Source organism: Rhinolophus sinicus, linkage group LG03, assembly GCF_036562045.2.
Source record: "Rhinolophus sinicus isolate RSC01 linkage group LG03, ASM3656204v1, whole genome shotgun sequence".
Lineage (NCBI taxonomy): Eukaryota > Metazoa > Chordata > Mammalia > Chiroptera > Rhinolophidae > Rhinolophus > Rhinolophus sinicus.
The window spans coordinates 48452752-48524840 of record NC_133753.1 but is presented as its reverse complement, the minus strand read 5'-3'; positions in this window follow the sequence as shown (position 1 = coordinate 48524840).

Sequence of the window (72089 nt, the reverse complement as noted above, 5' to 3'; positions counted from 1 at the left end):
ATGATCAATGATCGTAAGAGCATAACCATCATTTCTAAGTGTTACATTGTAATAACGTCAACACTATGAATGAAGTATACCATTTAAGTTTATTGTTATTTTCAAATATAGGAAAGTATTCTGGCTATAACAGGAAAAATCTCCTCATGTGGTTTATAAGTTGAATATTATTAGTCAGTTAGTACATGACGCATATTTATTACTGCAAAAGTAATGTGCTACAATGATTAATGGTGTACAAAGTTTTCTGAACCCAAAACAATTTCAACTTTCAAATAGTTAAATAAATAGAAAAGTAAGTTAACAATATAAATGCTAAGAGAATACCTTAGCTAGTTGACTTACATCCTTTTTGAGCCAAGGAATTATTTAAATATAGAAATTTAAATAACAACGCAAGGCAGAATTATAGAGATTCAATTGTATCATATTTCTAATCCTAGTAAAATTGTTTGGTGTGTTAGCATCCATCACATTAAAAAACCTTTAAGAAGTGTATTTAAATTTTCATTATTTAATTCCATTTAGGAATTACTTAATTCCATTTAGGAATTATTTAATTCCATTTAATTTCATTATTTAATTCCAAAAGCCTTTTTAAAAGTCTTATTTGGGAATTCTTTACATTTTGTGAGGACAAATTAAAAGCAGAATGTCAGAGTCATCATACCAGAATTTCACAGGAAGGAAAAACTCCAGAATCTTGTACAATAACATTCACAATAAATTATCTTTGGTCCCCAAAAAATGAAAAATAAAAAGAATATGAAGAAAAAAGGAAATTATTAGACACAAATGAGGAATCCAAACGCATTTTATTCTCATCAAACTTCAACAACGCAACTGACTTGACAAGACTATTTTAAGAAGACAATCATTATAGTTTCCCCTTTTCCTCATAGAAGCTAAACTTTTAAACAAAAAGCTTGTTTAAATGATGCAATATCATGTTACATGGCATTTTCATTATTAAAAATGAAAAGGTGTTTAGATTGACCAATCTCTGTATCCTAAAAACAAAGTTCTTTCCAGAACACATGCTACTGAAAACGTTTTATTCTGAATTATATTCTGTATGTATGTAAGTCTAGTGCTGTTATTAAATATGTCAGTTTAAAGTTAGTTTCTACGTAGTGATGGAAGTTCCTGCAATACAATGATAAACTTTAAAAATTTGACTACTAAAATTTTGATAAAATTATCATTGTACAGCAAAGAAAACCATCATCATAAGACAATCTACAGAATGGGAGAAAATATTTGCAAATCATATATCTCACAAGGGATTAATTCCAAAATATATAAAGAACTCAAGCAAAAGAACAAACAATGCAATTGAAAAATGGGCAGAGGAACTGAACAGACAATTTTTCCAAAGAAGGCATACAAAAGGCCAACAGATACATGAAAAGATGCTCAACGTCACTAATTATCAGGGAAACGCTAATCAAAACCACTATGAGATACCACCTCACACCTGTCAGAATGGCTATCATCAAAAAAACAAGAAAGAACAAGTATTGACAAGGATGTGGAAAAAAGGGAACTCTTGTGCACCATTGTGGGAATGTAAATTGGTGCAGCCACTAAGGAAAACAGTATGGAGGTTTCTCAAAAAATTAAAACTAGAACTACCATATGATCCAGCAACTCCACTTCTGAATATAAATATATATATAATATCCCGAGATATTATTCCGAGGTTATGATTTTTGTTTCCATTAAATATATATTCAATGGAAACAAAAATCACTATCACGGAATAGTATCTGTAACCCCATGTTCACTGCAGCATTATTTAAGATAGCTAAGACAGAAAAAACTTGTGTCCGTTAACAGATAAATGGACCAAGAAGTTGAGATTTTATATATATATATATATATATATATATATATATATATATATATATATGTGTGTGTGTGTGTGTGTGTGTGTGTGTGTGTGTGTGTAAGTGTATATGTATATGTATATGTGTATATATATATATATATATATATATATCCAATGGAATATGATTCAGCCATAAAAATAAGGAAGTACTGCCATTTGCCACAACATGGATGAAACTTGAAGGTATTGCTAAGTGAAATAAGTCAGATGGAGGAAGACAAATTCTGTATTATCTCTTATATGTGGAATCTAAGGAAAAAATGAACTCATAGAAACAGAACAGATTAGTGGTTCTCAGGGTGGGGGAGGGGGGTTGGGGGGGCATGGTGAAGATGGTGGAAAAGTACAAACTTCCAGCTCTAAGGCAAATAAGTGTTGGGGATGCAAGTACAGCATGGTGACTACAATTAATAATACTGAGTTGCATATTTGAAATTTCCTCAGAGTAGGTCTTAAAAGTTCTTATCCTAAGAAAACATTTGTACCTATGTGCGCTGATTAATGTTAACTAAATTGTGGTAATAATTTTGCAATATATACATATATCAAACCATTATGTTGTACATCTTGGACTAATACAATGTGATGTGTCAATCATATCTCAATAAAATGGTAAAACATTGTCACGATGATTTATTTATGTCATATATTAGATTCATTCTTATCCCCTAGAAGTTAATTCAATGGTAGCAATATTTGGCTTTGACTGAATACTAACTTTAACACCTGGCCAGTTTTTTACTTGGGTAACATTTCTGTTTGTCTTGTGCATGTAAGTAAAGCACAATTTACTTTACTTTACTGGAGTGAACCTGCCTGGAACTAAGGTTTTCTGGTGGAAGTATTTGGTCTTCTGAAACGCTGAATGGAACCCACATAGGGCCTTTGTACCTGCTGTTTGCTCTGCCTGAAGCACTTTCCCTAAGTCTTCATATCACTAGTGCTTCGTCTTCATTCAGGAATTAGATCAAAATTTTCCACAGGTCTGTTCTGACATCCTAGTGAAAGCAGAAATGTACCCAGGCCAGTCACATTCTATCCCAGGTCCAGCTCCATCACTCTGGATTGCTTTGCTTCTCTGAGAAGTTATCACTATTTGAAACTTCTGAAATTATATATGTACTACCTTTTCTATGTATTTAATTTTAAAAATATGTGAAGCCCTAGTACAAAGCACATAATCAACAAATGTTACCTTCCTTCCATAATCCCTTCTCCTGTATACATGTGGAGCATACTATTTTCCCTGTCCAAAATGCCCTCTGGCCTTCCAACCCACTTTTCTACCCAGTAAGTGCCTACTCATCCTTTTATCTCTCTTAATGGAAGTCTTCCCTACCCCACTGGCAAAGCTCATTGCTCCTTATTTAGTCAACAACTTGTTTATGCTACGTTGACCTATAATTATTGCCTGCATGCTCACCTTCGACACTCACCTCTAACCTCATTCAGAGCATAAATTATAGTGTATCCATCTTCTTATCCTCAGCACAGATGCCAGTCTCCTTTATATAGTAGGGATTCAGCATTTACTACATTAAGTTAATGCACTGACAACTACTCATGCCATTTTGGACAAATTAATCTCTCCATGCCTCAGCTGCTTCCCTTGTAAACTGAAAACCATTTTATTACCCATATTATAGGGTATTGGGAAGAATAACTATAAAACCGTTATGAGGGGAGGAACTTACGTTTCTTGTTCATTGCTGAATCCCCCATGTCTCAAAAAAAAAAGCCTGACACACACTGTAGGCACTCAATAAATATGTCTAGCATGACCCAAGTCAGATAATACATGCAAAGTACTTGGTATAGGGCCTGACCTATACATGCTTAATAAATGTCTGCTATTATTAGTAATTCTTTCTATTCTGGACAGTGCCTGCCTCATCGAACACATATCGAGGCTGGAAATTTATCAGATACTCTTTTATGATGACATTTTCCTGCTCATGGAGCAATTCCCTAGTCATCTGCATCCAGCCCTCCCTCCGTCACAGGCCTTCCTTGCCTCCCTCATTCCCAGGGAGCACCATCACTTCTGAACTACTTTAGTCTACACTGTTAAGGATCCTTGTTGGACCCTGGTCGTCCTGAGTCCCCCACTAGCCTGTGAGCTTCTGAGGAGCTTTCTGTCACCCCCTCAACAATGCAGAGTGACTGCTGGGTGGATCCATCTACTTAGTGAGCCTGGCATGCCGCCTCCACCCCCAAACCCCCCACACGCGCACACACACACATAACCCCTATCTACCTCTGCCTCAATTCCTTCACTTCCTTGCAGAATTATGCCCACAATTTACTACATTCCATCTTTGGGGCTTGGTTCAATTCAATTCATTTTGGGTTTACCCATCTGTTTCTCATCTCAGGACTCCTGGGCAGGGCCCATAGGGTTCCTGAGAACCCATGAGATCTGGCTTCCGATGGGAAGAGTGGTGGCAGATAAAGCTCCCTCGGACCTGGTTCCCCCATTCACTGCGCCACCCCTACCGCTCAGCATACCCCAGCCCATCCTCTCCCTGCTCTCCACCAGGACTGGCCTTAGTCCCCTCACATGCCCAAAGTCACACAGTGCACCCTGAGGACTCCAACCGCTCCCTCTGCCTTTCTGGGAAACCCCACACCCCATCCACCTGGACCAGGCCCCAGCTGGCAGGTATTCCCCTTCATGTTCAAAAGAGAGACTGTTTCCTGACGGATGAAGAACCCAGCTCCCCCATCGCAGGGTGCTGATAGATGGGCTGGGTCAGAAAGCAAAAGTAATGACCTGAGGCTGCTCTTCAGGGGAAAGGTCCCAGGACCTGGCACTGACAATCTCCTAGGACAAACGTTAGACACAACGCAGCTGCCGGAGGAACAACTGGCATAGAGAATATGCAATGGGATGGCACACTCAGGTTGCTGTGGCCTTGGACCTTGGCAGAGGTCAAATTGGAGCCCCAGGGTTCCACTCCCTTCCCCACCCCTGACACAAACCCGCTCTGGCCTCAGGTGCTGCCACCAGTGCACAAAACCTTTGGGCCAGAGCCCCTTTTTACACCTGCCCAGGCCTCTGGGGCAGGAGCTGCCACATTGTGATGGGGAGGGGGGTCCTGCATTCATGAGTACTGAGTCTGTGTGGTAGGTGGTGTGTATCAACAGTTACCCTATTTCCAAGGTGTAAAGGATACCCCAGGTGACTAAAACAAAGTTCTGTGGTTGAGGAGCCCAGAGAATGGCTTCCCTCCCATTTCTACTTATCTCATTCCTCAGAGGCCGCTAGAGAAAAGCTTCCCTCTAGGAAGTTCTCCCCAAGGAAGCCCACTTATGTCCAGAGTATCCTTTTCTTCTGCACCCCCTCAGGAGCTGTGTATTGCATGAGTGGAGGGGACACTGGAAGACCACTGGATTCTGCACTTGCATCTGGAGTACCATTGGGAAACGGGCTTTCTCTGAGGGCCTCGGAGCAGGGAGAGTCTCAGCTTCTGCATCTCCCAGGAGCACCTGGCATCGATTGGCATTTGATCATTGTTTGTGACGAAGGTACCTGTGCAGATTTTATTCCTTCCTTAGTATCAAGCGGATGTTTCTACAGAATGTGGAGTGGCCCTCCAAGTCCTGGACTGTTACACAGGGATATTAAAGTTCTGCTCAGCTAAAGAAGCTGTAAAACACTACTTCAAAAAACTACCGAGCCCTGCCTGGAACAACCCTATGGTCCACTGAGAGTTTCCTGTTCCCGTCTTTCCTGCATGTGTTAAAAGTGTCAGCTCTCACAGCTGCTTTGCTGTTTAACTCTACAGCTTATCATCTATTTGGCTTTGACAAAGTCAAGTCAACTCTCTGAGCTTTGGTTTTCTCATCTGTGAAATGGAGGTTAATCTACCTTTCATGATTCTTGTGAGGAGTAGACTTGATGTTTTTAACAGAGCCAGATAGTTTTAACTATTAACATAGTAAAAATTATAATGCATATTGTGCTTGGCACTTTTATGAATACTTTACATGCGAGGGCGATATGCCACCTCCAAAATATGCTACTTTGGCATAAGGATTATTTTGAGCTGAAGGCAAATGAGTATCAGAAGATACAGAAAGAGTCCTCTCCTCTCCCCTTATCTGCCTAAAATCTGGGCATAAATTTCCTTTTGAGAAGGTGTTTCCCCACCAACTTCCTGTACCAGGAAAAAGAAAGTGATTCTTATCACCAGAGATGGAAAGTCAACATAGAAATAAATTTGCATAAACAGATCTTACTAAAATAACCCTTATCTTCCATTAGTTACCCCATATTTTGCCCATGTATTTCCTTTCACTTTTCCTGTGATGTATTATCACAGGAAGCCCAAACCCCCTCCTTTGTTAAGATGGTATATAAGCCCTAACCACTTTTTTCGCCTTTCAGTTCTTTTCTGGATACTCCCATGTGTATGTAAATATTAATAAACATTGTATGCCTTTTCTCCTGTTAATCTGCCTTTTGTTTAATTCACAGACCCCCATGGACTGAACCTAAGAGAGTAGAAGAAAAGTTATTTAAATGAATTCACTCATTTAATCCTCCTAACAACCCTCTGAGGTAGGTATTATTATCTTAATTTTACAGAGAAGGAAATTGGCACATAAGAAGGTTGAATAACCTGCCCAAGGTGGCATGTCTCATAAATTGTTGAGCTCATGAGATCCAAATTGCTCAAGCTTTCTGATTCCAGTGTCCATGTTCTTAGCCCTTACTTAACAAATAGTAGTTTTTACATTAGCTAACAGTAAACCGTAGCTATTATTCTCATGGCTAAAAATCTATACATCCTCTACCTTAAAGGAATACTCTAAAGATTACCCTTTCTATTTTTCAATTTAAAAATATTTGAAGCTGAAATAAAAGCATAGCTTATTCAGAGGTGATGCCACAGGGAAAACATGGGTGTAACTGTGGAATGTTAAGAACTCTGAAGTACTGTGTGTAGACCTCAAACTTCCCATTAAACTATTTGCTAGAAGATTAAGTTCCAACATAAAATACTAACTAGAACATACACTTCTGCCTCAACATGATTCATTGCACAACTTCCACTTTAAATAAAACAGTTTTAATTCCAGTTTTTCATTCCAGGGCCTGTCTTCTTTTTTATCTCAAAGCTTTCATGCAAATTTTCTTATCTATCACAAATTGTGGATTGTTTGTTTTCCTGGAATTGAGGGGAGAATTTATTCAAATTTGACCCAAAGCTATAGCTAATAAGCCATGAAAACAGTCCCCCCAGGCATAACAACTACGTCCCTACCCAACATAGTAGCCTCAAAGGAATTCTTATGGACTAGTTATATTCTCCAGGGATGGGAGTTAGGGGTGGGAGGGAGGTTCAAACTGAATATGCTGACACTGCACTAACTATATAGTGAGCACCCTATAATGACACCTTTGGATAACACAGAAAATGATTGTGTTCCAAGGATGGGCTGTAATGAGAGGGGAGGGTACAGAGAGCCACAGGCGGCATCGTTTCCAATCTAACAACACAACTGGGGGCAGGGGCAGGTGTGTGCTTGTTTTCAAAATATTAAATACTGCTATGGTGTTTCTGCACAAAGCTTTTGAGGAGAGCATGAAACTAACCAGCATTAGTAAATTTCCAGTTCCCCTACAAAGGTGGAAGTGGGAAGAACAGCTTGACCAATGTAAATATGTATGGCACTTTTTGGTCACTATTACATTTTCTACCAAGAATTTACAAACTTTCTCTTCACTGAAGCTCTATTACTTGGGCAAATGACTAAGCCCCTTTCAGCCTCAGTTTCTTTATCTGTTAAGTGGGGATAAATTATAACAGCTAACACATAGGATATTGTGATATATACACACTCATACATGCATACTTAAGTACGTAACAGTTTTATGTTTGTAGAGATAAAGATAAATAGATAGATAGATAGATAGATAGATAGATGATAGATAGATAGACAGACAGACAGACAGACAGAATAAAACTACACAGTAACAGTATCTGGTTCATAGTAAATAAACAATAAATGTTAGTTCCTCTGTCTCCAAAGTCCCTCCTGGTTTTGATGGAAAAAGAAAACACGAAATCAGCCCATTTTGAATAGCAATGAAACCCAACCTTTCATGTGTACTGTGAAGACAAGATCCATTCAGTCTAAAGAAAGAGCTCCAAGTTGAAAAGCATCACTCTATAATCCTTTACAGAATGGTGACACTTGGCTGATTTGTCAAAAATCCTGCTACATAACCACACTGTGGGTGCTTTTAATGAATGTCAGATTTTAAGAATCAATGACATTGACATTACTCTATGGAGCAAAGACTGACGGCCCAACTTATAAATTCCCTGATGCATGTATTAGCAAGGAGGCAAAATGAGTTTTCTGTTCACTGGTCTTGTTCTGCTGTCAAATTCTGGGGGACTTGCATTTCAAGCAATATATCTAATCTCTTTAAATTAAATTATCTTCCTTTCACCAGCCAGAATTTTTTTAGAAGAATATTATCGACTAAGTGGATCAGAAAATGTGGGTTTAAGTCTTGCTTCCTTGGCAAAATGATATTAAAATGAATGTTATTTCCCAGATAAATGACATGTTCCAAGGGTCATACACTATAGCTGTTAGGAACATTTTTAAAAGAACCTTCAAATCAGAGGAGGAAAACATAAAATTAGAGGGAATTTCCTTTTTCAAAGGGATAGTGGGTGTAATTTAGATTTTTTCAGAACAATGATGACTTTCTCCACCTCAATTTGGCTTCTCCATTGATAATGTTTAATCATTTAACACTACTGAATTGCTGGAACGTGTGTAAAATATTTTTCTATGTGAAAAAATGCTCGAAGCTGACTAGTTCACTCAGAAGTTGTTTTTAAACTAAAACTCCCACATATCTACCACAGTCTTTTAAAAGTCCTAATATCTACCAAGGCCTCATACCCCTAGTTACATAGTTTGTCTACAACATAAAGCCTCTTGGTGGCAACAGTCATAAATATTGACTCTTCTTTTGGTGTAATAAATGCTCACATTGAGTTCCCTCAAAATACAGACGTACAGATTAAAATTTTCCTTGTGATTTCAAAGTTAAAGTAATCAACGCCAAGTTTGCCTGAAATCTTGCATCTAGTAGGTGGGAATGGTAGGATTGGAACCTCGTCTTCTTGACACACTCATGTAAAACCAAGCTAAAACCACTGGAAACTGTACATTTATCTTGACTGCTAGGCTGCCTAATTATAAAGCTTTCCTTGGTGAGGTCTAGATCAGGGGTCAGCACCTTCGTCCTGTAAAGGGTAAGATAGGAAATATTTTAGGTTTTGTGGGCCACAGAGTGTCTATTGCAGCTACTCAACTCTGTGGTACAGGGAAAATGCAGCTGTAGACAATATGTAAACGAAAAAGGGTGACTGTGCTCCAATAAAATTGCATTGATAAAAATAAGCAGTGGGCCACAGATGGTTAATTTACTAATCCTTGGTCTAGATCATATTAACTGTTTATATCTTGGTTAGAGTCATAACACACATATCATTAGCTATGTTTATATCTTATTTCCAGGACTAAGTTGTAAATTTGTTGGAGTACAGAACCATCTTACCCTGCTTTGCCAGTCAATCTAAGTCATCTAACAGAATCTTGACATCAGGTAGTTTCTTAAAAGATACCTACTAATTGATCAAGTGAGGGAGGGAGAAAGGAATGTATATATTACAGGGGTTCTTCCTTGAAACTCTGGTCAGTAGTGTCAGCATGGTGGCTAAAGAGTTTGTTCTGCAAAAGGTGATACATGCATCTCCATGTTTCCAGCCAGCTCCCAGGATCTTAGAATGTTTCACTCATTTTTTCCCTAATTCACCTAATATCTATTTGATAGGAGGTTGTTATTACTAGTAAATAATTCTAGGAAATTTAATTGTTAGATTAAAATCATCAAATTGCTTTCTTGGTTAGGAAATATTAAGGGTACATTTGTTTTTAAATAAAACTTTCCAATAAATCAAAACTGAAAGGATATAATAAACCCTAAAGTACATTCCACCATGTTTGAACATGGTGGGACAATGAGTTACGTCTTTAAAGGAAGATAGAAAAACAATATTTTCATTAGACTTGACCTCTGAGAGTACCCCTTCCTGCTTAGCTTGGAGAAAGCATTGGATTTAATGCTGGGCCTTGGAGATAGTGCCTCAAATACATAAATACCAAATACATTGTGCAACTTATAGTAACACACGCCATTTTGCACTTAAATATTCATATTCCTACTAACTTAGAAATTACTACGTCATTACTAAATGGCAGAGATTATTAAGTCAGCTACTATCCCTGTTTAATCAAGAGCTTTCTGTTCTATACCTCAGTGGATGATAGGGTGGATGCAAAAGAGCATTAGTAGAAGTCACTGGAAAGGTACAGTGGAGCCAGTACATAGGCCCTGAGGGCCAGGCTTATTCAGAAGAACCTGTCTTCCAAGAGTCCTGCTTTCTGAAGAAACACCCATTGGTGGTTAAGCAGGAGGAAGACGGAGATAAGGCCAAGGGTTTTAACATTAGGAAACCGCAGAGTACTCTTTCTATGGAATAACTGGAGCAGGAGCCAAATGCAGTAACTGAGAAGTCTGTATAAAAAAAAAAAAAAGTGTTTTCATTTCTTTTTTTAAAAAAGTCTGGCTATATAGCTTGATACGAAAAGTATAGGGTTTTGTGCTTATTTTTGTTTCAAGAAAAGGGAGGCCTAAGCATATTTTAGGCTGAGGGAAGAAAGCCAGAAGGGGCAGAAGAAAGAGAAAGAATGTACGATACCGTGTTTCCCCAAAAATAAGACCAGGTCTTATATTAATTTTTGCTCCAAAAGACGCATTAAGGCTTATGTTCAGGGGATGTCATCCTGAAAAAATCACGCTAGGGCTTATTTTTCCAGTTAGTTCTTACTTTCAGGGAAACATGGTAGGTCTATCTCCTCCATAAACATACTTTTTCCTAGCTATTGAAACTTCCTTAATTTGAAAAGTTTGAATTCTGCAAAATGAAGATATTTTTTCTGCAGACATAGGAGTGAGACCAGGATAGTGAGTAAAAATACTGAAAGATTCTGTGGTTAAAAGGGGATAGATTGAAAGTTCTTGAGTTGTACAGCCTCCAGCAGCAAAGTTGATGGCTCTTAACCTTCTCCCAGTTCAAAAAATGGAAATAGGCCATAAGAGTGTGAGGACCTGCAGAAGGGTTGGGTCAGCCCCTATGGAAAACGCAGCAGGAAGCTGACAATAAATTATTGGTGTCAGAGGCTGGCTGGGATAATTTGGACCGGCTATTTAGTGGATCATATTACCACTGTTTTCATGACTTTCTCCACACTTGGGAAATGAGGAAGCAGGCAAGAGAGGTTACTCAGGATGGATTTGTCAAGGGGCAATGGTGGACATCACTGGGAGAAGGAGAGGTAGAGAATAAGGAATTCTATGAAAAAGTAGATGACCACTGGGTTTGGGCCACAATGGAAGGGAAGTGAATCCAGAAGATGAGTGACAGAGCAGGAGAAGAGGGAGGGTTCAAGGGACTGGTGGTCTTGGTGCTGAAGACTAACATGAGAGACTAGAGAGAGGTAGAAGGTGGAAATCCCGTGTAACTGCCCATGGATTTGGCTATGAAAGATGAGTTAGGACGTTGCTCGGGTCCCTTCTGAGGCATTTGAACTCCATGTATGGCTCTCAGGATCTAGAATATGCTTACAGATCCCTAAAACAACTCTTAGTAGCTTTCATCCATCCAGGGATTAAGGAACAGTTTATTGCTGTGGTTAAGAGGATAGCTTTTAGAAACCAAAAGCCCTGGGTGCTAGTCTGAGTTCAGCTGCTTATTCGCAGTGTGACCCTCTGTAAATTACTGTTTCCCCAAAAATAAGACCTAGCCAGACAATCAGCTCTAACGCATCTTTTGGAGCAAAAATTAATATAAGACCCGGTCTTATTTTACTATAAGACCTTATTTTACTATAATATAAGGTCTACTATAATACAATATAATATAAAATAATATAATGTAATATAATATAATACCTGGTCTTATATTAATTTTTATTCCAAAAGACACATTAGAGCTGATTGTCCGGCTAGGTCCCATTTTTGGGGAAACATGGTATTTAGCTACTCCCACCCTCCATTTCCAACCTGTTAGGAAAAAAAAAGCAGGGGAGGGGAGTAGTATAAATGTCACGGGATCGCTGTGTAAAGCATTTAGCATAGAGACTGCTATGTGGCAAGATGCCAATAATAGCAATGGCTGTTTAGGAACAGACCCTGCAGGGCTTGTGCTACCTCAAAGCTTCATGTGAAATTCTGGCGAATTCTGACAGGAGAAAGAGAAGTTTTACGATCTCCGTAAATCTTTGCATCACTTTCCTTATCTGGAAACAATAATCATAATGCCTGCTTCAGAGAGTTGTTATGATCATTCAATGAGTTCATATTTGTAAACTGCTTGGAACAGCGTCTGAGCACAATAAGCACATTCAGACAATTTTAGGGACTCTGGGTTTGTGATGAAAGGTTCCGGGGGTCAGCTGTCATTTTCAATTTCTTCTCCTTGGGGAGATTCTTTGAGCCTAATGATGCTAGGAATAAATGTGTGGCCATGATTGTGTAAGGCCTGGACTACAAGCCAATTTCTCAGAATGGCTTGTCTGAGAACATGGCCATCTCCATTATCTTCATATAAGACTCTAAAAGAAAATTACAAACTCATCTTACTATTAACTTCTTTTCAATTCCCATCAGAATCGTGTTGGCTCTTCTCACAAGTCCACAGCATACATCTCCCACATTGCTCTTTGCTGGGTTTCAGGGTCTGGCCCTACCATGGAAGCAGCTGACCTGGGTTTATGTCTGATAGTTCTCACAAAGATGACCAGTTCTGCCTGTGAAGTCCCTGTGTATCTCCACCTTGGGACATATGAGAGGCCCATAGGTGGAGTACAGTAGAACAATGTTAGAAGACTTGAGTTCAAGTCCATTCTTCAATTTTCTAGTTGCATAACCTTGGAAAACTTGCTTAGCCTCTCTGGATCCCAGGTTCCAAATTTATGAAATCAGGGTGATGGCTTACCTCGGAGAACTGTTGTGATCTGCAAATGAGTTAATATGTGTAACAATATCTCACAGACATAAACTATACTCTAAGTATTCTCACTATCCCATCCTAATTCCAGAAAATAGGTCACTTGTTGGTATTTTAAACAAGCAAAGCCCAGCATTGTGAGGAAAGTGGGCCAGCCTCAGCCATTCCCGTGGCAGGATGGGAAAGTGGACACCGAATGTTCTGGTTCATATCTTCCCTGTCCTTCTTTTTCTCTACCTCAGGGAGGGTGCAAGGAGATGCCACCTCCATCCAAATCAGCCCAAAGAACCCTTGCAATTCATCAGTGGAGTGACAAGTACTCTGCTGGGTCAGCCTCAGAGCTGAGTTGTGATGTTATATAGCAGGGGCAGTAATAGAAAATGATTGGAAGGATTAAAGAGAAAAAGGAGGATGGTTTCTTTTTGCCTCTGAAAGAAAAGCTGCACGGGCCAGACTTAGCAAAGTTGCCTTGTAGGCACATTTCACGGAGAAACACTTTACTCCCTTCTCTCTGCTCTCCTTCCATTCCCATGCCTCCAACACACTTCCCTCCCATGCCTTGATTCTTCCTGGATATTTCTGGTTCCCAGAACAGGCCAAGTTGGCTTGGCAGGCCAAATGCAATCTCAAAACACTCACAAAAAAAGGACAGTGACATAAAACTCTATGGAAATATTTTGACATCATTGGAAAAATCAAAACTGAGTTTGACTTTCTTACATTAATTTTATAGTATAAAACTATCTTTATTCTGTGTTACATACTGGATGAAATGGACCACGATGGTTTCAGTGCTTGGGGCCTCCAAGGTTCTAAAAACACTGTCTCTGGCCTGCTCCCCTGGTTGTTAGCTCCAGGGGTCCTGCAGGCCCCTGATACAGATTGCTGAAGCTGATAACTAAGTGATACCAACATGTAACTGCCAGTACATTGCTATAGGAGCTGCATCCAGAAAACCCATTTGTATCTTAACAGGGGACTTTCAGGGGATGGATGAAACAAAGAAAGAGAGAAAGAAGGGGGGGGGAGGGAGGGAGGGAGGGAGGGAGGGAGGGAGGGAGGAAGGACGAAAATGAAGGGAGAATTCCAGGTACCATGATAGATCAGAAAGTTAGATATTTGTAAAACGAAGTCTTTCTGCTTCCCTCAGATATTACTGCATTCGTGGCTGTGGTTGATACTTGAGTCTGTCTTTGCAGACTATTTTCATCTAACTTTCCAATAACAAATCTGGCAATGGGGCTGGTGAGTAATGGTGAGGGAAACACATCATTTCCCTCCTTTCCTTCCACTTGAACTTCAGCTATCCACAGAAAGTAACCCTTGGCACCTTTCCTACTGTGCTGTTAGTTTATTTTTCTCCTATAGTCTGTATCCAAATATATAATTTTTCCTCTGCTTGGTTTGTAAACGGCTCAGTCACTAGGAGAAAAAAGCACAGTGATTACTAATGGGAAATGCCACTAAAATTCCAGCTGTGAACAGAAGAAATCCAAGATGACCCATCATCTAAATGTCAATGCAAACACCATGCCATTCAGAATGAAACAAGGAAGGTTGTATGCAGACAGCCAGAATATATTACCAATAGCATATTTAGCTCCAGAACTCATGAATCTTTGCAAAGAAATTCAGGGGCTTATCGCTTGATTAAATAACCTGTGATGGAGGATTTAGTTGTTCCTCACAATAGTTGCGTGCAGATGATAGATTCACAGGGACTACAGCATGAAGAGCCCTTAGGTGGGGGCTGCACATTGTTAAGTAATTCTACCATTGTTTTTGCATACTAATTGGAAACGTACATTCTGTTGGGATGTGAGTCTTATTAGAAGAGAAGGTAGCTGCTCTCTGCTACAGGATTCTATTCATTTAGGGTCACGTGAACTCAAAAACGGAAGAAGAGTTTGCACTTATACCCTCAATGGGGATCTGTGTTAAATACCAGCACGTCTCTAGCCGGCATTAAAAGCTAACTTCCACTCTCTACTTTCATCTGCCTCTTTTTCCCACTTATTATTTATTTAGCCTGATTCTGCTTTGTGAATAAGTGACTCCCTAATGACCAAGTAGTAACTAGAGTTAAATTAGTCATGTAAGAGCAGCAAATTAGTAAGTGGCACCCCAGTCACCAGAGAAAGGCTGTATCCTGCAATGTGCTTAATATACTATTATCATCCGGGAGCCAGAAGCTGCCCTGTGCACATCATGACACTCGGTGGTCCCACTCACAATACAGCATGGCACTAGGCCAGGGTTGAAAGCTGTGGGGGTCACGTAACCGTGCTTTCCCACCCGATTCTCCCTTGTAATTCTTAGATATTTGATTAAATGCTGGCCTAGGTCAGAGTCATAAAACATAGCTGACAGCCTCACAGAGAAGGTCAAGTCTGGGACGTTGCACAACTCCACTAACATCAACGAGGATAGTCAGCCAGTCACTTAGGAGAGGAGGGGGAATAGAAGTACTTTGCATTCTTGCAGCACTGGCGTCACCCAGGAGCTAGTTAGAACCGCAGGATCTAGCTCTACCCAGACTTCCTGAATTAGAATCTGCATTTCCACAAGATCCTCATATGATTTTCATATATATTAATGTTTGAGATGCACTGTCTTACATCTCTAAATGTCAGCATCCAAAACACAGAGACCCAATCAGCCTTACTCCTACATTGACAGTGCCTGGATCCCTGCCTGGCATATAGTAGGCCCTCAAATATCAGTGAAGTTTATTGAGTGGGAATGAAGAAAGGGAAGGAAAAACACTGCACAGCAATACAAAATAACTTCCACAGCAATGAAAAGGGAGAGAGGAAGGAGAAACCAAGTTTCAAAGTAAAAAAGAAAATCATAGGTAGCAGGAAACATCCAGGGGGCTCCACCTGGCTGGTGGAGATGGGCTATGGCCCCACCTACAGGCTGGAGTGGCTGGTGTGCCATCCTTGCCCATGACTTTCATTCACAAGTCTCCACCTGTCTCACCAGCCTTAGGATGCTGGCCTCTATCTTGCCCCACCAGGCCTGGTAGCCACGGTTATCTCTCCCACACAACACTATCAGGTAACTTTAAAGCTGAAGCCTAAACACATCAATGTAAACCCTTCACAATGTCTTTAAAGTTCTGACCTCTGGGTTTAAGTGGATCGGAGGTCAATGATGATTTACAATAATCGGTCTCCTCGGGGTTCATAAGCCCAGAGCTTGAGCTTCCCAGCAAGAGAGGAATCATCAGGGCCCTAAATATTAAGAGGGAGAAAATAAGTCAATGTGCCTGGGTATACCAAAAAAATAAAAATAAAATAAAATCAACCACAAACCCTGCCTCCTCAATTTGCTCCTCAATTACCTTTTAATCCGGTCTTAGGAGGGAGAGCGTGGCTATCCACATGAGGCTGTAAACTTGGTGTCCATGAGACTAGGGTATACAGAGAGGATGGTGTGTCTACTATGAAATTCTGGGTTTTCCTTGACATGACAAAATGAAAGACAATAATTCAGCCCCAAAATCAGTTATTCCAAATTTCTGATTGTTTTCCATTTCTTAATTAGATTGGTATGGGAAACCACAAGCTAAGTAGCTTTACTGTAGTAAGATATTTTTGATATGATAATTGCTAATATTTGTTGGGATCTTGTGGACACGCTGATGAGCACTGTATGTGTAGTATTTCATTTAATCCTCTCAATAATGCAATGAGATAGGAACAATTACGATCACGTTTTTTTAATGTGAGAAAACTAAGGTACAGAGAGGTTAAGAACTTGCCAAGCGTCACACAGCTGATAAATAAGATAGGGAATAGAAAACACAGGACTCAAACCCTGGTCTGTATAATTGCAAGCCTATGATCTTAACCTCTCCACTATCTTGCATCTCTCTTATGTTTTTCTTAATAAAGAAAAATAGAGAAAGACAGAGATCAGAGATAGGACAGAGAGACTGGAAGGAAGCAAATTACCCTTCTGTGTGAGTAGGGCTTATGCACACTGTATAAAGAGAAAAGGCTTTTGAGGGGGGTGATGGTTTTAGAGACCTATTTGTAAGGTTGAATTCACCTCTTCTGGCTACTCAGAGACAATTTTTTAGATTTCAAGGGTTGTTTAGCAAATGGATCTTAGTGACCCAAGGAAAGAAAATGCTGTTCTTAAGAAGGAAAAATGTATTATGTTCCTCTGGTAGGATCAGGAGTTACCACTGATTTGAGAAGAGAAATGGTCTGTAAAGTCCAGCAAGACAAGACAAGGAGAGAGAATCACAACTCTGTCTTTCTGTGCCTGGTCTCTTTAGGCCTGATTAAGGCAGGCCAGTAATTAGTAGTATAATGCTAGGTAAAAAGTAATCACCATTTTTCTGATGGGTCAAGCTCATAGTGGAGGGGATTCTGCTGTCTAGTTTGACTAACATCTCTGACTCTATTTTTTTTTTTTTTTAATAAATTTTATCAGGGAATATTGGGAGACAGTGCGTTTCTCCAGGGCCCATCAGCTCCAACTAGTTGTTCTTCAGTCTAGTTGTGGAGGGTGCAGTTCAGCTCCAAGTCCAGTCACCGTTTTCAATCTTAGTTGCAGGGGGCACAGCCCACCATCCCATGTGGGAATTGAACCAGCAACCTGTTGTTAAGAGCTCACACTCTAACCAACTGAGCCATCTAGCCATCCCTCCGGAAGCTCAGTGGCAGCTTATTGTCGTCAATCTAGTTATGGAGGGCGTAGCTCACTGGCCCATGTGGGAATGGACCCGGCAACCCTGTTGCTCAGAGCTCATGCTCTAACCAACTGAGCCATCCAGCCGCCCCTCTGACTCCATTTTTGTGGCTGGGTTGAGATGTATCTCTTCCTGCAAGGCAGTTTAATAATTGAAAGAAAAAAATCTAGAAACTAAAAGTAGCATATGAAAATTTGCAATGCATATAATTGTATTATGATTGGAGCCTCCAAAATAAGTTATGGCATTTATTTATTCATGCACCACATACTCTGTGGTCCCCTGGGAAAAGAACTATTTAAATGAAGATGTATTATAAGACAAAATCCAGTGTCTTATGCACTCAATTACAGCTCACTAGCATGTACCTTTTATATAATACTTGCTTCCTCGTATTCATTTTACAAAAAAATTTGTCCCCCCAGCCTCACTTCAGTTTTGGAAGCCTTTATTATTATTATCATCAATATAATCATTATTATTATGACATACTTCAACTTTATTTTTAGCTCATTTCTAACCAGAAAGATGTAGGACCTTGATGGGGGAAGAAATATCAAAAAGAAACTCACAGAGCATGAAAATCTAAATGAAAATCCTCTTTGCTTTGTTATAATTTCCATCCTAAAAACATGTACATAATTCATGATGAGGGCTAAGGGGAGAGTGTCAGATGTAGATGTAGGCTGGGGACCAACTTTTAATAGCAACTGGTGCCGTGAAAGATAATTTTTTCAAATGAGTCAAGAGCCTGAGAGAGAAAGTCAAAGAGGCTACGTCAGTGTGATCTTTCACCTTTACGTTGCTGGAAACAGGGAGAATAAGAGTTTACCCTTTAAACTTTCTGAAACGACCACACATTTAAGGAACTGAAATGTCAAATATATGAAACTTTTAAGAAATCTTGCTGTTTTGCTGAACACACAAGCTAGTGTTAAAAACAAACAAACAAACAAAAAACATATGCAGTAGATATCACATCCATAACCTTCTCTTTCCACAAGGAAAACAAAGGCGTGGGACTCTATGGAGATGCCCGGGCTGCTGTTTTACCGTACTTCCACCTTGCCCAAGGACACAATTCTCCTTCAGGAGGGAGACCTTGACCCAGCCAAAGGGAAATGGCCACTGTGAGAGTGGGCCTTCCTTTTTTCTGGACAAAGAGCAAACTTTAATGAATCCTCTCCCTCTTCCACACACCCCAGACGGCAACGGGAAATCTGAGTGCACCTGCTGCATCTCCCTTCATATCACGTTGCTGTTATGAAAAATAGTTTGCTATTTTGGAACCCCCTGGCAGCCAGAGTGAATCGCTGAGGGCCCCAAGCTCGTTTATCTTGTGTCAGAAGCAAAGCCAAATGAACGCCACCTCGCCCAGCACCTGAAGAATGGGAAGAAGCTCGGAGAGAGTAAAAATAACCAAGGGCTCAGGGAAATGGTGCCGCAATGAGCGGCCTGTGCAGGTTAAGTAGGGCTCCTCACAACCCACTCTGACTTTCTAGAACACAGTACTTCAACATCAGAGGTGGAGAGCATTTTCCACAAAAAAAAGCGGATTTTGTAGGTCAAGATCTGGGGTGCCAGGGGTTGTCCCTGTCCAGTTTCGTCCAGTCCTGGAAAGCTGAGACTTGAATGAAACTCCTGGTGGCTTCCAGGCCATTCTGTCCTGGGGGTCTGCTGGCTTAGACGTGTAGAAACAGACAAGTGACCTTCCTAAGACTAGGGCAAGTCAATCCACCCATTTCAGCATCACATTCCCTCCCCGTCCCTCAGCCAGAGAATGGCTGAGGCTGATGGCTGAGGCTGAGATCATGAGACTGGAGCTGAACTAAAAGGGGAGAGAGAGAGAGAGAGAGAGAGAGAGAGAGAGAGAGAGAGAGAGAGAGAGAGAGAAGCTGGGGAAGGCTTGTGGCAGAGACAGAGCTGATATTGGACTTTTAAGGACGAATAGGACTGAGATTGGTGAAGAGGAATGTTGAAGGTCTATCAATCAGGGGAAAAGTAAAGGCAAATAGGTTGTACCATGTTTCCGTGAAAATAAGACCTACTGGACCCTCATCTCTAACGTGTCTTTTGGAGCAAAAATTAAATAAGACCTGGTCTTATATTGTTAGATAAGACCCAGTCTTATACTATAGTAAAATAAGACCAAGTCTTACATTAATTTTTGCTCCAAAAGATGCATTAGAGCTGATTGTCCGGTTAGGTCTTATTTTGGGGGAAACAGGGTAGTTGTGAGAATGAGTTTGCAATTTGCTTGTAAATGTTGCTTTCCGGATTCACATCCAGATGTTTTGGTTCCAAAGCCTAAATACTTGAATTCTGACTCTGTACCTTACTTTCAATGGCCTTAGATAAGGCACCCTCTTAATAAACTTCAGTTTTTCTCATCTTCTGGAAAAAAAAGGTGGGGGGGGAGGTAGTCCAAGATGGCAGATTAGGTAAACACTGCGTCTGCTGACTCCCAGAATCACACCAAAATTACAAATAAATTATAGAACAATCAACTTCAAGAGTCTAAAGACTAGCTGAACAGAACCCCTATAGCTAAGGATCAAAACAGCCACTGACCCTCTGTGGAGCCTGCTTCACATGTAGTCTAGAGGAGGGTGTCATCTTTTCAATGTTGAACCCTCCCCCGAAGGGCCAAGACCACATTGTTCTGGTAAAATCCACACACGCACACCACCTGGGTGACGCCCTCGGTCCCTACCCCACACAGCCAGTATTGTATCACCCAGGGCACTCCAGGATATGGAATGGCCAGCCTAGACCCACAAACTGTGGAAGCCTTTTACAGCAGTCAATGGCCTGCTGTAGTCAGGGCAACTTTTGATGCTGGGCAGAGACCCAGAACCTGCACTGCTGCCACTCTTGGGCCATCTGGGGAAGTTGTGAGCCTGAGGCAAGCAGAGGCTTACTGTGGTGTTTTCAGGACATTTTTTGTGAAGCGGTTGCAGGCCCAGCACCAGTGCAAGAACCAGAACTGCATTAACTTTGTATAAATCACCACCCACACCCCGTAACTCCCTGGAACCCAGCCCTACCCACCTAGGGCTACACTGCTGGGGCACTCTCCATACCTGGTCAACAAGCCTGGCCTGAGCACCTAAGGAGGCCCTTTCAATAGCTGAACCTTACAGCCAGGTGAAGCCATCAAAATGCATTAAAGACTTAACTGTAAGACTCGATACCATAAAAATCCTAGAAGAAAATGTAGGAAGTAAACTCTCAGACATTACCCTTAGTAATATTTTTACTGATATATCTCCTTGGGCAAGGGAAACAAAAGAAAGACTAAACAAATGGGACTACATCAAACTAAAAAGTTTTTTCACAGCAAAGGAAACCATCAACAAAATGAAAAGACATCCTACTGAATGGGGGAAGATATTTGCCAATGATACATCTGATAAGGGGTTAATATCCAAAATTTATTAAAAAACTCATACAACTCAACACCAAAAACAACAAACAGTCTAATTAAAAATGGGCAGAGGACCTGAACAGACATTTGTCCAAAGAGGACAGACAGATGGCCAATAGACATATGAAAAGATGCGCCATGTCACTAATCATCAGAGAAACGCAAATTAAAACCACTATGAGATGTCACCTCACTCCTATCAGAATGGTTATCATCAATAAATGAACAAACAAGTGCTGGCAAGAATGTGGAGAAAAGGGAACACTCATGCACTGTCAGTGGGATTGCAGGTTGGTGCAGCCACTACAGAAAACAGTATGGAGGTTTCTCAAAAAATTAAAAATAGATTTACCTTATGATCCAACAATCTCACTCCTGAGTATTTATCCAAAGAAATACAAAACATCAATTTGAAAAAATATATATACCCCTATGTTTACTACAGCACTATTCACAGCCAAGATATGGAAACAACCAAAATGTCCACCAATATGATCGGATAAAGAAAGGGTGGTACAGTTATATAAAGGAGTATTACTAGGCCATAAAAAAAGAATGAAATCTTACCATTTGCAACAACATAGATGGACCTAGCAGATATAATGCTAAGTGAAATATGTCATACTGAGAAAGACAAATACTATATGATCTCACTTATATGTGGAATCTAAAGAACAGAATAAATAAACAAACAAAACAGAAATAGGCGCAAAGATACAAAGAACAAACGGATGGTTGCTAGATGGGAGGAGTTGGGGGGATGGGTGAGAAAGGTGAAAGGATTAGGCAGTATAAACGGATAGTCACAAAATAGTCATGGGGATGTGAAATACAGTCTGGGGAATATAATCAGTAATGTTGTAAAGACTATGTAGGGTGTCAGATGGGCACTGGACTTATCAGGGGATCACATCATAGATTATATAAATGTCTATGCTGTACAACTGAAATTAACATATAATACTATTGAACGTCAACTATAAATATATATGTGTATATATACATATATATGTATATACATATATATGTATATACATATATATATATTTCCCCCCCACGGGATGTAGAGTGCAGCATAGGGAATATAATCAATGGTATTGTAATAGCTATGTACAGTGTCAGATGGGTAGCAGACTTAGGGGGGCTATCACTTTGTGAGGGGTATAAATGTCTAATCATTATCTTGTTTTGAGCACCTGAAACTAAATAAATGAATAAACAAACGAAACAAACAAATACATAAATAAGAGGAATAAGTAACCCTACTATGTACAAGTTAGTCAGTACAAGGATTAAGGTAGAGAAGTGAATGTGCCTAACAAAATGCCTAGAATAGGATGAGTGCTTAGTAAATGCTGTTGAATGTCAGAGGTAGAGGTTTGAGAAGCGGCACTATCCCTGAAAGGAAAAGACAACACTGTAGAGGAAAGTAGAAATCATATAGGAAGTCATGAACTACCTCTGGTCTGCCAGGGACAACAAAAACTGAAGCTACAAGTATAATGACCTAACAGACCTTTAGTTTCCTCTGTATGCAGTACATGGTTCTGAAATTATCCAGAAGAAGAAAGAAAAAGAAAAAAAGAATTTACAGGGCCCCACACCTTGAAACAGAAACAAAGTCCAGCAAGAAAAAAATCAGAAATGATGCTGGGTTCATTAACACCAGAATTTAAGAGTTTTCCATAATTGCAGGTTGATGTTTCAGCATTTCTGGTGTCAGTCATTTACAGTAATTAAACAGTGACATAACCCTGAGATTATGTAAAATTTAAGGGTTTTCCATAATTTCAGATTCATGTTTCAGCATTTCTGGTGTCAATCATTTACAGTATTTAAATAATGAGATAATACTGAGATTATGTAAACTGGAAATAAATATGGGTTTTCAGTGAATACCCAAATCTGTTACAGTTGAAAGTTACTGGAAGGCATTGAGATCTTAGGGCATAAAGCCCCTCTTCAACTTTAAGAAAAATCTTGCCCAAGTCAGCGGAAATGGAAAGTTTATCACCTGCTTGTTGGTCTGACATGGTTATATCAGTTCAATTCCAAACAGAAAGTTATATCCAATACAATTATTTTTAGAGTATTTCAAAATTATTCTTATTGGGGATAAATAAAACAAGGAAAAGGATATACAGTAAAATTTAGCCCATTCGTTTCAGACTATGTCCTATCTTTCTGCAAGCAATAGAATCTAACAACAATAACAGTTTTTTGGATTTAGGGACCAAGGACGTGCAACAAGGCACTTCAACCCCAAACTGCCATTCCTGTAAGAAATAGGATATGTAGAGCATACAGCTAATGTAGCCAAGAACTAGAATATGTTGCTTGAGGCAGCCCTTCAATCTTATTCATTTCCAAGGTGTGGATCTGAGTCAGATGTCCTTAACAAACTGGAAGAACTGTTGCCATGGAAGAGTGTGACTTTTTGTAAGCAAAGCCAGGTGGCACACTTCAAAATGTCATACGCGTGCTCCAAGTGTTCAGATTACAGAAAGGACTACCACGTGTAACAAGTTCCAAGCTCAGAAACCCCTCGCGGTTCCACAAATGACAGCTTAGACAGATCACCTTCTGCCCAAAACAATGTGATAGCACAACTGGTTGAGGGTCTCAACCATAGGGTACCACTGACCTTCCTTTTCAGGATTATATAGAATGACTTAATTATTTTTTCAGCACAGTCTGATAACGACTTCTAGAAATAGTTATCTAAGGAAAAATTTGCCTAAGGTAGTTGTTGGCTGAGGGTGTCTCTGGGTATAGAGAGCTGTTTGTACAGATCTTCTGGAAAAACTTTGCAGGTGTTTTGTAAATGGATCCTTACCAAATGCAAGTACAGGCAACAATTCATGGATAATGACCCATGGCTACTCTTCCATTGTGGCACACAGAGCTTCATCTTATACAACTGATGCTTGCCTTAAGGGAGATTCATCCATGATAATTTGTCTTGATACTGACGTACCTGAAGTAGTTGAACACAGTTGGTTTATCCTTGATTATACTTGACCTTATATTTTAGACTTGCTTGAAAGGTTCATTTGTACTCAAGCCTTTTGTTTTCCGAAAAAAATGCAGAGGTATGTACATGCAATTTTATCTTCACATGTTCTGATTGCTATTGTTAGGAATCTATCCTTATGCCATTGTCTCTTCAGTCATTTGGTAGGTTCCTTAACTGTTCTCTGAATTCATGTATGTACATAATATGTTGCTACAACTTTATACTTAAAGATCTGTTTGGCTGGGTACGAACTACTTGGTTCACTACTTATGTCCTTGAAAATCCTAAGTATGTTTCTTCATTTGGTTCAGATAATAAAGCTTTATTACCAAATAAAGCTTTATTAAATAATTGCTTTTGACAAGACTTTAGCTTAAGACTATCTGATTTTTTTTCATCTCTTGTGAATGACTCAAAAACATGGTCTGGATGCTTAAAGAAGCCTTTTGTTTTCATTTTTAAGCCAGTTTGGCCACACTGGATTGATTTTCCCAGGAAAAACAAGCAAAACAAAACAAAACAAATGTTCCTTTTCAGTGTATATATTTTAATTACTTTTTATTTCAGGAAGTGTGCTTGAATTATAGTTTTTAATGTGAATTCTGTTCCACACATTGGTTTCTTTTTTTGGAAATTCCTATTATACATGTATTGAATCTTCACTGCCTATCTTCTGTATCACTTTCAAATCTGTTTTAATTCTTTCTTATTTTTGATTCGAACATTTCTTTCCCTCTTTTCCATTTTCTATTTCTCTTAAGAAATTTTCTGTGGTGTTTATTCACTCTTGTGTTTCTTCTCATTCAGTCTTTATTTCTAAAATAATGTTTTATTTTTAATTATTCTCTGAATTTAGGCAGATCTTTTTTGCAAACCCTGCTTTTTTTTTCTTACCATTTGTTTATTCATATAATTTCTGAATTTTTCTAATTCATATTGTGTTGTTCTTTCACAGCTTCTATTATTTTCTTATATCTACTTTGAAATATTAGTTTACACTTTTCATCTATTACGTGGGCACGCTTTTCTGGTTTCTTTAGTTGTCTATGGGGAAGTTGACTGGGTCTCTATAATAGTTTGTATGGGGTTGGTTTCTTTTCCTTATAATAATCATTATAGGAGTTTTCCACAACGCTTTTCTGCTGTTTGTTTTAAGTGAAATGAGTTTTTCTATGGTGAAAGAGGAAGACAAATCGGAATAACATTCTTAGAGTCATAGCTCTACATCTCCCTTTTCTGTTACTTTTGTTAAGTGCTCAGAATCATTTGCCCTCAGATTTTCTGATATCTGCTGACTCTGCTCCCTTCCCTACTTTTTTCTTTCCTTCTTTGCTCCTATTGTCCCTAGCCTAACCAATTTGGATCCTACCCACAGAAGAGTCTTCTCCCTGGGGGAATCATCTTATAAGGAAGATTTGGATGATTAGAATCAAAAGTTCATAGGTTAGACTTCTCTAGCATGTCCATGAATTCTCGTCTGCTAGCCTCCTTTCCAGATTTGCCTGCTCTCCTTGGATAAGCCTGCTGAGCTTCCCTAGTGAGCGTCTGTTGTCAGTTTGGGAATTATTACTTAGGTCATCAGAAGTTCTCTTCTGCTTTCTCCTTACTATGCTGGTCTAGTTAATATAGCTCAATTTTTGGCATTTGTGGGGGTAGCTTTCACTTAGTTTTGTGGTAGATGTTGTAAATATATTTTTGGTTTTGCTACCCTCCTTACTCTGAGATTTTTTATTTTATTTTATTTTGGTGAGAGACTCCAGGGAGATTAAACTATATTATTGCCACTGCCATCTCCTAGAATCTTTCCAATACCATTTTAAATATTCTGACGACAACAGAAGATCATTTCTTTAATTTAATTTAGAGAATTTGGAATGTATATTATCTATGTTTTAGGTACTATTTTAGGCACCACTTATAAAATCTTGTATGAAACTATTCTTAACCTCTAAGTTCTTACAATATAGTCCAGTCTTTTACATAGCACTTAATCTATAAATCATAAATGGGACTATCTTCTAATATATAAGAAAAAGTTTGCAAACTAAACAATGGATTGAAAAATCATTGTTTGCAAAAAATATCGATCAATGTACAGCTACTAAAAAAAAAAATCAGCAAAATACTAGGCATCGTGAGGAAGGAAATGCTGAGCAAGAACAAGGATTGGGGTCCCAGTACTGCTAGTTGGATGCTTCTGACAAGAAATCACAACACTGGAGGGGAGAATTTTGCTCCACTTCTCTGACAAACTCAGCACCCCAAAGACAAGCAACTTTGCAAACAATGGAACACAATAATTTAGATATGGTGTGCTCATGATGACTACCTTTAACAGTGGTTGGAGCACCAGCCACCCATGCTTCTTTTAGTATATTTCCCCTACCCCCACCGGCCTAATTAAACCAGGAACACCAGAATAGAGAACAGTACATGGAGTTTTCACAAGTGCAGATTCAGACCAAATAGATAAAAGGAAATTCTTCTTCATACAGGAAGGAATCAACATAAGGAACTTATTGAATCAATGATTTATTAGCTGAGGTGATAATCTATAAATCAATAGTTGGACAAGACAAAATGAGGCTTTATGAAAGGCTGTTTGCTTTCTGTTTCTGCTCTTTTGATGTCAGCATTGACAATCCTGAAGCTGCTGTTAGAGCATATTTTGAGATGGATGGAGCATGTGTCTGACCCTAGATCCCATGTCTTATGTTCAGTTAATATTCCATGGGTAAAGTAAGACAGAAAATCTTATGAGAATAGAAAAGGGTAGCTTAATATTATCCCTCCTGCTGTCAGCAGCTAGCGCCTCTTCTGAAAGGCCAACCTAGCATCTTTCACCCTCTATCATTCTCCTTGAACTAAAATCTTCAACATGGAGGTGACAGATGAAGAGCATCTCTCAAAGGCAAAGGTGTCTTTGGTGATGTTTTTTTCAGGCTCAAGGGGCCAAAGTCACTTGGGGAAAATGAGCTGACAGATCAACAAGGTTCTAAATCATTCTTTAGTCAGTACTGCAATTAATTTATTATCACAAACCACCAAAATATTTATAGCTATTTTTCCAAAGCTTAATGCATATAGAAAGTAGTTTTTACAAATAACAATACACCACCAATGTTAATTATAATAATTTGCATTAATAGAGAGCACGTAATTTTAGATTTCCTAGCCAAAGATCACAGACTACTGACCATGTTGTATACTCTAAGTTCAAGGTATCTCTTCAGCCAGCACCATGAGGGTCAAGTGGCTGATAGGACTTTTAGAATTTATGACTGATTAACTTGGCTAGTTACCAAACTTTTAAGGAGATCAGTTTCAAGGATGTGAGATCCACTCGAGCCAGTTAGAACTACTCTGCCTAGACAATGAAAGAATAGACCTATATTCAAACCTTGATTCTCCTACTTTCTAAATGATAGGCCTGGACAAGATGCTTGACCTCAGTGAGCCTTCATCCATAAGATAGGGACAGTAAGAATCCTTTTTCTTCCTCTGGACTCTTTCGATGTCACATCTAACTCTGCATAACCCTTTGATTCCAACACACCCTCAAAAACAGGATCAGCCATTTTGAAAATGTGGCCACAAGGGATGCGGTGTGAGCTTAGTACAAATCCTTGCCTTCATTGTGGAAGCATTTCAAATCCATCGTCCTGTACAGAGACAGTGTTCTGGGCTGGAAGGACTAGTTCTTTCCTAATTGAAACAATGGAGTTAATTAGTGGGAAAAAATGCAATTCCCCAAATCAGGCTCTGGCAAAGACGTTTTGATTCAGGATTGCCAAGAAATCCTTAATGGTCACAGAAAGGCCGTTTCTACGCTAGCAAAGCAAAATGTTCCTTGGCAAAAAGCATCACCAAGTAGTAACAATGGAGGTATTTTCTCAAAGCATCAAGCCATACACTGGAGTGTTAAAAAATAATGACCAAACCTTTTTTGCATATATACTTTATCATAGAAATAATCTTTGCTAAAATACAAAATCACACAAAAATAGTTATTTAGACTATATAAGCAATCATTATACCATTTTAAGGTATTGGCATATCTCACCAATAACTCTTCTTAAAAAACAAAAGTTCTACTTCCTTAGACTTGGTTTACAAAAGTATTAGTTTAAAGGAATGAGCACCGAGAAGTGTATGTGATTTTTAGCAGCTTTTGGTGGTAGCAATAGCACTCTAGCAGGAGTTAATGGATAGACTATGGTGACTCTCATAATTAACAATTAATAGTCCCAAAGTATGTGTGGACATTGTATTAAACTTGAGAGAGATTCAAGAGAGAAATAACTTCTAAGGAACTGACCATCTATTTAAGGGGACAGTATCAATAAACAAGAAATATACTTCATGATATGCAGATTGAGCCAAAGATTCCCCAATCTTTTCCTAAGTGAGAACTCTTTTTATTTTCCTCAACTCCTACAATTGTAAGCTATAAAAATATATCTTACCATCAAATAGATAAGGCTTTGAGCACAATCAAATTTTTGAAAACCCTGCCATGGGAGCTTATGGAACAGTACAACGGAGAATGGACAAGACTGTGGAAAAAGGGAGAGATTGTAGGAAGAATCACATGAGGGTTGTCTATCTCGTGTCTTGCGCAAGTCCTACTCACGGGGCCAGAAGGACCAGGAAAGAAATACTGCTTTCAGGGGCTGTACCAGGCCAAAAGGGAATATACAGCAGACTTGTGGGCTGCATAACTAGAGGGAGGAATGAAAGCAAGGACTGAAGCCATAGAAGTGAGGCCAGGTGAGGCTCAGCTTCAAGGGATTGAGTCAAGAGGCAAGGAACTGGGAAGATCAGAACAGCAGGAATTGAAGGCAAGGTGAGTGAGGCAATTAGTCCAAAGCTGAGATCCCAAGCAATGTACGGATACAAGTAGGCCTATTGCTATCTAGTGGCCACTTTGCGGACTAGTGTACATGCAACATTTCAAGAATAGAGGAGCACTGAACAACCAGAGTAGAAAGTCTGCAACAAGCAGAGGCAGAACAAAACATTTAAAAAATAAAATCAACATCAAATACAACCAGGTTTATCTTATAGGACATTTTGGAATAAAAATCTTTGCATTATCCCAGCCAATCCTTTTCTAGCCCTGTTTTAGACTTCTTCATTGTTAACTGGATCAGAATTATTTTTGTCATAAATTATTTTCCCAACCTACCCTCTATGGGGACCTGAATATATGGAAAACCATACGACTTGTATTCCAACAATAACGTTTAGGTTAAAGGACATCCAAATGCGATCTGACGCATGGGTCAGATGGGGTCAGCGGTGACCTAGCACTGTTTTTGCCTTATGAGATGGACGCATCCTCTGACCTCTCCAGTCTCATTGTTCTACCATTTTCATATACAATTACTTCAATTAATTTCTCTATTTTCTGTATATTCTCTGCAAATCATTCAACTAGGAACCAGTCATTGGCTTCCAAATGATAGCCATCAGGGAATTCATGTAACCTAAGTCACCTAGGTAACCCTATCCTACCTTCATTTTATCCCTGAAAACCAGACTCTTATGTAAAGCATAATGGCTAAGGACAGGATCCAGAGAATAGATCAGGAGGGTTCCAGCTCATCACACCCAACCTGGAGTTATATGTCTTTTTGAAATGGGTTTTACAGAATTTCTAGCACTTGCACAAAAAAATAAAAAAAATAAAAACAAATTAGCAAATATGTCAGAAATGATTGAATCTGACAGATTCAGTGCCACTTATTAATGTTAATGTTGAACATAACTTTAGCATAAAGTAAAATCACATCTGTTTCATTTGCTTAATGTCTGGGCACTTCAATTTAATATATATTGAACATCTATTACCGTGTTTCCCTAAAAATAAGACCTAGCCGGACAATCAGCTCTAATGTATCTTTTGGAGCAAAAATTAATATAAGACTCAGTCTTATTTTACTGTAATATAAGACTGGGTCTATAATATAATATAATATATTATAATATAATATAATACCGGGTCTGTCATGCAGGGTCTCTGCTCCTGCTCCCCACATAAGAACGCAGGACATGGTGAGGCCACAAAGGAACACCAACGGAGCCATGGATGGGAGATTCATACCACCATATTCTCACTGGCAACTGGGTTTGAGACACAGGAAGCAGGAGCCACACGATCTGCAATCTGCTGACGCTTCTCTGCCAACCAACCAACCCCTAGCGTAGCCAGGGCAGTTATATTAGTGGCTAATGGCTAACTGGTTACAGCTGATGGCCACGCAGCCACAGCAGATGGACATCTGATTACAGCTGATGACCATCTAATAACTGAGCCAGCACCTTTCCACATGAGGCCAAGAGCCTGGAAACTGCTCTCTGGCACTCTGTCCCCACAGGGTCTTATATTAATTTTTGCTCCAAAAGATGCATTAGAGCTGATTGTCTGGCTAGGTCTTATTTTAGGGGAAACATGGTGTATACCAAGCTCTGCTAGGCACTAACAGCATAAATATGAATAAAACATTGTTCCTATCCTCAAAGCACTCCTAGCAGAGGGAGATGGACGCATAAACCAATGACTAAATGTAATGTAAAACTATTTATTGTGGGATAGGTAAATTAAGAAATATATATGTATTCCACAGGTAAAGAAACCACTTTTAAATTCTACTGGTATCCACATGGAAGAAAGGAAAGAAAACTACAAGAATAAAGAAAATATTGGTTCTTCTATTACTAAGTTATTTCACCATCAGATCTATCAGACGTAATCATTTCAACTTATTTAATGGGCCTAAAAACCTTTACATAGTATATTACTCTACAAATGGCACTTTCTAATAAGTTACCCTATTCGAAAACCACAGCAGGCTTTTGAGTTAGGCAGTGGAAGCTCATACCCCCTCTACAGATGCGACTACAAATGGGAGAGAGAGGTGAACTGGACTTTGGGAATCAAAGACAATCAAGTCTGAAACATGGCTAATTCTGCCAAATTCTGTCCCTCTCTGAGTTTCCCTTGGAAGGAATGGTGAGGAGGAAAGACAAAACCCTGTGAGTCCAGACTCTGAGGTGTGAGAACAGATTACCTCCCTCTGCCATGAGAGACCATCACACCAATCCTCACCCAGCCCGACTTCTGTTAAATGCTCCCTGTCACCCCAGGTTTTAAATTATTTAAATAATTAACAGGCTCTATAGATGTAATGCTGTGAATGGCCTTGTGATCCGGGGAGGCAGTTACACCTTTGGAGATCTTTAGCAAATAAACTGAAAACTCGGCTGTGTGAATTTTCTCTCTGCCATAATTAGCAGCAGATGGACGACTTTTATGGAGCCACCTGTCAGCAGGAAGACTCTCCTTACAGTTTCTAGTTTCTAGAAGGAGCGGGATTAAAATAGACCAGCGCCGATTGCTTCAAGTACTCTTAAGGGTCCCAGATGTAATCAGATCTGCCAGAGACTGACAGCATTCAAGAGGCAGCCACTCCTTGTGGCGCTGGCTCACCTGTGAGGCATGAGGCAAGAATAAGACAGAACATTATTTCTCAGCAAGTTTGGGCAGCCGATCGTTTCCAAAAACTTGGAGAGCAAGCCCGGGAGCCAGCCTGTGCTGAAACGTTCCATTTTACTAACCTTTTTATCCAATTTGAAAATACAAATAGAGCTCTCAGGGTGTAATTAGTGGCAATGACTCTTAATACCTGCTTTCCAAATTTGACCTTAATGGACATTCATTAAAATGGGCTCTGACTTCATAGCCGCGTTAGCAGAAAATGGAAAAGTCCATCTATCACTGTCAGCTCCCATTTTCTGCGTAATCATTCCTGGAAGAAAGAGGCCTGCAAGTGTGCATAGGGGTGGATGGAGCTGAAGAGGAATTGCAGAGAGCTACGCCAAGAGCTGGCGCTTATATTTCCCAAAAGATCACTGGCGCCTTGAGAGAGATGTGGCCCAAAGTACTGGCCCCGGTCAGGGATCTGGGTGCTAAAATGTGCTCCATCTTTGCTTTGCTGTGTTAGCCAAGGGGAGTCACTGCATCAGTCTGTACTTTTATCACATCTATAAAAAAGGGATAATAATGCCACACCTGCTGCAGAAGCTTCTGTGAGGATCAACTGGAATAATGTATGTAAAAAATGCCTTGAAAAGCATAAATTGCTATGTAATTGCAAAAATTGGCTTTTTAGAAGAATGCTAGTATCAACAGCAATGGGGAGGGCAGAATAAAACAATCATAGGTTTTGGTAAGTCCACTCAGGTGGCATGCACTGATCTATTTTGCAGAATAAATTTTGAGCAGTTCCCTTGTAGCAGATTGCAGTGAATAAGGCACTTGCCTGGGACAGGTGAGGGATAAAGGAAGGTGTCTCCTGCTGACTCCTCAGGAGGCTGACTGAAAGGTGTGCTCTTCTTGAGAGTGCAGGTAAGAGAGATGCCAGACCTGAGCACCTGAACTCCAGGTGCTAACTAAGTGACTGAAGAAAAAAGTGCGGGGCCTGGAGTCAGAAGGTAGGGGACTCTGGCCCACTCTGACAGATACCCATTGTCATTTTCCCAGCCTATGACCTCATGACTTTCAGATATCAGCTGAAATCAATAGCAGATGTTTTGTGGGATGGGGCTAGGACTAAGGGCAGGAGTTATCCTGCGGGAGTTAGGACAAGTTCTTTTGTATTTTAAATAGGCCCCAGAAGAAGATACTTGAGGCAGTTATTGACATGAAGCTTCACAGAGATTCACTTCTTCCGCCCATAGACTTCCTAACTCATGTGTCAATAAAGAATGAAGGTCCACACGAACAAAAAGGTTCTCCATGGAGTTTGAAAAGGGTAAATGCTGGACAAATGAAAGGAAAAACAACTCAACACACTGGGTGTTCAAGTGAAGGAGCTAAAATACTAAAGAGTGGGTGCAGGATCTAAGTTCACCTAAAAAGCCCCAGGATAGATTGTTTATTCCATTTAATTTGGATGATTGAAAAGCCATCTGTTCTAAGTCATACCGGCTGAACCTTACCTGATATGAGATTTGTTTGAAGCTTCTGACCCTCTCTGCAGCCTCTCCAAACTCAGTGTCAGCCCCCTTCCCTGAGCATGTGCTATGTATCAGGCCCTGTACCTAGTGTTTTCATGAACCTTACTGACTTTAATCTTCTTAACAAAACCACAAGGAAAGTATTTATGGTGCCAGTTTTACACAAGAGGAAACTGGGGCTCAACCAAGCTAAGTAACAGCCAGAACCAAAAGTCAGGATTTAGGCCTAGCTACCCTGGGTTGCAATCCAATTCTTTTTCCATCACAGCACAGGTGATTCCAGCAAAATATAGTTCTCCCTTCTAAATGGCCAATTTTTGACAGCAAAGATATATACTTTTTTATATTTGCTGACATGTAATGGTTTTCGTTAGTTTCTTGCTCATTATACATATTTCAATGTGGCTTTCTATCATTTAAAGGCAATTTTAGTTTGTAATCATCATACCACCGATCATCATTGCCTCTCCAGGGTTCAGCATTAAAGGGAAGGCTTATAAATATTTGATGAACGAATGAGGGATGGGAAGAAGCTTAAACTACAGGTTGTATCGTAGTGTGAGGCTGAGAGGAACCAGGAGTCGGGAACCGTCTGGCAGCTGACCAGCTGCAAGGCCCTCAGGAGTCACGCTGCAGCTATGCTTTGGGCTTCTGTCCCCTCTGAGTCAAGACAGAGAAAAACAAAAACCATCACGTTGCCAAGGCACAGCTGAACTCATGCAAAGGCCCTGGTTTGTCCCTATCAGGTCTCAGGAATGTTCTTCCCAACTCCTTATGATGGGGTGTATGTCCTTAACTGACAAGCATTTTTCTCCCTGGCATGAAAATAGCCAAACTTGACATATTGTGCTCATTACAGCTTAATGACAACTTCCGTTGTGCCAAGTCCAGACTCAAACATCTTTGTTTGTGTAATGGTAACATCTAAATGATGCCAAACACAGCCCAGAATCCTTTCCCTTGATTGATTACATTTGTTGTTGTGGAATACAAAGTGGAAGTAACATTTACTGACCACAACCAAGGGGCAGCAAATTCATTCACATGCATTTTCTGATTTCTTCCTGTGAGGGCAACATTATTATGCCCATTTTAAAGATGCGAAAACTGAGAGTTGGAATGGTTATCTCAGTTGACTAAGATTGCTAGTCAGTAAGTGGTAGAAGTGGGATTCCAACCCAAATCAGACACCACAGCGGAAACTTCTTCCGAATTCCAAGATGTCTCCATGGCTCAGATGCCAAAAGAGAACTCAAATGTATTGACAAGGCATTGGGAAATGGCTGAACTGAGGAAGAGTGAGAGAAATATCAGGGTCCCATAGGTCATGGAGATACCATGGTTAGAACCAGGAGCTGTGCAGAATGGTCTGGATTCTGTGCTAACAACAGTGTCACTTTGGAAATGGCTACCTCACTCCTGGCATTAGTTTACTCACCTGTGAGGGATAGGGCAGGAATGGTGACATTCAGACTGTCTCTAATTCCTTCCTTCTCCTCACTACTGAGAAGAAAATTCTATTTTCAAGATGGGAAAGTAGATGAGGAGCTTCAGTGTCCGTAGTGCTTATTGCTAAGTTGATGTTTCCTGAGAAGTGTAAAGACTTCTTCATACCCAATTGGCCCCCTTGCCACCTCTGAACCTAAAAGTGACAGCCTTGACCAAAGGTCGAGCGTCAGCTCCATGCCTGGAGGAGGAAGAAGGTAATAGCAAATGACAAAAGGACTAAAGACAGGGAGGCCTTAGGCCCAGGTTGTTCTGACGAATGGAGAGGAGTCAGGGCACCCAAGAGAAGCTGAGCCGATGAGCATATTGCTTCCATTTCATGCCAAGGTGTGGGCTCATATGATGGGCACAGAGTTGGGGCAGGGTCTCTGGTGAGATGTTAGCTGCAATCGGATAGGAAATCTGTACTCTGAATACTACCATAACATGCTAATATTCCTTCCCTTTTCTTCTAGTAAAAGCCTAATTCGTTTTTCCAAAGTAAGCAGAGGGGAATTTGTCTGTACAGAGGAAATGTTGCCTCTGAGCATTCTTGCTCCCTGCTCCTTAGAAAGTCATGGGGAAAACTTTCGTAATCTTGTCCAGATGTTGGAATGACATTGTATTTATCATACGTATCTGCCACTATAGTTTTGGCCAACTCACATCTCTGCATTGGAAATTTTCTGCTCAGTCTCCAAAAAGCAAAAAAGATAAGGTCTTAAAAAGCTAGTCAGCTACTTTCCTCCAAATCACATTTGAAGGAAATTGAGATGAGGCGTTACCTTGTCACTGGCCTTCGGCCAAGAGAAACAGACTGAGGGAGCAACTCAGGTGCCTCTCCAAACAGGCTGTGCTCCAGTGGGCACGCTCCCTGCCTCCTAAAGCATCCTCTAAGAGATACTTCCCCTGGACTTCTTGGAGCTCCAGGGGACTGTCCTGCCCTGTGACTGGATGTCCCTCCCAGAGCTCCAAGGATGTCCTCTGCAGAACTGCAAGAGTTGATTGTATAGCCATAAAACATGAGATTTGTGGAAAGGGTGGTAGAGACGCAGACTGGGGAGAAAGGGAACATTGGTGAAAGGGAGCATAAATAGTTAATTTAACGATGATTTAGAATGACTCTGGTTGCTGTTTGAGATAAAAAAGCTGCAGTGAATTCAGAAAATGCTAAAATAGGGCCTCATACAGGCATTTAATTTAGATTTAATAAGACTGATTATTAAGGGCATATTTCATGATGATTAAGAATTCTGACAGTCTCCCATCCACCAACTTTAATGTGCACCACAAAAATTAAAATACTTATTTATACAACTAAAGTGCTAATAAGTTCATTTTGAGAAATTCTCTGAACTCGCATAGGCTTTAACTTTTTCTAGGGGAAGGAAGGAGAAAGTCCCTGAGAAGGTAGGATCTAGAAACCAGAGGGAAACAGGAGAAATCATCAGTTGAGTCCCCTGCTGCTACCTTATGTAAAGTTCTGTAAAGAGAGCCAAGCGCCCCAACCCCCCATCGTTCTCCATAGCCTGATACACACACACACACACACACACACACACACACACACACACACGCCCATTAGCGAACACATACTTGTGTTTGCCAGCTGCCACCTCATTTCGGAAACTTTCTCTGGCTCCTTAGGGTTGGGCGCAGGGTTGCCCACCCCCGACCAGACCAGCCTATTCCTTGCCTCCAACCTGCTCTTGAGCTGATCTTAGTTTGAAGCAAAAGAACCAAAATAACCCACTCCCTACTTTAGGAAACTCCCAGAAGAGAGACAGTCTCTGCATGCCCCGTCATCGGGCTACTTCCCTTGCAAGAAGCCTGTCTTGCTTCCTCCATTATTCCACATCCAAGGAGCGAGCCATGAGGTCTGTGACAACTCCTGCACACAGCCCTTGACAACTCTGGTGCTAGCCTGGTCTACAGGACTGGCCTCCGCTTCAATCCCTACCCAACGATCTGGCTGGCTTCCTGAACTAGTTCCCAGCTTGAGGCTCTATCCTGAACCCCAGCTTGCTCAACTGTGACCCTAGTTCTTGATGTTTCTCGCAAGGGCTGACTCAGTGACGCTTTACCTCTAGAAACTGGCTGGATCCTGCCAGATACGGGCAGATCTGCACCCATATGTTCAGACAGGGACTAAAGGGAGGGGCACTGAAACACAGAGCCCAGGATGTGAATGCCAACTCTGCCCCTCATGGGCCGTGAAATGAAGGGGAATTCCTTAACTTCTCTGAGTCTCAAATTCTCCAAAAAATTGTGCCTACCTCACAGGGCTGCTGTGAGAATTAAACAAGATAATGCCAGTAAAAACGTTCAGCACAAGCCTCCTGATTTACAATAAGCACTCACAGATGGTACCTATTAATACTACTAATGGTATTATTTATCAATGACAATGATTAATTCCAATACCTAGCCTGCCTTGCTCAGTGTTCATTGTTCTGCCCTTTGCTGAGCAAATTTTGCATTTGAAACATTTCTCCAGTCACGAAGCAACCCCCTGCCAGCCAGAGTCTCAGCATGCTTTGCATTCTGGGCTCTTCCCCTTTAGTAATTCCTGTCCCCAATCTGCAAAGCCTGGGCTCCAGCATTGGCTCAAACATCTTGACTTCCCTACAGGACCTCACAGAGTAGAAACTCAGTACTTGTTGGCTATTAATAGTGGGTATCTTGATGTGGGCTTTCATCTCATAGCCTTGGACTCCGGTGTGCCAATTGCTATGGCTCTCCCACTAAATGCTCCCCTTCTCCTCTGAAGCACTACCTACACCTTCTCTGCTTAGTGTGATTATTCACTATACCCATTTTGCCTCCATCTATGCCATTGCTCATCCAATGGTCTCTTCAGGCCTGGCTGAGCCCAGCTAGTGGCATGTAGGGCTGCAGTGGGTTGAATGGTGGCCCCCAAAATATATGTCCAGGCCCTAAACCCCAGAACCTGTAACTGTAACTTAATTTGGAAAATGCATAGGAGACCCACGATGGCAAAGTAGATAAACACTGTGCCTGCTTCCTTCTGTGAACATATTAAAATTACAACTAAATTACAGAACAATCAACCTAGAGAACCATCTGAAGTCTGGTTGAACAGAAGTTTTATAACGAAGGATATAAATAAGAAGCCATATCGAGACTGGTAGGAGGGGCAGGGATGTGAAACACGTTGGTCCCAAACCTCCATGTGGTGGATAAAAATTGCAAGGGATACCTAGGCCGCGGAGGTTACCCCCAGAGGAACAAAGGACCCCATCATCACTCCAGGCTCTCCAGCCCAGACTACTGGTGCTTGGAAGAGAAGCCCCAACAACATCTGGCTGTGAAAAAACAGTGGGGATTCCAACCATCTGGGTGAGATGGAAGGTGGCAGGAAAACAGATGTCCTCTTAAAGGGCCCACACACATACTTGCTCACAGGCACTCACCTTGGGCTCCAGAGGAGGGATGGTGACTCAAGGGGCATCAGAGGCATACGGGGATGAGGTGTGTGACTTTAAGGCCAGAGCTAAAGGACAGTCCCATTTTCCTTGTGAAGGGTCGTTCTCCTGTGCAGGCAGCAGACTGCTGCCATCTTTAATGTGTTGAGCCCTCCCCCTACGCTTACAGCCAAATCTGAATCTGGTTGGTCTGATGAGCTCCAGGGCTCTGCCCTGCTGACTCATTGGGACCCCACCCTATGCAATTCCCCCAACACCTGTGGCACTTTCTCCAAGAGTAGCCAGTCCCATCTGCTTTGCACACTTTTTTGAAAACTAGCAGAGCCCCTGGGTTCCAGGTGGATGACAACTGCCCTCAATGCGCTCTGAAACTTTTGCTAAGTAGCTCCAGGCTCAGCACTAGCACCAAACCAGAGTCTATATTAACCTGGTGACTACAGTGCTTCCCACTGTAGTGACTCCCTGAGACCCTCACCCAACTTGCATACCACACAAGACTTTATCAGTGGCTGAACCTTAAGGGAGCCAGCAGGTGGCAGCAGGCCTTGGAGTGTCCTGGCTTTCTGTGGAGCTACCCGAGGCCTGGTACTGGTGGCAGCCATCCTCAGTTTGCAGCATGGGCTCTCCCACATGCCTCCAGGTTTAACACAGACAGTGAAAACACGTGGATCACTTTGTAGCTCTTACTAGTTAGTCCCTGGTTGGTCACAGGCAGTGGGTGACGTGGGCCTGCACCGGATCCCCTCCCAAGAGGCCCCAGAACCAACATACTTAGAGGTTGGCTTCAGACCACAGTAAAGGGGCACTGCCTAATTAGCCCCATAAGTGGCACACACAAAGGGCAATCTCAACAGGTACCAGAGCCCACTGGGGCACGTCTCACTCAGTGGTGTAAGCCCCTGCACAGCAGTCTGTAAGCTGTGGACATGGCCAATCCCCATAGCCAGTCAGCCTGATGGTCAATCCCACCCACTGACATGACAATAGCAATCAAGGCTCAAATATAACAGGAAGGCACACATAACCTGCACAAGGGACACTCCTGGAGCATCTGGAGCAGGTGACCAGGGAGACAGTGCCAAGGCCCCACAGGGCACATACTACGTAGGGCACCCAGCCAAGACTGGGAGACATAGCAGCTCTACCTCATACAGAGAATCAAATACAGGGAGGTGGTCAAAATGAGGAAACAAAGAAATATATCCCAAATAAAAGAACAGGCGAAAACTCCAGAAAAAAAATTAATTAATTAAATAGCGGCAAGCAACCTACCAGAGACAAAGTTCAAACGATGGTTATAAGGATGCTCAAGGAAATTAGTGAGAACTTCAGCAAAGAGATAGCAAGCATAAAAAAGGACACAGAAACCATAGAAAAGAAACAGTCGGAGGTGAAGGATATATTATAATAATGGAAATGAAGAATGCACTAGAAGGAATTGCCAGCAGACTAGATGAAGCAGAGGATCGAATCAGAGATTTGGAAGACAAGGTAGCATAAAACATCCAACTGGAACAGCAAAAAAGTTTAAGAGACCTCTGGGACAATATCAAGCATAACAACATTTGTATCATAGGGGTACCAGAAGGAGAAGAGAGAAAACAATGGATTGAGAATCTATTTGAAGAAATAATGACTGAAAACTTTCCTAAACTGATGAAGGAAATAGACATACAAGCCCAGGAAGCACAGAGTCCCAAACAAGATCAACCCAAACAGGCCCACACCAAGAAACACTATAATTAAAATGTAAAGGTTAAAGACAAAGAGAGAATTCTAAAAGCAGCAAGAGAAAGGCAACCAGTAACTTATAAGGGAGCTCCCATAAGATTGTCAGGTGATTTCTCAACAGAAACGTTGCAGCCAGAAGGGACTGACTGGCACAAAATATTCAATGTGATGAAAAGCGAGGACCTACAACCAAGGCTACTCTACCCAGCAAGGTTATCTTTTAAAATCATAGGACAGATAAAGAGCTTCCCAGACAAGGAAAAGCTAAAGGAGTTCATCACCACCAAACCAGTATTACAAAGAATGTTAGAGGGACTTCTGTAAAACGGGGGAGGGGAAAAAAGATCAAAATTATAAACAATAAAATGGCAATAGCTACATACTGATCAACAATTATTTTCAGTGTAAATGGATTAAGTGCTCCAATCAAAAGACATAGGAGGGCTGACTGGATAAGAAAACAAAATTCTTACAATATGCTGCCTACAAGAGAATCACTTCAGACTGAAAAGACACACACACAGACAGAAAGTAAAGAGATAGAAAAATATATTTCATGAAAATTGAGACAAACAAAGAGCTGGGGTAGCCACACTTATACCAGAAAAAAACAGACTTTAAAACAAAGGCTATAACAAGAGACAAAGAAGGACCCAGTAAAACTTCTGGGTATTTATCCAAAGAAACCCAAAACTCTACTTCTATGCGACGTGTGCATCGCCTAGATGCAAAGTTCATTGCAGCGTTGTTTACAATATCTAAGATGGGGAGGCAGCCTGAGTGTCCATTGATGGAAGAATGGATAAAGAGGAGGTGGTACATATACACAGTGGAATATGGCTTGGCCATGGAAGGGAATGAGTTCTTGACATCTGTGGCAGCGTGGATGGACCTAGAGGGTTTTGTGCTGAGTGGAGTATATCAGACAGTTAAAGACAGATTCAATGTAATTTTGCTTCTATGTGGAATCTAAAGAACAAAATTAACAAACAAATCTGAAACAAACTCATAAATGCAGAGAGAACATTTTGATCATTGCCAGATGGGAGGGGGTTTGGGGGTGGGTAAATAAAGGGGAAGGGATTAAGTACAAATTGGTTGCTATACAGTAGTCATGGGGATGTAGGATATAGCATAAGGAATACGGTCAATAATATTGTAATAACTGTGTATGGTGTCAGATGGGTACTAGATTTGTTGGGGTGATAGATGGGAGGGGTTTGGGGGGCAGGGTGAAAAAGATGAAAGGATTAAGAAACACAAATTTGTAGTTACAGAATAGTCTAGGGGATGTAAAGTAAAGCATAGGGAATATAGTCAATAATATGGTAATAACTATGTATAGTGCCAGGTGGGTACTAGACTAGTCAGGGGATCACTTCTTAAATTACATAAATGTCTAACTACTATGCTGTACACCTGAAATATAAAATAATATCGAATGTCAACTCTAATTGAAAATTTAAAAGGGAGTCGGGAAGTGAAGGTCAATAAATGGTCCAATTTTCCAGATATAAAACAACTAAGTCATGGGGATATAACGTACAGCATGGGGAATATAGTCAACCATATTGCGATAGCATAGTACAGTGTCAGATGGCTGCTAGACTTACCATGGTGAGCACTTCTTTAGGTATATAAATGTTGAACAACTATGGTGTACCCCTGAAACTCATATAATATAGTATGTTAGCTATACTTTTAACAAAAATCTTTTAAAAAAAGAAAGGAAGGAAGAAGGAAAGAAAGAATAAGAAAGAAAAGGGTCTTCACTGATGTAATTAAGGATTTTGAGATGAGTCATCCTAGATTTAAGCCATGAATCCAATGATAGGTGTCCTTATAAGAGGAAGGCAGAGGGAGGTTTGAGACTCAGACATACATGGGAGAAGGCCATGTGGAGACAGAGCCAGAGACTGGAGATGAGCAGCCCTAAGCCAAAGAACATCTGGGGCATAAAAGGATTGCTCCCTAGAGCCCTCAGAGGGAGTATGGTGCTGCCAACACCTTGAATTCAGACTTCTGAACAACACAACATGTAAGAGAATCAATTCCTATTTTGTTAAGCCACGCAGTGTGTGGTAATTTGCTATGGCAGCCCTTGGAAACTCATATAGGAGGTAAAGAAATGCTGGCCAGTAGTCAGAAGCTGTGCTTATGTGCAACTAGGAAACACCCCTCTTCTGGCTCACAGAAAGCAGCTGAAGGAAAGCTTATGGAAAGCAGATGAGCTGGTTCAGAGCACAGGGAACATTACCATTGACCTTGTCGCTGGGACGTAGAGTCTGGCAATGATTCATCTGTGCCCCTTGCAAAGAAGGCCCCTGCATGGTCAACATGACAGAACTTTTAAATATTGAGATGTATGTTACACGGGCCTCCATTTGCGCTCTTGCGCTCATCCCCACAAATGTCAGGGTCGGTCTAGCTTTGGAGAACAGCAGAGTTCTAGCTTGGAGTCCCGTACACCAGGGTTTTTCTCTCTTCTCTGCCACTTGGTAGCTCTGTGAGTTTGGGGGACTCACTTCACCTCTCTGAAGTTCAATTCTCTCGTCTGTAAAATGAGACCATTAATGTCTTCCTTGCAGGTTGAAGGTTAAAAAAAGCAATGGACTTGGCCCTCTGTAGGTACTAAATAAGAAATGTTATTTTTTATTATATTATTAATATTTTCAGGGGTAGAAAGACCTATACATTCCTCTCCCCCTTTTTTTTTCTTGCTCCTTCCAAGGAAAAACTAGAGAGGATGGTGACTGAGAAAGTATTAATTCTACAGTAAACATTTAGGAGGGAGGCCTTTGTGGATTTTACCCATGCCCATTATCAAGAGCCACAGAATCATAGAACGTTAGTGATGGAATCGTCTTTAGCAACTGTCTAATTCAAGCCCTGTATTGTTTAGATGGGGAAACTGAGCTACTGGGGGAAGGAAGTTGCCCAAGTCATTCAGTGTATTTTCATAAAGAAGCGGGTATAAGCAACTGGGCCTCCTGATCCCTTGACCTAACCTCATTTTACATCATCAGATTGTGATGGTACAGCAGCCACTGGGTATGGCTCTCTCCTGAGGATGTAGGGAACCTCTGTCTGGCAAGCTACAGCGATGTTAACACAAAAATTCAGCGGTGTGAGCTAATGTTCAAAACTCCATTTAAGACTTGCTTCATACCCCAGTGAAAAGGAAAGATTAAAATTTCTTTTGAAACATAACTACTATACATTTATCAGAGGCAGAAAATTTTTGCTCCCTTGCAATTTATATCAAAGATTATTGTGGGTGAATTAGCTGGGTTTCTCATCTTTTTTAAATGTCAGCCCAGATGACCCATATCTGTGTAGGAATGTGAATATAAGGTTATAACAACATTTGAAAGGATCCTAAAAAAGCGTTTGCCACAGTTAAAATGTGATCAAAACATATCATTTCAGGAGTCACAATATTTATCATTTTAATATTAATAATGTCATTTTGCATAAAGCACCATACAAGGAATAATTCCATTAGGACTATAAAGATTTCCATGCTGAAAGAAAGGGTAAAATATTCAGAATATGTCAGAGAGAGAGAGAAAACCAGCAGTGTCACTAACACACAATTCAATTGCTTTTCTTTGTAGATATTTAAGGCAACCATGCATTCCCAAAGATAGGGACAGAAATTGACAAGGAAAAGGAGCAATTTATTTATGAGTTGTCTATTCTGAGAGTCAATAAATGAAATTTACCTCAAAAGGAACTGTGTTTTATGGCTTACGCCCTGTAAATTTAGCCCTAGTGGAATTCTTCCAGGATCCTTAGAACAAAACCCTGTGAATTAGGGACGGGCCAGGGAGAACGTGTTGATGGCATTTTCCACAGCCCAATATCATATGTTTAAGTAGTATCTTTATATGCAGGACAAAATGGAAATAGAGCAAAACTTTAGACCAACAAGGTGTTGGTGAGAAAACAGAAGCATCAGTCTCAGTAGGAACAGGGCTTTTTTAAAGAGCTTCTCGGGATAGGTTGTTGAAAGCTCAGCTGTGTGGCGAGGTAGCTATAACCACAGGTTTTAGAGTCCGACTACCCCAATTTTAGGACTTACTGGCTGCGTGAGCATGGATAAATTATTTTGGCTCTCTGCCTCAGTTTCCGCTTCTATACAGTAGGGATAATAGGGTTGTGAGAATTAAATGAGATAAAAACTGTGACGAGTTTAGCACAGTGCTCAGTAAGCATTAGTTATTATTATGATGATGATTTGGGCCTCACCCCATGATTCTCTAGAGGCCATATGGTCATAGCAGACAATCTGACTCAAGAGCCAGCCCTGTCATCTTAGCAATGAAGTCTCGGTTTCCACTTCTTTGTCTATAAAATGGGAATAATGCAAAAGGCACGGTACTTGGAGACAGACCCCAATTCAAATTTTAGTCCTGCTACTGACAAGTTGCATGCCCTCACTTCATCTATAAAATAGATATAATAAAGATTTATTTGCAGGGTTGTCATAAGGATGGGTAATGAGCAATAGATGGCATGCCCTGTATGTAACAGATAATGAATAAAAGCTGCTTTCCATCTTTATTCTTCCCTTCCTTTAGCCACTTCAAAGGGAAAAATCTTCCTCACCCCTAAAACAATAAACAATATTTTAAAGTAGCGTTGCACGTTTAGATAAAATCTCAAAAATCTCAAAATAATCCTTAGGACATTTCCTCTTCTGCAGAGCTTCACCTTCAGAATGTGCGCTAGGAGGAAACACTCAACGTGTATTTCTCCTTTATTTTCATGGCTTATTTCTAACCTTTATTCTAATCTACAATTTATGCTTAACAAATTATGAACCAAACCTTCATGGAATGGTTTTTTCTGTAACGTTTCAAGCATTTGGTATCTTCTAGGCACATTGTCCATGCTAAACAATTGCCGAAACCATAAAGACATTTACATTTTTTTCCACAGGGTGGGAGCTTAAAAGTTCGGAATTGTTTCAGTTGCCAACGACACTGAGAAGAAGTCTCAAACTCAAGAAGTATATGTTGCTATCACTTAGAACAGATTTTCCAAATGGTGAAGAAAGTTGAGCTTCCACTTTCTTGTGTGGGACACTCCCTGAGTAGTGCAGCCCCATCCATTAGTGATGACAGGAAGGGAGGGTAACTTCTGGATCTCAGGGTTTCATGTGTCTTAGGATGTTGCTATCTTCAATTCAGTAGGAATCAAGGTGACCGACTCTAACATAAAGTGAAGGCCAAGGACAGACAGCCCATGTCAAAAATAGAATCTAGTGATCGTTTCTATCCCAACAAGATAAGTTTTCCGATTAGGCAACTGGCAATATTTGTTCAAAATCCAATTAGAGATAGAAACCAGAGGCTGGACAGCACTGGGGAGCTTCTGATGGAAATCCTAGGATTCAAGTTGCAGGTAAAAATCATGCTATATCCTTTCTTAAACACGCTGACTTCCCGCTCACTACGGCCTCAACCCTCCAGCATAGCATTTCAATTCTTCATGGCTTGACCTCACTTAACTTTTCCAGTCGTTCCTGCAAAGACACAAAGCTTCTGTCATAGCTCCCACTTACCATTCCCAAGGCACTGTGTAAACTTCCACTCTTCCATGTTTTTCATCTTTGGCGTGTTTTTATAAAATCTATCCTCTTCTTTAACAATTGAGCTCCTACTCATCCTTGAAAAGTTAGCTCCAAAGCCACCTACTATGTGAAATTTTCCCTAATCTCCCCAGTCAAAATGGCTCGTCCTATTCCTGTTTCAAACAGCTGAATGACTTGATATTGAACTTAGAATAAAGACCACAGCCCAACCTGACTTTCCAAACTCCCCGTAGCCTGGCGCAGGCTCCTTTTGTACAGCGCACTTCACTCTCTCTGGATTCCAGTCTCGCTGACCTTCCTTTTATTTACTAATTGGCACCAGGCTATTCCTTGCCACTGGGCCTTTGTATAGGCTGCTCCCTGCGTCTGGAGTGTCCTTCCTGTCCTTAATCTTTCACCTTGTTAACTCCCATTTTTCCTTATCAGGTGTTATTTCCTTAGGGAAACCTTCAGAGATCTCTTTGACGAGGTCAAATGTCACCTCTAATATTCTCTTATCATCCCATGTCTCCCATTCTTATAGCTCGTATCTCAGTTGTAATGTTACATGTGTGTGTATGTGTGATGATGTTAGTCAATTCCAGTCTCCACTCTAGCCATGAACCCCGGCTGCATGTGCTCACAGTGGATCCATGGTACCCAGTGCAATGCCTGACCCATGATGGGCACACCATCACTATCTGTCAGATGAATAAATGAACAGACCTAAGGACAGCAGGGCGTGCTCGCTCTTGTATAACATTAGTGTTAGAGTACAGCTCTAACAGTATATGCATAGGAGCCACAATTCTATAACATTTCTTGTGTATTGCTTATATTATAATGAGTTGTACATTTGTCTGAATCTACTGGACAGGAAGCCTCTGAAAGACAGAGGCTATTTGTCATCCGTTTTTATCTTCTATCACCTCCTTATGCCTAGGTGCACAGTGCATGTCACCAACAGGTGTCCAATAAATATCTGCTGAAAGGCAAGGAGCTTGACTTACCTGACATTCACAATGCTTGCTCCACTTGTAATTGTGAAAGTCGTGTCAGCCACCTATAGGTAACCCAGGATTTACAGCAGCATCCACAGCAGGTTTCAAGGACTTTGCATGCCAAAGAGGGAAAGAGGAATCACAGAGAAGCTACAGCCCCCCAGAGCAAGAGGACCAAGCAAAATCAAAGTCTTGCTGATGAAGCAGTACAGCCAAGTGCCTCAGACCAGCCACAGAAGCCCAGGAGGTTCACACGAGTGCCCGAGCCCCTGTCCAATTATCAACTGTAGAGTGAACTCTGCTGGCCAGGGAATTTGTTCTAAATGTGATTTATGCAGCTCACAGAAACCAAAACCCATTCTGTGGCTTAGGACTTTCTTCCCTATAAAAATGCACATATGCCTATGCACACAAAATTTGCTTCTAATTTCAAGGAGTTTCTGGACCGTTGAAGAATACCCTTTGGCCCGGCCTCTATCCTAATGGTCTATGCTATACAGGTTAAGAACTACTAGTCTAATGTATGAAGAAGACAAAAGCACAAGATATTAAAAGATACTTAGAATATGCAGGAGTCAATTATTATGCATACATGAAAAAGAGTCAGGTTCCAAAGCAGACCTTCCAAGCCACACATGTAGATCTGTTGGAGGGCATCTGGTCTCATCCACGCCTCCTTGTAAGAGGTCTCAGTCCCGTCCCAGCGTCTTCGTCCCCAGGCTTCTAGCCTACCCTGGGCCCTCTTTCTGCATCGTTAGCAACTTTCTAATTGATGGCCTTTTTCTACAGTCAGGGAGACTGAACACTAAGCCTTTCCTCTTTAATTCATCCCGTATTTTGCTGCAAATTTTTAAAATATTTCCTTAAAAGCATGCATTCATTCAAAAGCATTCTCCATTGTTTAGCTATCAAAGCCTCCTGACATTTCATACCAAATATGCTGGCCCTGGGATCCTGAATATCCACAAATAGGGAAGGGCAGCTGCTGAACCAGTCAACCAATACAATTCCTTTCCATTATGGGTGCACTCGCTGCGTGAATTTTGCACCCAGATGAAGCCTCTTCTTTCATAAATACTTTACATGGATGCCAAGTGCTTTCATATTCAGTACCCATTAACTCTCACAACAACCCTGGGTGAGGTCATTTGTCATTATCCTCATTTTATTGATGGGGAAACTAAATACCTTACCCAAGGTGACACAGGTGAATGTGAGGATTTGATCTTGAACCCAGGCAGGGCTGTCTGACTCCACACCCCCTGCTCTTTTGTTTTACCCTGATTCTCTAAGATATGAAAAAGGCTGTTATATGAAAAAGGTGTCCTGTGGTCAAATCCGTTTAGGAAGAGTTGGTGACTTGACTCTAGAACTTCTCAGAGACTTCAGTGTGCTGGCGGCTCCCCAGCCATTGGGAAGCCTTCCGCTGCTCTGCTGGCCGCAGACCCTTTTGAGAAGTACCTCCAGGAACCAGTGGTCCTCAGAACACAGTGTAAGGATCGCTTCTCGGCACCATGCCTCCTGTCCTGGCAGTTGTGCCCACTCAGAATGCTCTTCTTCTGGGAATGCTTTTCCAACCCCTCTCTTCCCTCAGTGGTTGGAACCAGGCCTGAGAAGCTATCTGTGGGAGAAGCACCTCCTTTTTGGAGGAACAGACTGGACCACAATGGACCTGGGGTGGGAGCCGAGGGCTGGGGCTATTCTGGCAGTTTTGGGGAGATCCTTACACATGGTCTCACTAAGCAACCCCAGGCCAGGAAGGAGGGGTGGGAGGAGGGTGGGGCAGGATTTGCAGCTGAGGAGTCAGCCAAAGCCAATGACTAGCATCTACTGGGAATGCCATTCCCTTGAGGGCTTAGGAGACAGAGCAGCAGTGGAGATCAGCCCTTGCACATCTCCCAGGAAAGGTATCTACCTCCCTGAGGTTGTCACAATGAACAAGGTATTAGGTGTTGACGGCAGCTACACAGACCACTGAAACTGCAGTGCATTTCAGCAAGAAACACTGTTATGCGGGAGACCCTGCTCGCTGCGCCATTTGTTGTGCAGGGCGGCCTGCGGGGTCTCTGCTCCCGCTCCCCACATAAGAACGCAGGATATGGTGAGGCCAAAAAGGAACACCCACAGAGCCATAGGTAGGGGAGTCACACCACTATAGTCTCGCTGGCGGCTGGGTTGGAGACACAGGAACCAGGAGCCACACAATTCTCAACCCTCATTGCGCTGCTTGCAGACTCAGCCACCATCTTCTTGCCAGCCCCCTTTTCTGCCAGTGTAGCCACAGCAGTTATATTAGTGGCCAATGGCTCACTGATTAAGGCTGATGGCCATGTAATCACAGTTGATGGCCATTTACTACCTGAGCCAGCACCTTTCTATGTGATGCCAACAGCCTGGAAACTGCTTTCTGGGGCTCTGTCCCCACAAACACATTGGCCATCCAATGAACAAAATCAAGTACGTTTTACAGAAAGTAGAGGCAAGAAGACACCACCACTGATAACATTCTTGAAAACAAACAAAAGAACTGTTCTGTCTTAGGCTCATCCATGCTGAAAATAAATAAATAAGTAAATAAATAAATAAGTAAATAAATAAATAAATAAATAAATAAATAAATAAAGGTTTAACAGAGACCTATATGTCCTGAGCCAAAGGTAGTGCATATTGTCTGACTGAGGAGTTATGCCTTTTTTTCCTGGGTGCCTGAGGCAATACAGAAGTTGACATTTATGTGCCAAAATACTGGAATATTCAGTACTCACTTTTTGTGAGGACAAAGAGACATCATATTTAAAATTAGGGCTGCCCCAGAAAGCCTGGGCCACGTGATTATCATCATTAAACTGAATCACTTCAAATCAGGTGGGTATACACCTGGATTGCTCAATGAGCTAGCTGATTAAATCTCAAAGACTGTCAAATTGTGAATGTGAGTGTGGAGGTGGGGTGAAGGGACCACAGCCAGGGATGAAATTAGGGACCAGGTCAGGGAGAGGCAGGCAAAGCTATGCAGGGAGGAAACCATGCCCAGGGATGCCAGAGGCAAGCTTCAGGGCTAGTGGTTGAGGCAGATCCAGCAGCCAGAATCCAAGGGAGCAGGGAAGGATTAAGAAACACAGAGGATCCAGGAGGAGACAGGCAGGGCCCAGTAACCCCTGAGTGCTGCCAGTCAAAGGAAGGAGAAGGGTGTGCAATGAGGCCAAGTGCCACAGAGCTGTCAGGGGGTGCCAGCAGTGAGGGAACCTGGGGAGTGGCCACCACCCCACCCTCCCACCCACCCACCCACACACACACACACACACACATAACACAGCAACAGGGGAGCCATATTGGAAAGACCTAAGATGAGAAGGAAATGGCCCAACAGAAAATCCAACTCCCAAATGGGAAAAGCGGCCTGGAACACTTAAAGGAGCTCTGGCAACCTACTCCCCCAAAACTAAGCAGCATGAAATCATGGAAAGAGATTGGCTGTGATGCCTGGCTTTGTCACTTACTAGCTGTGTGACCTTGGAAAATCACTTAATATCCAGGTAGCCAGAGATAGTCCTGGTTTCTGTCTGTTTTGTTTTGTTTTTCAAAGAAAGAACTTTATTCTTAATAAGTTTTTTTTGAGTAGAATTATTTTGTCTGAAAATACAATAAAACATGTTTTTCAGATAATAAAATATATACCTATGTGTAATTGTATTTTTAGCATCCCATTTTAAAAATGTCCCAGATTGGATGACTTCATCTTTAAGTCTCCGTTTGCCTCTCTAGAAATAAGAAAATTGGTTCTTTGGCAAGGTTTTTATGGATCGTGTAAATAAAGAACCCAGCAGAATACTTAAAACTCTCTTTTTCACATTAATTCCCTACTTTGGCTTTCTTAGAAAACTGTGTCTGAGGGAATGAGAAGATGTGGTCTCAGGGAGCAAAGAGGGGCACAGAAAACTAGCCCTAAGCCCCTCCCTAAGCCACGCATTCCCCCAAGCCCATTGGCTGTCCTCACTTTCAGCTTCTGTTTGAGCTTAAGGAGATAAAAAAGCTCCTGGGGGCAGAGATGCAAAAGCAGCCAGCCCTTCTAACAAATTCACCTAATCCTGAGACTGGGTTCACTTAATCCAGCACCAGGTCTCTGACACACCTTCACTCCTGTCTGTCCAGATACCATACCCCAGAAAGCTTCATTGCAGAGGAGGCCTCACGCTCTGAACCCCACCCGACCCCACAGATGGCGCTATCCTTTATTCAGGAGACTGATTCAACTCACTTTTTTCAGAGCAACAACAATAGCTACCCCCCTTGCTAGTCCTGGGGGATATGAGGAACAGTAAGGCCTGGTTCCTGTCCTCCAGGATCCTGCCTTCCCCTGGGATCTCTGCAGCTGTCTCTAGCCTCTTCAGCACCGCCCAGCTGCTGGCTGGCATTAGGAAGGAGAAAGAGAAGTCAACACAAAAATGTTGTCACTCGTGGCCTGGGGACTCCTATGCGCACGTTCTGCCCATCAGCTCAGACTCTTCAAGGTCAGGTGAATGACAACGGGGTAGTGCAAGACTGGGGACAAGACCCCCGGCTGTTGGCTGAGGGTCTGGGACATCGTCTCAGTGAACAGAGTTTTATTTAAATCATTTCTTCATAATAGTGTAGGAACAATTCAATTTAAAACCTTTTAGCATCCCAGATGACTATGGGAGGAGAAACCCATTAGTGGTTCTTTGAAATTAGCAGTGAAAGTCCCAAGACGTGTGTATTTGGTAGATGAAAAAAAAATCTCTGTGGACTGGGCAGATTAGATTATCAGAAGATGTCTCATAAACCATTCTGAAAATACTGCCCATGGAAGCCACACAAAGTATTTAGATAACAGGGCAGAGGTACAGACTGGTCCCCTGGGGAGTTGGAATTTCCTTTCACAGAGAAAGAAGTGAGGCCTGCCCCTTTCCAGCAGAATATTCTAGAGGAAGTGAGGAAGACTTGAAGATGATGGCCTGTCCCAGCTTTTACTCTGAGCAGGCTGAGCTCTGGAGAGAGAGCTCTGGGTTGGGGCTCGGCTGAGGGTAGGGAGGTTTCTCATATGGATGCTGGGATTTTAGTGTTTGGGACTGAACTACAGGCCTCTGACAGCTCTTGGCTGAAATCAGGGCTAGGGGAGTATTCCCCTGGGCAGAGGAAATACTGTGTGTAAAGGTCACACAGCAAAAAGTTTGGGTTATCTAGGAACAGAAGACGGGCCTCCTTCCCTTAAACTTGAACCACTTTTGGCTTTGAAATCTCCACATCAGCCCGTCTTCCCTAGTCTCTGCTTCTCCAGCTACAGTTCTGTTCCACTGAGTTTGCGAGCTGACCTGAGAAGGTAAAGGAGCATTTCTGATGTCTCTTCTTCCACTGGATCTGGAATTGATCTGCTGCCTATACTCAGTCTCCATATGAGGACCTCTTAAGCCATACTTCCCTACTCCAGCTGGACTGGCCCAGTCAACACAGATGGGCTACTGCTCCCATGAACCTCAGCGCATTTTCCTGGGACTCTAACACTTGCCTTGCCTTGGCCAACCTTCTCGTGCCAGGTGGATCCTGTGTCTTGTCCCTACAACCACAGTCTAAAGCCCTGCTCCAAATGAGCAGGCCACCAACACCTGGCCTCAAATACCACTGCATCCAGAACATTCTGTGGCCCTCTGATACCAGTGCAGCCCAAATCAAACCCAGTGGACATGCCCTTTTGGACACCGTGACTTGAACTCCAGTGCCCCCTCAAGGCCATCCCTACCCCTGGGGCAGATCTCTGGCTTTGGTCCACACCACCTCACCTGGCCCTTTGCAACCCAGCCCCTGACCATCTATCTGTCCTGCCTCATCTCATGCTGTTCCTGCTCAACCTCCGTCCCCTGGAATACACAAGGATTGCATGAGCGTGAGCATGCCACGGTGTCTTGCTCCTCCACCTCCTCCCGCCCCTTCTTTCTGCCCCACTCAGCTCAGCTGTCATCTCCTACATGAAGCCTTTTTACATTTTCTCTCAGTTCACCTCCCCCCTAGAGAAGTGACCTTTCCCTCCTTTCTGCCTACACTGGACCATACAGCACTACTGCAGTCCTGAAACACTTTCCCTACCACTCAGCGCAATGTAGGTGCACAATACGGGGAGTCCTCCTTCTTTTCTTCCCTCTTTACTGCTGGAGTAATCTAGAAGCACATCCAGAGTAGGGATTTGGGCCACGGCCAGGGAGGTGGTCAAACACCAGGAAAAAGTAGAGTAGTGGGTCAGAAAACCAGAGGTGAGGGCCAGAGGAGATAAACCCAGGCAGCTGACTACGGTACCAAACACCGAGTAGGGGTAAGTGGCTCCCTCGGGAGTATGTTGTCTGCTCCTACTTAGACCAGGAGTCTGCACAACTGTCCGCTCAGCAAAAGGGAATGTGAAGGCAGACTTGTGGGCACATCCAACCATCACTCCTTCAATCAGCTTAATGCTGTCTGAGCCACGGAGCGTGCCCACAGGCCCTGTGTGTTTGGGATGGTTGGGACCCCAGACCCAGAGGACAGGCCAAAGGTTCTCACACGGACAGCACCATGGGGGCTTCAAAACGGCCCCACTGCAGATCAGCCAGGCGTGGTGGGTGGCATCAATATTTTCATGTGCAACAGAGATCAGGAACCCCAATGAAGGGTGATACTCTCCTGAACATAGTCTCTCTCTACCTGGACTCAACAACCCTGTTCTAACAGAGCTCCAGAGCACAGCTGAGAGACAAAAGCCGCAAGTTGAAAATGGCACCTGGTTCAATATTAGTGTATCAAATCAACACGCTTGCATGCCTTAAACTTACACAGTGTTGGATGTCAACTATATGTCATCTGAGTGGAAGAAAATGGTACCGGGTTGAGGTCAGACAGGACTGTGCTATGGGAATCTATCCTGTCAGTTATGAAAAGGAATATATTGAAGAAGAGTTCCTTTCAAGTTTCCTAATTTCTTATCATTTCTCCTCTTTACACTTGAGAAAACACTGCACTATTCCATGACTGAGATCACCACCAAAACAGGTTACATTCTCCCCCAGGAAAATCGACGCCTGAGAATCCTCATATTTGTGTGTGACATTTCCTACCATTCTTTATGGAGACAGAAGGCAAAGAGTTACTTATTGTTATCAATGCTTCCAATGCTCTATGAAACTAGATTTCTTGACATTCCTGGGGTCCCTGAGAATTAGGGCTTTGTTTGTTTAAGTCTAAAGGTTTGGCGTAGTCCTCACATGGGCCTTTCTGCCAAGTGTTGGAACACAGCACAGCCCCTGGGAGATATGCAGCCCACTCCTTCTACAGAAACAATATCACAGCTTCTTACTTATCACCCCGCCTATTGAACTGCCCCTAGGTTGGCTTGTTCACCAAAGCATTCACAACCCTGAGAGCTACGAGAATTTCTCCACAATAACACATTTCGCTGTCCCCAGCCTCTCCGCAGTTCAGCAGCCCGCTGCCTCACGGAAGGCATCAGCGGGTAATCTTAGACTTTACACGGAAGGGAAGAAAAGTGCCAAGTTCAAGCAGGCATTATGGTTATGATTAGTGCTGCTTTCGCAGGAAAATGGTCTCCATGTGAGGGTCAGCCTCTCTGTGGTATGTCTTTCTTCCACCAAAAGGCTGCTTCTCTGATCCTATGAAGAAAAGGACTGGAGAAGGCGGAGCTCGATTTAAATGGAAAGAAAATTAATAAACGGAGGAGTAGAAACCTTATTCCTCCCTACTTCCCATCTTCCACCTTCTGCATTGGCTCGCTCTCTGCACAAACTGCAGGACCTGTGTGAGCCATTTTAACTTTCTCTTGGGCTTTTATCCATCACGTGAGGGTGGGGACGCTTGCTCTACCTACTAATGGGGGCAGACACAACAAGACGAGGTCATTGGAACTGCTCTTGAAGACACAAAGCACCATAGAAACTTCAGGCTTCATCATTGTCTTTATAGGTGGGGCTTCATATAAACCACGTTTCTGTTCAAATGGACATAATTCCATTTCAATTTAACAAGCATTTACTGGACTGCTCACTGGGGATGGAGAAATGAGAAGCTGGCAAAGTCTCTGCCATCCCTGAGTTCTCTTTCTACTTACAAACAGTTAATTGCCATAGAGAGACAAGAGTCGCAGGGGAGTGTGGAAGGGGGTATGGTGACAGGGGATGGTTAATCCTGCCAGAGCATTCAGGGCAGAATTTACAGAGAAGGTGAGATCGGAGCTGTCTGTCTCTTGAAGGTGGAAATGATGAAATTTTTACTTAGGTTAAAATATTCACTAAGGAACTTAAGGCTACTACAGGATGGTTTAAGATGAAAGGAATTTGTGGGGTCTTGAACAAACGAGAAAATTGAGGTCAAGGTTTAAAACGACTAGCTTGTCATTACAACAGTGAGAGCAGAATGCCAAGAAAATGGATTCTTGAATTATCAGCTGAGGCTCCCAGCAGCCACCCTCTCCACCTTCTGCAGGGGACTGTCCTCACCTAGCAGGGATTGAGAGGAATGCCTCCTGTTTTTATAGCACTTAGCACTCTTCAAAGGGCAGGCATTTGTGTCATTTCCTCCTTATTGGTCCCTTCCCTCCATCAATACCAAAAGCATTTGCAAAGGATACGTACTTATCCTGGAACAAATTATCACATTTGTCAAACAAATCCACATTTATTAGGACTGATGCTGCAAATAATTCCCTAATTATGTAAATGAATAAAATCAGTTTTTAATTAATCTCTAGGCTTTACTTGCATTATAAGAAGAAAATCAGTTTTTATCTTATTATGGGGTTGCTATTTTCAACAATTATAATGAAGAAGTACACTGACAATGATCAGATATGGCAGAATTGATTGATCTAACAAGGTCAGGGGCTCAATGGCAATTCTAGAACTTCCATGAAGTCTAACAAAAATCCCAACTCATGAAGTACAATGACCTTAAAACAGGTGGTAGAACTAGTGAAAGGATGATTCAGCTTCAGCTCAACTATAAACTATGCTCTGTTTTTTGGGTAAGCCTTCTACCTGCACAACACTCTACTTCTTTCTTCATGAGAGATACATACATATATACATGTGTATATGTATACATACATAATAAAATGAAGGTTTGAATATATATTCCAATATATAAAATATATATGATATGTATAAAGATGGTATCAAAAAGTTCCTATTTTGTACGTACACTTTGATGTTTAACATTTCCTTGCTCCTTATTTCTTCTTGCATCTCAGACAATCCTTCTATGTTCATTTTACTTCTTTCAAGAGTACATCATTTAGAAATCCCTAAGTGAGTGTCTGTTGGTAGTGAAATCTGTCTTTTTTCAGTTTTGCCTTATTCGACTGATTTTTAAAATTATTGTTTTGCCCTTGCTCCCTCAGTTTATAATTGTAGATTGAAAATTACTTTGTTTTCAAGACACAGGTGGTATCATCCCTTCATCTACTGACAGTTCTGTGTAGACGATGTATATTTTCATCCTGGCTGCTTTTAGGATCTTTGCTTTGTCTTTGGCCTATAGTTCTACCATCACATGTCTAGGGCAGATCTCTTTTATTTATCCTGAACAAAGTTCATCAGACGTTCTGAACCAAAGGATTTGTGTCTTTCTTAGAAATTCTTCATCCATTATGTCTTCTAGAGCTCTGCATAGACTTACTCTAGCCTCCTTCTCTCTTAATGTCTATCGTTTTAGCGTCTTTGCCTCTCTGTGCTGAATTATGTATATTTTCTTTAGTTCAAGTTCACTAATTTTCTCTTTGGCTACATCTAATCTGCTCTTGTGGGTTGGGAGTGTCAAAGAAACTGGAAGATAGGGTCTTTGAGGTTTTTATTATTTTATATTGAGGCATAACTAACACAAAAGTAGACATCTTGAGTGTACAGCCTGATGACCTTTTACAGGTGTACACATTCATGTACCCACAATCCATATCACGATATAGAACATTCCCAGCACCGCAACCTGTTCCTTCATGGCCCTTCTCCATCAATACCCTCCCCCATGATTTAGCCACCCTTCTGACCATAATGGTCATAGATTAGCTTTACCTGTTTTTGAACTTCCTGTATATGAAATCATCGATCCTATGTACCTACATCTGGCTTCTTTTGATTCATGGTGGAACTATGAGGTTTACCCATGTTGTTTCATTAGCAGTAAATTCTTCTTTTCCATGCTATTGTATTAATATACCATGATTTATTTATTTCTTCTGCTGTTGATGGATGTCTGCATTTTTTAGTTTAGGGCTATTATTTCATTGAACTTTTTATTTCAATTATTATTTTTTTATTTCGAGATGTTTCATTTAGTATTTTTTCTTTTTTTTCTTTTTTATTAATTAACGTTTATTGGAATGACAATAGTTAGTAAAGTTTCATAGGTTTCAGGCATATAATTCCGTAATACATCATCTATATATCACATTGTGTGGTCACCACCCAGAGTCAGTTCTCCTTCTATCACCATATATTTTCAAATATCTCATGGCAGATCATTTTTGATAGTCTCTTGCTCCATACTCATATTTTGATTTTCCTCTTTTATTTCTTTAAATGTATTCAACATGTTAAATATGTAAGCTCATTGCTGTAACTGGCTGTCTCTGTTGACCCTCACTCATGATGCTTTGTTTCCTTATACATTTTGTGATTTTTATTTATGAGTGCATGTTCATTGAGACTCAGCCTATGGGAATTCTTTATAGTATAGTATAGTATAGTATAGTATAGTATAGTATGTATAGTATAGTATAGTATAGTATGTATAGTATGTATAGTATAGTATAGTATAGATCCAGAGACACGTGTTTATGCCTGGCAGGTCTGCTTTAAAATAAAATTCTTAGCTTGTAGTTATTCAGACCATGCCAATACTGTGAATTCAGGTCCCAAATCCATGTAATAGCTGGTTCATTGTCATATTCTCCACCCATCAATAGCAAGTCTGAATCAGTCAAGGTTCTTTTTTCTAGTTCTTTTTAATTTAAAACAATTTTTTTCAGTTCCATTTGACATTCAATATTATTTATATTAATTTCAGGTGTACAGCATAGTAGTTAGACATTTACGCAGTGATCCCCTGATTAATCTAGTACCCATCTGGCACTATACATAGTCAAGGTTCTTATCTGCCATCATAGAGTGGATGTTTTTCTAATTCACCTTGTCCCTGAGGACGTTGCTCTTCATGGGTCCCAGCTTTACCTAGGAGTCCCCAACTGACCTCCCTTCCCATGCAGGCCTTTTTGCCTGCCTCCTTTACACCTAAGCACAGCTATTGAAGCTGGAGCTCCTGGTCCCCTGGAATTTATTGGTAGCTGGTGATAAAATAGGCAGCAATATCAGCCCTCACTTATCTCTTTGGACTCCTGTTCCAGTCTTAACCTTGGAGAAATTCCCTTACTTTCCTGTATGCTCATCCTTTTATTAAAAATTATGACATATTCAACATTTTGTGAAGCATATTTAGATCGTTTAGATATTTTGCCAAGCATATTTTGGTAGTTTACAAAGTATCTAGCCCACTGTCTCTCCAGACGTAGTAGTCCATTCAATCTTCCTAGTCATCCGTTTTTCAACAAGGCAGGTAGAATGACCTTCAATGTTCATCTTCCAAAACATCCCTTAGGCATCACCTCTCTGATCTCATGCCCATCCCCACCCCCAAATTAATCCCTCTCTTCTAGGTATTTCTTCATGGTGACCATCATATGGTATTCCTTTAGCCCACAGGCCTGCCTCTTTCACGGAATTCCATCAGATTCAAGTTCCCAGAAGTCAGGGCTATTTGTGTATATATAGCCTGGCAAAGACCCTAGCACAGAAGGAGCTCCACAAATGCTTATTGGATGAACTCAGTTGATGGTCTAATATCAACAAAATGTCCCTAAGGAACTGAAACCTTTTAATTAAAAAGCATCTGTGGAAAGTGTAAGAAAACCACATACACAAAAGAGACCTCTCCATAGAAGGCCAGTGGAATCAAAACTGAAGTCACTGAAGGCCAAATCCAGAACTTGATTACACACAACAGCCGTGGTGGTAAGCAAAGCTGAGCCCGGACAGGCATAATCACAACATTCCTTTGGGATCTTTTGCTCTGAGCCTTAAGTTTCGGAGTATGAAAGTACTACCATGCTGCTTCTTAAGATATTTACAAAGAAGTAAAAAAAATTTTTTTTTCTCATTCTGGTGGACTTTATTATTATACCATCTTTTATACTGCAATTATAGGAGGAAAAGAAGCACTTAAAAAAATGTTTTCACCAGACTCTTTATTGTAGTTTTCCAGGATGACCAGAAATGAGTAATGGATTGTAACATTACATACATCCAACTTGATATCAGATTGCAAGGTCCTCAGACACCCTATAGCATTTTCTTTCTTCATGAAATAAAATGGGACATAACATACAGTTAAGCAAAATGAAACTACAGAAACCATTGATATGGCAACGAAATTGAATGTTCCAGCCTAAAGCTTATTACCCCAGAGAGTTTGTGTCTAATCTCAAAGATAAGCAAGATTAACTTAGTGGCCCTTTGGAATGATAGTGATTAGAGAAGGCTGCAGTTGCTTTTGCCAAGGTATTGCAAGGGCTGTAGAAATTATAATGAATATAGCAGCTATTTCTCCAGGACATGCCAGCCTGGGGGCATGGTGAAGGTAGAAGATAAAAATAAAGCAGTTATTCCATAGCTCAGCCCTCACCAGCTACTAGAATGCTATCTCTGACAAGTGCCTCCTTCTTATTCAAGGGCTGGGCACGAGGGTATGAAGGGAACAACTTAGGAATGTGTGGTCCCTGATGTGTCATGTCACCTTCTGGTACTGTCTTGTATCACGGTCATACCAAGAGTATGTCTAACTGCTCCCAAGTAAGCTGGATATGCAGAACCATGCCACTGGAGATGCCCTCCTCTATATCCTTCCAAGCCTTTATTGGTAGTGCGGCTGGCTCTGCAAAGCCGGGATGGTAGATTGTCGCAGTAATGTACTCAAATTGTCCATGTGCCCTGTCCCCTCCCACACTGACACTGGGCATGCCCATGTGACTTACTTTGGCCACTGAGACAGATGGCAAACACGAAAAATGCAGACTTAAAATTTGCTTGCACATTAGAGTCTGTCCTCTCTCCTACAGTTCTTAGAACTCTTCCATCACTATTATAACAAGACCAGGCTAGCACCCTAGAAAACGAGAGACTGAAGGAGTGGAAATGAGTCATCCCAGCTGAACATCATATCAGACCAACCAGGCCCAGCACATCTGGCAGCTGGCTTCAAACACATGAGTTAGCCTAGCCAAGACCAAAAGGATCAGCCCAATTTTCCAACCCACAGAACCACGAGCTAAGTAAATGACTATGGTTTTAAGCCACTAAACATTGGGGTAGTTTGTTATACACTAAAAGCTAATTTATACGGCCTCTCACAAAGGCATGGAAAAACATGTTCATGGAATGGCTAATAGAAGAATATGCATAAAGTGAAACCATAGACCTTAAGCAAGTGGTTATAGGCCCTTGAAGACGTGTATAACCCAAGAATTTGGCTATCATTTCCTTGTTATAATTTGGAGAGGTTGTTATAAAGCCCACATGTTGCAAATATCTCCCTCACCAGTGAATCCTGATATCAACCTCTTACCTACATCAAATCTTGATGAAATTTCTAGCAGTGTAGTGTAAAGGGAGACAGTGAAATATGATAGTTAGGAGCTCTGTAATCAGGCACTGGAATCGGCCCTGGAATCCTCAGTTTCATCCTTTGTAAATTGGGGAAATAACAGTACCTACCTCATAAAGCTGTTGTGAAGATTAAATATTCATCAGTGTTTGGTGCAATGCCTTATATATAAACGCTCAAATAGATTTGCTTGTTTTAGCCATAAGGTTGTGACGTAATAAAAAATAATTAGCTACCGTTTATTGAGTACTTACCATGTGAAAAACACTATGTTAAAAGCCCCATGTTCATTATTACCCCCATTAAATCCGCATAATATCATTGAGGTAGTTGGGCTCCCATTTTGGAGACGAGGAAATGGAGGCACACGGAGATTAAGTAATGTACCTGGTGTCACACATCTGGGAAGTGGCAGATATGACTCCAACCCTCTTAAGCAACATGCCATGCTGCCTCCATTCAATTATTGCCTAGTGGTTACAAAGCAATTGCAAAGACTTTTCAAAATATGGGCCCACACTGCATTTTCACCATTTTAATTGTCTTCCAGAACTGTGTCTGTACTGGACACTCTACCTAGAATGCCTTCCCCATCCATGGTCCTCTCCCACCTCCCATTTAAAAACTCTTATCATTTTAGGCCAAGTTCAAAAGCTACTTCTTGTTGCAATGTTCTTAGATTTCTCTAGTGGATAAGGACGTGAACTCTGGAATCAGACAACCTCTGTTAGAATCCCAACTTCTACCACCTACTAATTATGTCAACTTGAGTAACATATACCTCTTTAAATCTCTCATCTTGGTTTCCTGCTCTATAAAATGGGGAAAATGATGTTTATTTCAAAGATAGATGGTAGATAGATAGACAGAATTAAGCACAGTACCTAATCCAAAGTTAGCACTCAATGTTACCTATCTTTTTTTTTTATCCATAACTGGGTTACCATAATACTTTTAACACATTTGCATGCCTGTAGTAAATTTTATACCTCTCTTGTGTTCCTTTATTAGATTTTTTTCAACCTTTGAGGTCAGAAAACATGTTTCTTAGTCCCTTTATCCTTATTCAGCTCCACAGTAAGCACTGCTTACATTTTTGTTGAAATTGATTTAATCCAACCAACTGCGAGTCCTTAGTTTAAGCATTTTGTCTTCCTGATGGTTAGTTTAGGCATTTTGTCTTCCTGATGGAACCTCATTTTGCTCAGCCATAATTCAAACTTTAATATGTTGGGCTACATCAGGAATTTTCAAAGATTGTTGTACAATGTTTATAATGGCACTCTTTTCTCAAACAAATGTATACATAAATACTAAAATATAAAATGGATTCCTGCAGAGCTACTGTGGTTGAAGAGGGCTGGGAAGTACAGATCTTACTGATCAGATCTCAATTGAAAATGAGGCTCCCTCAGTTTCCCTGGCACCTCTGAGAAAGCCTGGAGCATATGAGCACCCATGTGGACATACCCTCCAATAGTGCAGACTTCTCCATAAAGTAGGGGCCAGGTGCCCACATGCTCCATCCACCCAGGTGAATCCAACTTCAAACATTGACCTAGTAAAGATAAGGAAAAATAAACCTGCAGATCACTACAACGTGCTTCAGGGAAGAAAGATGAGTAATGCTCATTTTACGGCCCTGGTGGAGAATGAATATAGTGTTGGAGCTGTGGGGTCTTGAACCAAAAGCTCTTGAATTGTTCCCCTGATTATAGAACATGGAAGACAGTTGGCCCGTGTTAGCTAACCATGGGCCTAAAGTTCTGCAGCTGCCAACCAGAGTTTCAGGTACCAGTACAAATTGACAAAGGTTTTAGTCAACGGGGTACAGAAGCTCTTTGAATGCTTCAAAAAACCAAATGGCAAGGTTAAGATGCCAAGCTCCTCGACAACTGGCAGGAATGACACCAGTGGGAGAACTCAAGTTCATCGGAACCCTAACTGGCAGGTGTACATGTCTTTGATAAATCAATACATTACTGTTTCATAAAACAAAGTTGCTTCATACATAAAATCTTTTTGAAACATCGCATCCATTGAGAAATCATAATAAAAAATGTTGATCGAGTGCTCACTGCTCCAGGCGATTTACATCATCCCTCATCAAGCCTGTGAAGCAAGCATTTAGAAACAAGGAATCCAAGTCAGGGAGGCTAGGCTGACTTTTCACTGTCCCACAGCAAGCAAAGAATGGCACAGGATTGAACAATGTGCCCCCTTTATTCCTCTACTTCATGCCTTAATCTCCACGGGACTATTCTCTGCTGATGAAAAGATTGCTGAGTCCCTGGTCTGTAACAGTGACCACTGAATGAGCTATTTGATAGCTCTTTCAAAGTGGTTCTCAGAGGCATAAAAATCACATGAGGCGGTGTTAAAATGCACATCGGGCCTTGAGCCCAGAGATTCTGATGTAGTAGGGCCCAGTATGGGCCTAGGATTCTGCATTTTAACTAGCACGGGAGGTGATTCTGGTGCAGGTGGACTTCAGTCCCTACTTTGAAAACATTATTTCTAGGATATAATCAGTGCTATCTGATTGTAAAGAGGATGTTCAGCGAGCTTTCAGCTTAACTTTTATTTGACAATCTGAAAAGTTTCGAAAACCTTAAAAGCTTCCAGATCAGGAGTTGCTCCTTAGAGTTAATAAGGACAGAATGTAGCTGCTATAGAGGGTAATCCTAAATTTGTTCTGGTCCCCCATCATCCCAGGCAGGAACATGTCACTGATCTTCAGGGCTAGCTGTCCCAAGACAGAGCTTGAATAGGAAGAGAAAGAAAGGGCACCCGTGTCTCTCCTCTTTGCAACATAAAAGTAAAGAGAGCAAGGAGAATGCTGATGGTGACAGATGTAAGAAGTTTATTATATATCGTGGAGATCCAGATTAGGAAAAGCTTTCTAAATCCAATTTTTCTGCTTAAAGCAGAAAGCAAATAAGGCCATCCTGGCATGTCACCGGCTTCACAGAACTCATTCACAGGAAGTGTGTAGGCCGTTCGGAAAGCGGGCCACAGTGCCAAATGGATGGATTTTGAGAATATAATCATGGACCTCATCTTTCTCACTTAAAAAGAATCTGATTAGGGTGAAGCGTGGTGGAAAGTTGTTTCGCTGAGACGAGTTTCAGGGTAAAATGACCAGAGACTACGGAATGTTAATGGGATGGGGAACATCCCAGTAGACGAGGACAGAGGTGACCCTGTCTTTGAGATGATAACAAATGACATCCACACCCCTGCTTTTCTACTTTCTCCCCAAATTTAACATCAAATTGAGTGTCAGATGGCAAAGTGCTGTCAAGATTAAGTGGCAAGCTCAAACAAATGCCTTTTTCAAGTTCTCCCTTCCCAGATGATCAAACTAATCATTTTATCAGCCTGGCTGATAACTTAGCTCTTTTTCCAAATTTGAAAATAAAAATCAGGAGGTTTCTGGGAAGATGGCTAAGAAGTGAAAGTATGAGGAAACCCCTCTCAAAAATACTCCTTAAACTATCTGTTAAACCTTTTGAAAGGAGACTTTTGTGCAACCACAATGAGAAGCAAGAAAAAATGGTATGCGTGCAGGTGTTGGTGGGGATTTATAAAACAGTGGGTCAAGGAGTAAGAATCAGACCTTGTTGGAGGTAGCTTTGCGTCCCGTGTATCTATTTTCTCCAATTCTGATGGGTCTCTATCCCCAAGCATCTGTGTTTTCTATGTGGGAAGTTCAACTATTCTTTGATTGAATCAGCATTTTATCAAACCGAAAGACCTCTCCATCTGACCTGAAGCTTCCTTCTACTTCTGTGGACAAAGGGACTTAGAAGACCGTGAGCTACTGGCTGACATCTTCCTTCTCACCTAGACTCAGAATTACTATTGCAAGGGATATTTTCTCCTCAACTTGAATGCTTTGAGATGCCAAGAGCTCTGCTGTCCAATATGGTAGCTACTAGTTACAGGTAGCTATTCAAATTCAAAATGAAATTAATTGATATCAAATTATGTTTGAAATTTGGGTCCTCAGTCACATTAGCCACACGTCAAATGCTTGATAGTCACGATGTGGTGAATGGCTACTCTACTAGACAGAGCAGATACAGTACCATGATAATGTAGCATCATCTCAGAACATTCTACTGGACAGCCATGGCTTAGAGGACTGGAGGACTTGGAGTTGGGCACACAATTCTTCTACAAAACAGGAACTGCTGTGGTCGACCTGAGAGAAGCAATGCACAGTGCTCAGGCAGAACACAGACTTGAGGGCAATCTTCTCCTCTCAACTCTTCATCATTACTGTGCCAACATGTCTCTTAACTCAAGAACAAAGTAACAAAAAAAGAATAAAATCAAGTAAAGTCTATGAAAACATCCAGCACAAGCTAATAAGAACTAATTCCTGAACCATCAGGGTAAAATTCTTTTTCTGAAATGGATGTGCTCCAAAACCCACCGATACTAAGAAAAACAACTACTTCATGTTTCCAATAATATACCATTAGACATGGCTTTTACTGAACCAAAAAGACTACTCCAAAATAACATTACAGTAGCCAAATAGCAACCACCTTTTGATTAATGAAGCAGAGAACAAATCTGAGCAACACCTGAGGAACAATTGAGAAATTCTGAGGAAGTGAGAGATGAAATAGATTGCTCTGGAGAGAGGCCATAAGGGAAAATAGAATCACAATTCATTTCACAGACAGACAGGCAGACACATGCACATATACACACATGCGCGCGCGTGCACGCGAACACACACACACACACACACAGTTTATACACCATATTCTTCATGAAATCTGCACCAGCTGTCAATCCTGATTTATCGCAAAGTATGAGACTTTCACTTATAAATACATTCACTTATAAAATCAGAAGATAAACATACATATATACATATATATACATATATATGCATATATATACATATATATACATATATATATGAGACTAACAATTTGAAAGGAGAGAAGCAGCTGAAATTTTTGAAACAAATAGTTCCCATTGAGATAGAATGGATTCAAGAAATAATATATCATGCTGCTTGAATATACAGATTTATATATTCAATAAAACAAGAGCAAATAGAGCCACTGAAAAATACATGATATTGGAAAGTATTTTAAATCACCCTGTTTTTAAAAGAAATTGAATAAAGGCAGTGAATAGCAAGAAAGATACTAAAAAAGGAGAAAGAAGGTGTAATTTAAAGGACTATCTCATGAAATTCTTGCATAATAAAAAGCAAAAATGTAAATATAAAGAAAATATCTAAGAAGCAAGGAAAATGGATTCAATAGATCTCATTCTTTCATACCAGAAGTTGAGGAGAGAAAACTAGCAACAATCAAATTTCTGATTAAAGAAAAAAGTGTGAGTAATACTAGAATCCTACTAAAATGACAGTAAAGAATGAAAGATAAAGGTGAGGAAATATCCCAAAATATAGTGCAAAAAAAATAAATAGAAAATAAGGGAAACGTACAAAAATTAGAGGACCAAATCATGAGAAGGGGTAACAGGAAGTGTGCATGTGTGTGGTATGAATGGGAGAGGAAGTAGTAAGACAACTTCCATAATGAGAAGGCAACAGATGATACCAACACCTAAAGACTCAAGATGTAAGAAAATAAGCATGTCATTGAGAAAAATGGAGATTAAAAAACTAAGATTTGAAAGTAGATGCCCCTGAAAAATTGAAAATTGCAGAAAGAGGGAATTGGCTCGTAGGGAGAAGGACATTCTTCATGCAAACCTCGTGGCACCATTCAACTCTTTAAATAATGTATATGTAAAACTTTGGTAAAAATAAAAGCTAAATTTTATAAAGAAGTCATAAAGTTTAAAAAGAATAGGAGAACATTTTCCCAAGAAAGATTTGACTCTTCATTTGAAAAGAGCTGTGTTGAAGGCAAGGTTATCGTTGAAAGAATTGACCTGGGTATATCCCCAGGAAATATAAATTCCAAGGACAAAGAGGAAATCTTTCATTTTCCAGTTTGGAGGAAAATGATGATCTATGAGGGAAAGAGAAAAACTAAGATCAGATTAATAATTTCATTTAATAATTCTATTTCCTAATAGTGTGTGTGTGTGTGTGTGTGTGTGTGTGTGTGTGTGTGTGTGTGGCTTTTGTGTTTGAATAGAATTAATAAAACCAGTATCTGGGTATTTTTTTTTAAATTATGAACAAAATCTATGGTATATAAAATCAGGGGCAAAACCAATAAACTTTTTTTTTTTAATGAAAGGAACTATTAGCAAGAAATATACAGGTTATAATAATGAAAGAACACTGTTATATTTGAAATAATCAATGAGATTGGTAATACTCTGAAAAAAAATTACTAAAATCGAAGCAAGATAAAATCTGAATAAAATAATAAATAAAGATAAAAACTTTTAAACAGAATATCCCTCCAAAACTCCCTGGTATCAGTTGCTCTGATTGGTGAATTTTTAAAAACTTTCTGAAGAAAAGAAAAAAAAAGACCATTATTAATTTCTATAAAATTTTATGAGCATAAAATAATACTAAAAGCTACACAATTTCAAGTAGCTACAAAAGTAACACAAAACCTGAAATATACAAGATAAAAACTTATAGATGAATATTATTTTAAATATAAATATAAAAACCTCAACTATAATAGTAAATGATATTCAATAGCTAATTTAAAGAACCTGACCATTATAATCAAGTAGGGTTTATTTTTGGAAAGTAAAGACAGATCCTACTAGAAATCATAATAATTTCAACAATATGCCAAGTAAGAAAAATCAGACCATCTTATCATAAAAAGATGAAAAGACAGTAGGTAAAATTCAATACCCACTATTTATAAAACACCTTCAAATAGTAGAAATAGAAGCATGTCTCACTCAACATAAACATTTGTTTTAAACCAACAAATACCGCACTTAAAGTTGATACCACTGGAGACAACACTAGTAAAATCAGGCACAAAACAAATACAAGCTCATATATTCACAGTTGGGTTCTGACCAGCAACAAAAGGGAAGTAGAAAAAGAGTTACATATGTTGGAAAGGAAACAGAAAAATCATTACTATTTATAGAAAACCCATTGAAAAAATTATTTGAATTAATTTTTTAAAATCCATAAAATTGCTAGATAAAGATATGGAACATTTCACGCTGAAAATAATCCATTCCCAATAGAACAAAAAATATAAAATATGAAGATAGAATCTTGGTGGGAAATGCATGTGACTTAGATTGGGAGCGGTGGGGGTAGAAGCCTAGCATATTTTACTGAGAAAAGAAATAAAACTTGACTAAATAGGAAGACTCAATCTGCTTCTCTATGAAAAGTCTAAATATTTTAAGGATGTTCATTCTTTTCAATTAATGTATTGCTTTAAAACAATTTAAATTAAAATCCTAATTGGGTGTTGGTTTGGTTTGCTTAAATTGGATAAAAGTATTGTAAAGTTAATTTGGAAGAATAATCAAGAAAAAAATATTTTTAAAGTACATTAAAAAGTAATGTGGGTTATTTCGCTCTATGTAATATTACTAACAATTGTCACCTCAATAAATTAAAAAAAAAAAAAAAAAAAGTAATGTGGGGGTGAAAGAGGCCCTTCCAAATCCAGAACATAGAGTAAAATGCCAATAATTAACAGTCTGATACTGATGCAAAAATAAATGGCTTGATCAGAGCACAGAATAGATAGTAATTCAAGTTAAATATAAGATTAGTAATCAACAGGGAAGAATGATTTCTCAAAAGCATGTTGGCCTTCACTGTGTATGCATTTATGACTGCAGAGAAATGGGACACCTTGGTTACTTGGGACAGCGAAGCTTTCATAGTTTGACTTCACTAAGTGGGAACTTTCACACAGTTGGCCAAGTGCTTTTCCAACATCCTTCCTCAATATCAAGTTATCTAGCTTCATTTCAACCAAAATAACTTAATGCAACTGAAAACCACACTGAACAGAACACTCTGACCTGGCTTCATCGATCCAATTTTCTCAACTCTGCTCCTTACCAGCCTGGGCTTTATCTTCCTAATACTTTCTGTTTTTCAACCCCCTACCCCATCCCCCTCCTTTTGACTAACTTTTACCAACAAAACGATGTGATAACTGATTAACTGTTTATATTTTTATATCATACTGTGGGGCAAGATAAATTCTGGATAAATTAGTTGACTAAAAAAAATTTTAATTAAAAGATAAAATTGAGTGTTTATGAGATTCCTTAGGATGATATGATGTACTAAGTTATAAAGGATGCATTAATTACAAAGTAAAAGGTCAACAAATATGACCACCTAAAAATCTACAACATCATATAATTAAATTAATAAAAGTTCAACAAAGTGTAAAAGAAAGGGAAATAACAGACTAACAAAACATGTTGAATAAAGCATAGGAATAATAATTTTATTATATAAGGAGCCCTTATGTAATTGATTATTTTAAAGCCCTAATAACATCTCAATAAATATGTAAAGTACACGAAGAGATAATCCGTAAAGAGGACATACTACTGGTAAATAAACATTTATAAAAATATTCAATTCACTGGTAATCAATGAAATTAAAACCAGATATTATTATTCACCTATAAAAGTAACATTTTCAAATGGTGATACCCATTAAAGCTTCAGGAAAATTGATATTCTTTTTACTGCTTGTGGCAGAAAATTATCACAACTGATTTATAAAGTATTTTGGCACTCTTGATCAAAACCTGTCAAAATATTTTTAACCCAGTAATTCCATTTCTGGAAATCTAGCCTTAAGAAACCAATATAAAGCCTGGAAAAAAACTGATGCATGAAGATGTCCAATTCAGCATTATAATTGCAGAAGCATAAAACTATATACAAAGTAAAAGAATAATGTGACACATTATGATAAATCCACTGGAATTATATATTAAGCACTATTCAAAATCATGGCTGTAAGGATTAGGTAGCAACAAAAACATGAATAATTTTAGCTGATTACAAATCTGAAAATACACATGGCAAAGTACTGTAAGGATATAAGTATTAATATTAATACTACCACTAATAATAATGTATTGAGTCCCAACTATGCTGGGCACTTTACACATGCAGATTTTTAACCCTCATACCAACTCCAAAGATAGAGACACTAGTAACAATAATAAACTAACAAAATCTGCCATCTTCTTCCTTGGAGCACAAATGTTCCTTGTGCCCTCAGCTCTCAGTGCTCTCCAGGAATTGCCCTCAGCTGAAGAAAAAAGGTCACTCAAGGTCACATCCCATTCCCAGAGCAACCTAGACCCAATATCTGGTCATTGCAGAGACACAAAGGCCCAGCTTTCTCGCCCCAACTGAGGACAACGCTGAGATGCCACTCCAGCCTCTGAGCTCTTACGTAGTCAGCTGAAGCCTCTATTGAGGATGAACTGTAGCCCCAATTCTCCCTCTACCTGCTCCTGCTGCCTAGTTCCCCACAGTTGATGTTCCTCCGAGTATTCTCTCATAAAATTCCTACACACAGATCTCTGTCTCAGAGTCTTCTTCCCAGGGATCTCAACTAACAACAGCTAATGCCAGCAATGATCCAAGACAGCAACATTAAAATGGGATTTGGGAGCCAGATCAATGGCACCCCTGCCAGAGACGGGGGGAGCTCAGTTTGCACCTCGCACAAGCTTGTAGTGCAACTGTTCAAACGTTTGCCAGTGGTGAGCTGGGATAGTATACCAGTGGAAGGAATACAATAAATAGGTCACATATGAGGAAATGTAGAGAAAATGGGAATTTTAAGAACAATAGCATGGGATGGTTGTTGCTGGGGACACGTGAGAATTTAAAGGAAGACAAAGAAATGCTGAGGATGAGGAATCATCCATTCAAAGTTAAGTATGAAAACCACAGGGCTTCATTGGGGGATGAAAATGTAAAGCTGAGGTTCAGAACTAAGAGTAGAAGAGCAGCAGAGCAGCAGAGCTCCAAAGAAGGTCTAGTTCTCAACACAGGCAGATCTACTGAGCCAAATTTAGGACCATGAATGGGACAGAGTGGGACTCAGAATTATAGAATGGAATCAACTGTTTTGGTGCATGGACATGTTTTGAGCCCTAGAGTCTCCTGAACCCTCTGGCCTGCAGAAGTGCCCGCCTCCTCCTGGTTGAGCGCCTCCCATCACTTGCACACGTTGCAGAGGCCTCTCCCCTGTAAGACAATATGTTCACCCCACACCCCACAATCTGCCTCCACTTTCCTTCATGTTCAACAAACAGGGTTAAATCAAATTATAACCCAGGATTTACGAATAGAAATTATAGTAGGAAACAAGGAATGATAATACATGCAGATAAAAGGGACAACAAATCACACATATCATAGATGGTCTTCTTTGGTTCCTTTGACTTCTCTAAATCTAAAGATTCCTATTGTCTGTTTACATTCACTGCCCTCTCTCACCCATCCTATGACTGGCCTTTGGCCCCTGTCCCATTTACGGCCCATTTAGTTCAAAGGCACCCCTCCTGCCACCCTGGAAGATCAGCCACACCAAGAGGGTGCAGAGCCAGACCCAAAAAGGACAAACCACGGCACTAAAACTTGGATCCCTGACCGGTGACCTTCCAGCGTGGTGCTCTGTAGATCTCGTCAGGAATTATATGTTTTGTTGATAAATCACAATTATAGGACCAACTAGCCCATACCAAGTACTGCTTGCCTTTGGAAAATTTGTTGTCTTACAGACCAACCTAAGGTTGCACTGATACCACTAAAGTTTGTATTTAAAATAATTTGTTATCCATGTGTTAACAGTAATAGCAGTATTTGTTTAGATATCTTAATATCAATGTTGCCTGCCTTCACTATTTCAAAGGTTCTTTTACCTATTTTTTTTTTTTTACCACTGCAATATGATCCAAACTCAGATGGCCCTCTAGTATCAGAGATAGCACAAAAAATGTAAAACAAAGGAAAATCAACAAAATATTTTGGGATACACTCAGAAGTATGGCATACGATGATGCTCCTCGAATGTCAGAATAACCCGTGTTATAGGAGGGATGAACTTTAAATAACTGGTCCTTTTTTATGTTCTAATCTGGCAGCTCCCCAATATAAATTCTTTTTTTTTTTTAACTGTAAGTTTGTGTTTATCTTCCTCTACTCATATATGTGAGTTTGACTTAGATGTTTGCAGCTTTGGATAGTTACTGCTTTTTAAAAAATGTAGTTACACGAGAACAGGAAGCCAAGATTCAGAATGTTTCAATATGGAGCGTGTGTATTATGGGCTAATACTTCAATCTAACTTTGTTATAATGCTGAAATCACTCCTGACTGCACTCATCTGCTGAAGCGATCATCTGGCGCTCGAAGGAGGGGAGAGAGGCCAGCTGTCACATCAGAGAAGCACCACTGCTGGAGTGCCTGAGGTGTGAGGTCCATGATACATTTTCTGCTCTTCACTGAGGTGGCTAAAGAATTGGTGCTGAATATATAGCATCAGCAAAATAGATATGATATATGTTATGCATGTCAATGAAGGAAATAATCCATTCTTGTCCTCTACAAAATAAAAATTGGGACACACCTTAATTCCAAAATAGAATCCTCAACATATTGCAATTTTTATTTAAACTATTAGGAGGCTTGGTGCTAACAGTCCATCGTCCAATAAAATCTTTAATGTATCCCTGAAATATGTTGGCAGTTATCGATGGAAGAGTAATCATTTAATAGCTCTACCAATAACTGATCTATTTTTCTTCAATCAAGTTGCACAAACTAATGAAAATAAGAAAATATAATGACCTATATGTACATAAAACATAGCTTTGAAATGACAATAGTATGGGAATATTAACTCAGTTGTAGTTGAAGATTTTAACATCTCTCAGAAACTGATAAATGATGTAGACAATGAATTAAAATATAAAAATATTTAAGAGCACAATTAATAAACGTTTACACCAAATGGAGACCACAAACTTATTTTGAGA